We start from the raw sequence: 72,089 nt of genomic DNA, 5'->3' as shown, positions 1-72,089 counted from the left end.
AACCTCCTTCATCACTAAGTATGGCACATACTGTTATAACGTAATGCCATTTGGATTAAAAAATGTTGGTGCCACATACCAACGCCTAGTAAACCGGATGTTCAAAGAACAAATAGGGAAATCTATGGAAGTTTACATTGACGATATGTTGGTTAAGTCCCTGCGAGCAGAGGACCGTTTAAAGTATTTTTAGGAAACCTTCAGTATATTGAAGAAGTACAACATAAAGCTGAATCCGGAAAAATACACGTCCATAGTCGGATCGGGTAAATTTCTTGGGTTCATGGTATCCAACCGAGGGATCGAAATCAACCGCGATAAGATCAAAGCTATCGAGGATATCACAGTAATGGACAACGTGAAGGTCGTGCAAAGGATAATCAGGCGTATAGCAGCACTGGGGAAATTAATTTCGAGGTCCTCCGATAAGAGTCATTGATTTTTCTCGTTGCTGAAGAAGAAAAACAATTTCACATAGACCCTGAAATTCCAATTGGCCTTGGAAGAACTTAAGCGATATTTATCGAGCTCGCCACTACTTCATACACCAAGGGTAGGCAAATAACTATACTTGTATTTGGTAGTAGCGGAGATAGCAGTAAGTGGAGTCCTAGTTCGGGAAGAACAAGGTATGCAATTTCCGATTTATTATGTTATCCGGACCTTAGGTGAGGCCAAAACTAGATATCCTTACCTAGAAAAACCAGCGCTCGCTTTGCTAAGCGCCTCTAGAAAACTAAAACCATACTTTCAGTGCCACCCTATACGTATTGTGACAACTTACCCATTGTGCAATATAATTCATAAACCCAAACTCTCGAGGAGATTGGCCAAATGGGCTATAGAAATCAGCGGGTACGATATTGAATATCGACTCTGGACAGCCATTAAGTCCCAAATTTTGGCAGATTTCATGGCTGACTTCACATCGTCCCTAATACCCGAGGTTGAAAGAGGGTTGTTGGTAACTCGAGGACGTCTTTGGGAATCTGGGCCCTCTTTACGGATGGTGCATCGAGCATAAAGGGGTCCGGACTTGGCATTGTACTGAAACCACCCACAGGTAATATAGTTAGATAATCCATTAGAACTGTGAAATTGACTACAACGAGGCCCAATATAAGGCCATGATTGCAGGTCTTGAACTAGCCAAAAGCTTGGGGGATGAGGTGATCGAAGCTAAATGTGACTCCATCCTTAGGGTAAATCAAGTTAACAAAACATTCAAAGTCAGAGAAGAACGGATGCAAAGGTATCTGGATAAGCTGCAAGTAACATTACATCGACTCAAAGAATGAACTTTGTAGCACGTACCTGGAGATCAAAATAGTGAGGCCGATGCACTTGCAAACTTAGGCTCTTCGGTCGAGGATGATGAGGTCAACTCGGGGATAGTCGTACAACACATAAGATCGATAGTAGAAGAAGGTCACGCTGAAATAAACTCCAGAAGCCTGACATGGGATTGGAGAAATAAATATGTAGAGTATTTGAAGACCGGGAAATTACCCTCAAATCCAAAAGAATCGAGGGTTGTGCGCACAAAGGCAGCCCGATTCAGCTTGTCCGAGGATGGAGCCTTGTTCAGAAGAATGTTCGATGTCCTGCTAGCAATATGTCTGGGACCGTGAGATTCTGAGTATGTTCTGAGGGAAGTCCACAAGGGCACCTGCAAAAATCACTCAGGCGCCAAATCATTGGTTCGAAAGGTAATCAGAGTCGTCTATTACTGGATCGATATGAAAAAAGATACAAAGGAGTTCGTGCGAAAATGTGACAAATGCCAAAGATATGCTCTGATGATTCACCAACCCGAGGAACTGCTGCATTCGGTATTGTCACTATGGTCATTCATGAAGTGAGGAATGAACATTGTTGGCCCTCTTCCATGGGCACCATATAAGGCTCAATTTATCTTATTTACAAATGACTATTTTTCTAAGTGGGTTGAAGCCCAGGCATATGAAAAGGTCAGGGAGAAGGAAGTCATCGACTTCATTTGGGACTACATCATATGTCGGTTCGGGATACCATCCGAAATTGTATGTGACAACGGGAAACAATTTATCGACAACAAAGTGACCAAGTTTCTCGAAGATCATAAGATAAAAAGAATCTTATCGATACCTTATCATCCTATAAGGAACGAACAAGACGAATCAGCCAACAAAACCATATCTAAAACCTTAAGAAAAGGTTGACCGACGCCAAAGGAAAATGAAGGAGATCCTGCCTGAAGTTCTTTGGGCATATCGCACAACCTCGAAGAGCACTACCGGGACTACCCATTCTATTTAGGTTATGGCGCTGAAGCTTTAATACCGTTCGAAGTCGGGGAGCCAAGTATATGATTCTGATATGCAATAAAGGAATCAAATGACGAGGCCATAATGCGAGCCTGGAGCTATTGGATGAAAGACGTGAAGCCTACCTTGTCTGATTGGATGCCCAAAAGCAACAGATCGAGAGGTATTACAATCGAAGGGTTAACCTTTGATACTTCAATGTGAGGGACTTAGTACTAAGGAAGGCCACACTAAACACCCGGAATCCGAATGAAGGGAAGTTGGGTCCGAACTAGGAAGGACTGTACCAGATTCTCGAAGTCACAGGGAAAGGATCTTATAAGCTCAAAATGATTAACGGAGAACAACTATCGAGAAATTGGAATGTGACTCACCTAAAACGATATTACTGCTAAGGTACAAGCCCATTCATTTCCTTATTTAGGACTAACACTTGTAGGTGATCGACAAGAAATAGCACGAAGTTTTAGGTCTAAAATATACACTTTTTTTTCTTAGACCGGTTTTGTCCCAAATGGGTTCTCCGGCAAGGTGGTGCTAACTTAGAATCAAAGGCCGATCACAAATTGGTGTCGAAGATCGCATTTACAGTATCCGAGATTCCTCTACAATCAACCTCGAATACTGTGGGGCATTACCCTCAGATATCGACTTTAGAGAGGAAATTACTTCGTAATGAAAGGGTATCGATAGGTAGGATTTGTGTTAAGGGCCAAACGATCAAATGAACCATCTCCACATAGATTGCTCGACCCCTAGCATAAAACATGTATGCATGTATAACTGTTTAGCACAAGAATAAAAGGAAGTACTTTTCTTGCAGTCATCTTATGTTCTAAAAATTTTCTCTTTACATCCCTTAAGGAATTTCGTACTTCCGATCTCCTAAAGGAAACGATCTCAAGGGCCGATTATAATCGGAGTTCATATGATCACTCTCTCACTCAGGGATTGGTGTTCGATAACAAACTCGAACAGACCAAGCTATTAAACATCCGGGGCATAAGACCTATTAGGTAACCCCTGAATTTTAGAGGTCACAGACATACCCACCCGGGGACTGTTATCTTAGGAAAGCCTGGATAACTTGGGAAAGCAAGCCCAATGGGCGATGCCCAAACTAAAAGGCTACAGCCATATTAGCACGGCTCGGAGACGTCTGAGAACTGTAACAAACGATAGACCTTCAAAAATGAAAGATCTTTTCATAATCGGTTCTAAAGGATACCCTGGGAAAACTATAATCTGAATTACTTACTTTGGGAAAAAGTTCCCAGCAACACCGAACCCCCAAGACGCCCAAAACAGAATAATGTGAATGCAAGGTTTGTTCGAACTTTTTCAACCTAAGTTATTTTATGCTAAGGCATTCCGACCTTTGTGTATACAAGTAATAAAGCAAAGGAAAAATTTGAAAGCCGAAAGGGAAAGAAAGCCTTATATATATTTACCCAATAATCTTTTTACAAAGGCTAGAATGGCCTAATACAAAATTCTACAATGGCCGAAACGGCCTCAAAAAGATGCAAAAAAGCAAAGAATAAAAACATATAAAGGCCTAAGTGGCCTGGTCCTCATCGGAGGCAGCATCTTCATCCTCGGGATCTTCCCCACCTTCAGACTCACTCTTGGAATCTTCCTCGGGAAAGGTCAGCTTTCAAGCCCTAGCTTCTTCTGCTTTGGCATTATCGATTTTAGCCAGTATATCGAAGTTCTGAGCATGGACTCCCTCGAGGGCTTCCCTTCGAGCTTGCCACCTTGAATGCTCCACCATACTTTTAGCTTGCGCCTGAATTACCTCGACGTCAACCTTGTACTGGGCCACTTTACCATTAGCCTCGGTCATGGACACAACCACCTCTGATTTGGCTGCCTCGAGTTCCTTGGCCAAATTCTCTTTACCAGAAATAGCCGCATCCAATTGATATTGGAGCTCCTCAATTTTCTTGTCCTGCACCAAGGTCTTCTCTTTTGCATCCCGGAGTTGGGTCTCGGCCAACTCCAGTTGTGCTTGGAAAGCTTCCTTTTTCGAGGCTAAGAAGTTCATATTTTTTATGAACTCCCCAGCCTCGGCTTGTATCGTATCTACCTGTGCCTGGAGCTGCCCGATCTGTTCAAGCCTTTGTTAACCGTTAGCCACTATGTCCAACTCGTCTTCACTATCGTGAAGTACTCGATTTACCTGCTCGGCCATCTCGGCATGCGCCCTCCAAGATGCTTCTAACTCGGCCTAAAGCTTCTCACTGTAGGTGTCCCTCTTCTCAGTGAGATCCCGAACCTCGGCCTCGAGATGGTTTAACTCCTCCCGGTATTAGAGGAAAGTCTCATGGTGCAGCACTGAAGCCTGCAAGCATAAACAAAGGTGTTATGATTATTTACAACTTTAAGTTTAAAATAAATAAGAAAAAAGACACTCAAAGTTACCCGGTTTAATATTTGTTGAGCTTTATTGAATAGGCAGGGCATTTCCACCTTGTCCATTACTGTTTGATCTTCTTCGGCCACCAAACACCAAAGGTAGCTAGCGAACCCCATGGGGGCAGATAAAACCCGGGCATCCTTCAAGATATAAAAAACTATGAACCACTTTCGGTCAGGGTCAACACTCGGCACCGGTAACCGGTCCACTAACTTTGGGCTTGAGGAAGACCCACTGGCTCCCAGCAATGGTACCTTCTTTGGCACCGGCAAGACTCCGAGCCCAGTGACATCCTCTGAGGCAGAAGACTCTAACCCATCTAAGAAGGTATGGATATCTATCGCCCCCCTAAGGCCCCTTGAAAGAACGACCTTCTAACATACTGGCCTCATAGATCATGGCATCTAAGAATTGAAGAGACCCAGTAATGTTAATCGCCCTGAGTTCATCTTTCAGGGCACTTTCCTCTGCTCGAGGGGTTTCAGCCCCGGTCTCTCTCTCAACTCCCTAGCTTGGGGCGAAGTGGCCTCGCCCCCTACTGGTTTGGGAGCTTCGACTAGAGCTCTCTCATCGACCTCCTCATGTCGAGACGGTTCAATTTCAGCACCCGCCGATTCGGAAGCCTCTTGTATCGTGATACTTGCCCGCACGCGGGCCACCAGCTTGGATTTATCTTCTTCTTCTTCCTCTTATTAGGACTCATAGCCTATGAACTTAGTTTGAGGGTAGAGCGTCGCAACTTCCCTTGGGCTTGCGTGACCTCCTCTTTGGTTTTTTCTTTTCCGAGTTCGGGGAACTCGGAACCCTTTTTCTCTTTTTTCATCACCCTGCCTCGGATGTGGGGACTCTAGAGGCACATACTCATCACCGGATGGAGGCCTCACATCAACGTCTTTAGGGAGACCTACGAAAGAAAAATAGAGCCAATAAGGATTCGACAGTGTAGGGAGAAAATCAAACATTATTGAATCAGAAAAGAAAATTTACCATGACTACGGGCCTCCCATTGACCCTTCGACAATTTACACCATGCGTGCTTGAAATATGGTCTCTATGACACTAGGTCCTCAACCCATTCCTTGAGTTGAGGAACTGTATCCGGCATCCGAGCCACAACTGCACCACATAAATACTGATAAGGAGGAAGAAAAGGGGAGAAACAATAAATAAAATCTTTAAGATGAAGTTATACTTACGCTTCATGTTCCATTTCTCTGGAAATGGAATGTCCTCGGCAGGGATCAAGTCCGAGGTCCTCACTCGAACGAATCGGCCCATCCAGCCTCGGTGTCGATCCTCATTTATACTTGAGAATGGGGCCCTGCTGGCCCGCGAGCAAGTTTGATTAACCCCCCTCGATAGAGTCGGGGACTGTACAAGCACATAAGATGATCGAGGGTGAAGGGATACCCCTCGATTTTGTTCATAAAGAAATAGAGAAGAATCACTATCCACTAGAAGGAGGGGTGGATTTGACCAAGGGTCACCTCGTACCTCTTGCAGAAGGCGATAATGACCGAGTCTAAGAGGCCCAACGTGAAGGGGTAAGTGTAAACACTTAAAAACCCCTCCATGTGGGTAATGATTCCTTCCTCAAGCGAAGGCACCACCACATGCTTATAGGCCCAGTTGCAATCCTTTTTGACCTTAGAGAGGAGATCATTGGTGATAGAACATATATACCTCGAGACCGGTTCGTAGTGACTTGGTACCGAGGAAGTTATTTTGACCTTGAAATCAGCACCGGTCGGGCACCCTATGGAACGAACTCTTCAGGGAGTGGTTCCGCCGCAGTTCCTTCGTCGGTGGGTCGTGATGAAGAAGCGACCTCCTTTTGTGGGATGGACTTAGAAGTTTTCACCATTTTAGAGCAGAGATGAAGAAGAGTAAATTAACGCTTAGTGGTTTGCGGAAGATTCAAGAAATTTGGGTACTAAAATTGGAGAGTGAAGAGATTTTTTGAAGAACAAGAATAGATTTTGAACATAAAGTTTGAATAAATGAAAGTTGGGATATTTATAATCTGTTAATGACGATTCAAAACCCATAGTGGTCGATCAACGTCTGACAGACATTTAATGTCTTGAAAACTGGACTGACGGGATGTTTCAGTAACCGTTTTCACTTACGTCATGATCTATCGAAACGGGGTTTGAAAGTTCATATCGTTTCTCGTCATCTTCTCTCCGAAAAAAGAGGGGACTATCTGTATACGATCAAAACCGAGTTCGTCTATTGTGTGGCCAATCGAGACTGAAACGTGATAGACTAAAGCTCGATCTCGAGTTATATCGAACCGAGGTGCGAAGTTACATCTATTGATACCCAATTTTTTCCTATATATTTTTAAATATGAAAAACACTTTCAAAATATCATATGTGTGCATATATAAGTATGTCCAAATGCTTTATTATTTTTTCTTAATTTTTAAAGATTTTTAAACCAATTTATTTTCCTATTTTTATTCATTAAAAAATCCAATAATAATTCCCAAAATTAGAATTTTGATGATTTATTTATTGGGTTCTCATATTTATGCCAAAATATAGCTAAGATAATTTTTGCATATTTTTACAAATTTATTTAGTATTTTTAAAGCCAAATTGCATATAATTACAATATTAGACTCTTTTAAGATTTAACTGTGTTTACATTTATAAAAATAAAATCCAGTATTTTTAAATTGATAATTATATGTTATAAAACATTTTAGTACTTTCAATTTAATTCCAAAATTTAATTTGCTATTTTTATAAAATAAATGGGAAAAATGGCTATTTAAAATCTAGCCAGATTTCATTTCAATTTCAGCCTAATTTGAACCCCAATTTGAACCCAATTTACCCCGACCCAATTTCAAATTAAACCGACCCTTTACCCATTTAAATGACCCAACTCGGGTTTCCCACCTAACCACTTTAATCCCAGCAGTTGATCGTTTAGATCAACGGCTCCCATTACCCCTTACCATTTTTAACCCAAACCAACCCCTAAACCTAATTCATTTCTCACCTACCGCAGCCCTTGAATCCCTTCTCTCTCAACTCTCTCTGAAACTCGCATGAACCTTAGCCACCGCCCTCTCACCTCACCCTGATATCTGCCTAATCCATGGCCTTCCATGGTCATTTGAGACATGTATCAGCCTTTCATGGCTTCTATGTGTTTGTTCTTGTGATTTCACGGCCAGACCTTGAAGGAGCCTGGTCTAGTCCTTGTTCGATTTTAGTTCATGGCTCTTCTCCGGCCATCCTTGACCTTTTCTCCGGCCAACCATGGTCGTTCGAGTCAGAACCTTGACTCTCTTGGTTAGATCGATAACATTCAGGGCCTTTCTCACCTTTTCTGGGTTTTTCGAAACCCTAATCTTTAAGATCTTTTAGCTTTCTTTCCGGTCTGCTTTAGATCTGTGATTACCTTGAACTTTTAAACATTTTCTCGAAGTTTCTTTAACTTTGCTTTCAAAATGACTCTTTATCTTTTCCGATTAGGGTTTTCTTTTAAGTTATTTCAAAATCTCTTCTCTGATTTTAACATATTTTTGATTTGGCTATGTTTTGCTCGTGTTGTTCTTCTATCTGTGTTAACATGTTGAAAACCCTAATTTCTTTTGGGTCTCAATCGAGTCTTGAAGATGTTTGTTAGATGTGCGCTTGTTTGTTTAAACTCTTGCTTGACTTGTCTGTTTACCATCTTTTAAACTCGATATTGCTGAAAACCCTAGGTCTTCTTGGCCTGGAACTATTTGTTTGAGCATGCACGTGATGCGATTAAAGTTCTTTGTTTCTGGCTCTTTTCTTTGTGAGGTTATTTGATTCTGAGTTTTACTATCCTTTAAACTCAACTTTTGTTGAAAACCTAACTTTTTCAAGAGGTTTCCTCACTTGTTACTGTGAGACCTTTACTCGCATTTGACTCTCTTCTTTGCTTTGGCTATATGTATGAGCTCTGACTATCTATTGAACCATATGCTTATTCCTACTGCTATTGTATGCTGTTTCTTTTGCCAATAGGTTTGGCCTCGCATGTCTGATGTCTTGTTCACTCTATTTATATGCTGGAGTTTCTTCATTGATTGATCTTCATCTTATGATTGATTTCTAAAGCTTTTCCTTTATGAACCCTAATTTCACTCGCCTATTCAAAGCTGATTGATTCTTTCCTTTACTGTAATATTTACCTTGCTGATTTCTTTCCCAAAATAAGCATATATTTCTGTACTGAGACTTGATTGCTTACTTAATGGTTTTACTACTCCTTTTATGGCAACAATCAGTCTGCTTACAAACTAATTTTCTTTCCTTATTTTGAATTTGTCACTACAGTTAAACGGTGATTCCTTAACTAAAGGGAATCACTTCTGTAATTGATTCTGACCTATGATTGTTTCCATGTTTGTATCTTATTACTTTTCCTTCACTCGTTTTCAAAAACTATAAATACCCTGCACCCCTCTTCAAAACAAAAGACACGAACACTTGAGTTTAGAACACACACTTCACTCAAGACTCTCTCTCTTTTCTTTGTTACTACTTGTGTTGCTGTCTTACCTAGCCGGCTGAAAGCCAAGGCTAGGCTGTGGGAAATTTGCTTACTTTCTTTCTGCATTTGCTTCTTTACTGGTATGTTCTAATTAATCTTCAGCGTCAACAACAATATATTTCTTTACTATTTCTTGCACACTTGCCTGTTTTCTGCTTGTGTTTAATCGAGTTCCATTATTAAGCATGCTGTGATCTGCCCCTTCCTCTTCTGAATTAACATTTTTCTAATGTTTGAACTCTGTCAGTCACCTATGATGACTTATGAATCCCAAACCGCCATATCCCTTATGTGTTTGTATTCCTTGGTTGGTTTGAGGGCATGTCAACATTAGACATTGTTGTGCATGACCCAAACCTGACCCTCCCTGGATCATATGTTTCGTATCCTCTCGATGTGTTGTATCCTCTAGCTGGTTTATGGGCATGCCAACATCAATTATTGTTGTGCATGTCCAGATTTGACCCCTCCTAGGGTCATATGCTACCTGTAATGTATTCCTAAACCCCTGCCCCCTTTGAGCAATTACTGATAATGTACAATTTTAGCTATACTACTACTGTTTTCCAAACTACCCTTACCCCCTTGCTATTCTCAACCCAGTTTTAAACAAATCTATGTTTTTGTATTTCCTCTATACTCTTAGACTTCGGTCTACCCCCCTTATGTGAGCCTTGCCTTGGGACCCATAAGCTCCCTCAGAACTTGGAAACATAAGGGCTGGCCCTTCCACACTGCACTCATCTCTACCTAGTTATGCAAACTTGGGTGTGAGCACTGCCCGGGGTCCCCTTGAGACCCTTAGGGAACTTTGACACACTCAAGTCTGAGAAAGGCTTTGAAACAATGGCATTTGAGGTGGTTTATTCCATAACTCAAATAGGAAGTCAAGAATCAGGCTTCCTCTGGTTGTAACTTCTTCTTTACACTTTTTCTGACGCAATCCATTATTTGGCCTGTAATAAGTTGTAATAAACATTGGGGTTGGTTAGTGAAAAGGGATGGGTAATTATGCATGTTTAGCTGTAGAAGGGTAGAAGACATGCCTATAGGACTTGTTTAAATTTTTGCATGTTTATTACCACTCTTATATGCCATGCCTATAGGACTTGTTTTCTGCATGTTTAACTCTGCATTTAGAGAACCTGTCTATAGGATTTGTTAAATTCTGCACGTCTAATTCAACATTTAGATAACATGCCCATAGGACTTGTTTCAAAATTCTGCATGTTATGGCCACACTTAGACACCATGTTCTTAGGATCTAAATGGCTAAAATCAAACATTATGTCCATAAGGTTAAGAATCAGTCCCTTTTTTGTAGAAATCATGCCTATAGGAAGTAAATCCTGCCGCTTTCATTTTTTTTGATCAAGCTAGATATCATGTCTATAGGAATTAAAATGAGCAATACTAGATATCCTGCCTATAGAATCTGAAACCAATTTAAAATCAGTTTGACCCTGAATCAGTTTTAAATAACCTTACTCTTTACTTTAACGCGGTTAGAAGGCATGCCTATAGGATCCAAATCGTTCATTTAAAATCGTTATTGCTTTGCAACGTTCTGGATTAGTAGTAGATACCATGTTCATAGGATCTCACCCAAACCCTTAGGCAAGCCTTAGGCGATAATATATAAAATCAGAATCCGCTTTTGTTAGACAGTTACTGCTACAACCAGCAAGCAAACCTGATTCGGACTTCTTATCTGAGTTATGTAATAAACTGGTCTGCCTCAACGATTAAAATTCTCCTTTCCTTTGTATTTTAAATTCAGACCTTAATTGTGTTTAAGTCATGCTATTTATGTGTTTTATTTGAGGAGGCATACATGAGCCTTTTGATTGTTTACATGTTTCCCCTTATAAGCAGTCCTATGTGTTTTTGTATGTCGCCTTAGCTTTTTCACCTTTTGAAACCCAAAAGTCAGCCTAATATCCCTCCTCTTTAGGAATAGTAGTCCTAAGTTCCTCCTGGACTGCTAGGAATGGGACAGGTAATGGCATGCAATAGTGGCCGAGATCAATCCGCGCTTTAATACCTTAATGGGGGTAGGGAGGGTAGATATGGACATGATGACCAGTGTGCTAATATCACATGTATCCCCTCTTTTGAGGAGTGTCATACCAGGTATCGCATTGATGTGATCCATATTATATTTAAACCTAGGACCCCTTCTTTTATATATCCTCAAGTATATGTAGAACTGTAGCTCCTTTTCAAAATTCATCTTTTAATTGTTCTTTCAAACTCTTATGTATTTAAATTTAAATCCCCTATTATTTGAGCCTATACTTGTCTATTTGCTAAATTGCACAAATTCACAAGAAACTGTCTGGCTGGGAACTACAATAGTGGATCCTGAGGGGTGCCTAACACCTTCCCCTTAGGATAATTTTAAGCCTTTACCCTATCTCTGGTTATCAAACGAACTTAGAATTGAACCCTTATAGGTGTCCTAATACACCTTAAATCATTAGGTGGAGACTCTTCAAATGCAAAACCCAGTTCCCAAAAGGAATGAGTTGTCCTAAAATGTCATAAACCCGATCTCCCGATGCATAAGAGGGGGAAAAGGGGGCGTGATAGCATGGCAACTCTGCTGGGGATATTTAGGCTTTTACCATTTCAGATTGTTTTTGTGAATTTGTACCTCCTTATGTGCAATTACTTGTTTAATTCCTTTAAGCATTCGATTTCCTTCCCAACTGCAAAACTGACTTGTCTCCTTTGTTCCTTTCTTTTATTACTGCTTTAAATTATGAAACTGTTGTATTTACTGCTTTCTTAACGTGCAAACACGTGCCAACATGCTTTTAATTATTGCATAACCATGCTCAACATCATACTCCACTCGTGCCAAACAAATACCACAGCAATGCTTATAATGAGTGGTTGCGCTCTTCCTATATTATCACCCCTAAATTCGGAAAGGCATATTTGTGGTAAAACCCGTCGATCAGCGGTGCAGTCGACGGTTCCGTGCCTTCCCCCTTAGTGTTGTCCGCTCAAGGGTACCAGTCTAAAACCCCATAGAAACCTTACTCTGTTCAAACTGTGCATATATCATGGTCACACCTAGTCGGGTCAGTTATGTTGTCTACATAATGATCTTTTAAGATAGCCTTGTCCAAAATCCGCCGAGTTTCCCTGAACCCAAACGGACATCACCACGTTCTGTGCATTTATTTGGAGAACTAAATGCTTTATACTAATTTTTGGTATTAAATAGTCGAGTCTAGTGGGAGTAAGGGCCTAACCTTATTTGTCTTGCAGAAATATGAGGCACGAAGTCCCTAGATTTGGCATGATCACCAACATCCACCCAAGACTGCTAAGATGGTGGAAAGAGCTTCACTCTAGTGATCAAACTCTTGTCCGAAAATATTTGGGAAATCTGCCTTCCCTCCTAGAAATCCAACCCAATAACAAGATCATAGAAGCTGCCACACTATTTTGGGATTGTGAAAGGGCTGTGTTCCGCTTTAGGACATTGAAATGACACCCTTGCTAGAGGAGATAGGAGGATTAGCTGGTCTAGTGTGGGAAACTCCGGGTTTGCTGATGCCTGAGAACCGCAAGGGCAGGGGCTTCCTCAAAATGATGGGTTTAAAGAAGAATCCAGAATTGACATGTCTGAAGAAGTCCTACATCCCTTTTGACTATTTGTATGAAAGGTACGGTCACAACAAATCCTACCATACCTACCTTGACGAGTTTGCCATCACATCATTGGGGCACATCCACCGAAGGGTCTTCGAATTCATGTTTTGTTTCCTAGGGCTGATCGTGTTTCCGATGAAGAAAGCAAGAATCCACACCAGGCTGGCTATGGTAACTAAGACCTTAATGGAAAGGATCGGTGGGCATCCATTCAGCATCGTGCCCATGATCGTTGCCGACATATATCGAGCCTTGAAGAAGTGTCAACGAGGTGCAAAATACTTCGAAGGCTGCAATTTATTACTTCAACTTTGGCTCATGGAACATCTCCAAAGGAGCGAATACCGACAAGAGATTCAGCGAAGGGACTGGGATGATCACATCGCTTTCCATCATCCGAAGCGAATGAATTATGTCCCCGATATGTTCACTCAACCGTAGGATGCCAAAGGATAGGTTGATTTGTTTGATAATCTGGCTGAAGAATAGGTCCAATGGATGTTCGAGTGGTTCCCGACCGAGGAGTTCATCACCCGATCCCGAGACGCACCTTTCCTGATATTGATTGGGCTGAGAGGAACATACCCTTATGTCCCTCTCCGAGTTATGAGACAGGCTGGTAGGAAGCAGTTTATACCTAGGGTCGACAAGATGAGTCATTTCTGGGCTGATTTCTAGAATGATGATAGTCCTTACAAGTGCCAAGCTCAGCATATGTGGCACTGCAAGATCATAATGGGGAGAGATACCATCGAACCAGACATGTATCATGCTGGTTGCGCTCCTTTCTACTCAGGTTGGTTGGAAGACAATCATGATGGTCTGGGCCAGCCAGGGTTTGCTCGAGGTCACAGGATTATAGATGAAAGGGTCGAGGCACAGGTCAAATACAATCAACTATGCAAAAGAATCCAAGAGTACGAAAGCGAGCACCGTGAGACATAAGAGTCCAACCAGAAGCTAATTGAGGAATGGAAGGACATGGCTGTCAGTGCCAATAAGTGACTGGGATATTTGGAGCGAGGCATAGTGGAATTGGAAAGAAAGTTTCTCAAGAGGGTCTACTACCAAATGCTGAAGGAAACAAAGGTGGACATCTAGCCAGAGCTTACCTATTGTTGGGACTTCGCGAGTTGGGGAAGCTGTTTGATGGAGCCAAAGATGCCGAATCTGGGGAAGGTCCTTTTGGGACCAAGTAGATAGGAGTTTGTCTTTTCGTTTTAAAATGTAATAAGGCCAATGGCCATTAGTGATTTTTTTTTCATTTCCTATTTACTTAGTGTCAACTTGGCTTCATCTTATTTTCTATCAATAAAATGAGGCATTTAGCATTCTAAGTTCTCCAAATTAATTTGTTGCTAGGCCTTCCTTGGGCACAAAGAGGTTCCCAAATTAGGACACGTTTTACATTCCGCACTATGTGTTTAAATATTGCAACACTTATTATAATCCTTACTAACTTGTTGCCTTTTTGTTTTTACTTTTTGTTTTATTATTCCCCTCCCCAAAGGTTAGTTCGTGCACTCTAGCAACATCATCCTATTCCATGAGATCTAAGGGCCCTCCACCGACCCCTCCTCTTAGTCCTGTCAAAAACAAGAACAAAGGGAAGATGGAAAATTTGAACAACGTTAGAAAGGAGAATTCAACTGAATGGGTAGAGGTCACCAATGGTCATGGTACTCAGGTTCCTAAGGAAAATGCATCTCAACTTGAACAAAAACTGCTGAAATTCCAAGAAGAGCTTGATCAGGTTTGGAACTTGGCAAATTTGTCATTTTCCCTCACCACTCCAGATATCAATTTCCTAAATTCTCAGAACCCCACACCTCTGCAAAATACCCCAAAACCGCAGAGCCATCCCGCTCCTCACCATCACTGCAACACCTGCCATCTCCCAAACAACACTCCACTACTCATCCCAGAACCCCAAAACTCCACAAATGACCACTTTTGCACCCACCATAACACCCCCATCTACGTGGAGACCATGCCACACACCACCCAACCTATATCAAGCACACCCGAGTCTGATGATAAAGACTTACTCATTAGGAACCTAGCTGAGGAACTTAAGAAATTGACTAGCTGGATTCAAGGCATTGAAGGAAGCAAGGGAATTGAGGGGCTGAACTATGAAGATCTTTGCATACAGCTCGATGTGGATCTGCCCGGGGGGTAAAAACCTCCTAAGTTCGAGATGTTTGATGGTACAGGGGATCCAAGGGTCCATCTAAGGACATACTACGACAAGCTGGTTGGAGTAGGGAAAGACGAGAGAATCCACATGAAGTTGTTCATGAGGAGTTTGAAAGGAGATGCTTTGTCTTGGTACATTAGCCAAGATCCGAAGAAGTGGTCATACTGGGTAGGCATGGCATCCGACTTTATGGACAAGTTCAGGTTTAACACAGAGAATGCGACGGACGTGTTCTATATTTAGAATCTAAAGAAAAAACCCACAGAAACATTTCGCGAGTATGCTACTAGCTGGAGGTCCGAAGATGCTAAGGTCAGACCTGCCTTAGAAGAGGAACAGATGAACAAATTCTTTGTCTGGGCTCAGGACCCGCAGTATCATGAATGACTCGTGATGATTGAGAGCCACAAATTTTCCAACATTATCAAGCTGGGTGAAAGGATTGAAGAGGGCATCAAAAGCAGTATGGTTACAAACTTCGAGGCCTTGCAAGCTACAAATAAGGCCTTACAGTCTGGTGGTGTGTCCAAGAAAAGGGACGTGGTGGCCGTAATGGTTGCACGGAGAACCAAATCTTCCATCAAATACCAAACTTACCCAACACCTCCACTCACATATCAACCAACTCTGAACTACCAAGCATCATCACCCTCCTATCAAGCTCCACCACCCACTTGTCAATCACCTTTACCTCCCATATATCAGCCTACTTCGCCCAGATATTCCCAACCCGCACATGTCTACCAAACTTACAATACTCAACCATCCCACTATCAGTCACCTCCCGCCCGTCAAAACTTCCCTAGACCTCGACCAAATTTTGATCACAAACCTCCAAAACAATAAACAGCTATCGTTGAGCCTATTGACCAGTTGTATGAGAGACTCAAAGCTGTTGGTTATGTCAACCCCATCCTTACTGCAACTCCTGAGAACCCTTCTCAGTGGGTTAACCCAAACAAATCATGTGCATACCACTCCGGCATGAAAGGGCACACCATCAACAAATGTCGTTCCTAGAAAGACAAGATCCAGACTTTAATTGATAACAAGATTATTGTGACAAAGTAACCCGCTCCAAATGTCCGCAATAATCCCCTGCCCGATCATAAGGGTGGAGGCATCCACATGATTGAAATAGAAGTTGACTGGGATCCCGAGGGATCAATCGGGTTGATCGCAGAAGGCGATGACCCAAAGAAGCCAATAGTTACTCTTAATCAAATCATAGTCCAGATCCAACCATCTGGGGACGCCTAGGTAAATATGTTTGTGCTACTTGAGTTTGAAGCAACATCATCTACAAAGACACCAGTGACAATTGAGGTCGAATTCATGTCTCCAGCAAATGCACCCACGCCGTTTGAAGTTGTAGTTTTACCACCCAAGGCACATGCTCCATTCGGAGTAAGGATAGCCACACCGATCCTAGTGGTGATGTCGACCATGGAACCATTCCATACAAAGGTTGTACCCTGGGACTATACAGTCGAGACAAGAAGGAAAGGCAAGGTTAGGTTCGAAGAGACTGTTGCGGCACAGGGTATGACAAGAACTGGTAGAGTCTATAACCCGGAACATCTAGATGACTCAAGCAAGCAGGACTCCAATCGGTCACCCATCATTGAGACAGGTCCAGACGATCTTTGAAGAAAGATACAGGCCAAGGAATACTCAGTCATCGACCAGTTGAACAAAACACCGGCGCAAATCTCCATTCTTGCTTTGCTAAAAAATTTCAAGGCACACAAGAACACTCTACTAAGGGTGCTAAGTAAAGCATATGTACCAAGCAACATCACTGGCGGAGAAATGGCTAACATGGTAGGACAGGTGTTGGAGAGCCATAAGATCACTTTTCATGAGGATGAGCTGCTGCTCGAGGGGCTGGGGCACAACAAGGCACTGCACATCACCGTGCAATGCGAGGACTATTTCATCACCAGGATCCTGATCGACGGGGGTTCTAGCCTTAACATTTGTCCACTGGTAACACTCAAGAAGTTGGGTAAAGGACTGCATGAGATAAAAGATGGAGCTATCAATGTGAAAGATTTCGATGGTTCCCAAAGGTCCACCATTGGGGAGATTAGTCTATGCTTGCAAATGGGGCCAACCTGGTTCGATGTTGATTTCCAGGTGATAGATGTGCCAGCATCTTACAACTTGCTGCTAGGACGGCCGTGGATTCATGCTGCTGGGGCCATAGCACCAATGCTGTATCAGGCAATAAAGTTCGAATGAAATCACTAGGAAGTTGATCATTCACGGCGACGGTAGCAACCCTATATACAGTCACCAGACCATTCCAGCAATCGGAGGAAGAAGGAAGCTAGGTGGAGAGACTTACTATCACATTGAACAGGTAAACGTTGTTGACAAAGACAAATGGTGGGATAACAAGATCGAGAATATTCTAAATTGGAGTGGGCACGAACCTGGCAAGGGGCTCGGAAAGAACCTCCAAGGAATCGCTAAGCCCATAAAGCTCAAGAAACATGGCACTACTTTTGTTCTGGGATATGAGTACACCTGGGAAGAATTCAATAACTGGTCACTACCATGGCGCGGTCCTTACTATCCACTGGAGCAGCCAATATCACATCTGGAGCACACCTTCCAACCAGCCGATATTATTTATAGGTCAAACGAAGAAGAAGCACTGGCATCGATGAAGAACTTGTTCCTAGAAAACAATGATATGGACTACTATGTTGTTCTCGAGGAGAAAGGGGAGGAAGGCCCTTCCATACAGGCCGTAAGCAGAGGGGCACGCCTCAATAACTGGACCATCAGGACAACCAGAGCCCGACGAGCCTCGAGGTAGCAAGGCTAAAACAAGCATCATGCACTATTTTTATTTACTAAATGATTTTCCTTTCGCATTTTAATTCCTGCAATAAGATCTCTAATGATCAAAACGATTATGCAATTTATCAAAGTATTTTGACTTTTCTTATGAATCAACACTCATTATTATTTTTCTCTCATTACTTTACTTATACAACATTACTATCTTGATGAACCAATGACTGTGACATGCAATAAGACAACGCAACAAACGGACAATGATTCAGAAGAAGATGACATACCAGAGGGGATTGTCAAAGAAGTTGAGAACTTTGAGAACAGACCTAAATCCAACCTGGACGAGACCAAAATTGTCAACCTGGGAGATGCAGAGAACGTCAAGGAAACACGAATCGGCGTTTACCTATCACCATCAGAAAAGAAAGAATACACAGAATTCCTGAAGCAGTATGAAGACATATTCGCCTGGTCGTATAATGACATGACTGGTCTAAGTACGTCTATTGTGGCTCACAAACTGCCAACCGATCCGACATGTCCGCCGGTAAAGCAAAAGCTTAGAAAGTTCAAGCCTGATATGAGTTTGAAAATCAAGGAAGAAGTCACTAAGCAGTTCAAAACTAAGGTTCTCAGGGTAGTAGAATACCTGAAATGGTTAGCCAACATCGTACCGGTACCAAAGAAAGATGGGAAGGTTCGAGTCTGTGTCGACTACCGGGATCTCAATCGGGCCAGTCGAAAAGACGACTTCCCTTTGCCAAACATACACATCCTGATTGAAAATTGCGCCAAGCATGAGCTATAGTCATTTGTAGATTGTTTCGTTGGTTATCATCATATCTAGATGGATTAAGAAGATATTGAGAAAACTGATTTCATTACGCCGTGAGGAATGTACTATTACAAAATGATGTCGTTCGGCCTGAAGAATGCAGGGGCTACCTACATGAGGGCCATGACTACCATTTTCCATGATATGATACACAAGGAGATTGAGGTATATGTAGATGATGTCATCATCAAGTCCAAGAAGGCCACTAATCACATGGAATATTTAAGGAAGTTCTTCAATAGACTGCGGAGGTACAATCTGAAACTAAATCCCGCGAAGTGCGCATTTGGGGTTCCTGCTGGAAAGTTGCTTGGATTTATTGTGAGTCGCCGAGGAATAGAACTAGATCCATCAAAAGTCAAACCTATTCAAAAATTGCCACCGCCAAAGAACAAGAAGGATGTAATGAGTTTCTTGGGAAGACTGAACTACATCAGCCGGTTTATAGCACAGTCTATAGTTATCTGTGAGTCAATCTTTAAAATGTTGAAGAAGGACGCTACTACCAAATGGATCGATGACTGCCAAAAGGCCTTCGACAAAATCAAGGACTACCTGTCAACACCACCAGTCTTGGTCCCCCCCGAGTCAGGTAGACCCTTATTACTCTACCTTGTAGTATTGGATGGATCTTTTGGTTGCGTTCTGGGGAAGCATAATGAAACGGGGAGGAAGGAGCAGGCCATTTATTACCTCAGCAAGAAGTTTACCCCATACTAGGCCCGATATTCTCTGTTAGAGCGCACATGTTGTGCTTTGACTTGGGTAGCCCAAAAGCTGAGACATTATTTCTGTGCCTATACCACATATCTCATATCAAGGATGGATCCTTTGAAATACATCTTCCAGAAGCCCATGCCTACTGGCAATCTTGCCAATTGGCAAATCCTGTTGAGTGAATTTGACATTGTCTACGTGACTCATAAGGAAATCAAGGGATAGGCACTAGCAGATCACCTTGCCGAGAATCGCGTGGATGGAGGATATGAACCCTTGAAAACGTATTTTCCTAACAAAGAGGTATCCTTCATAGGAGAAGACATTGCAGAATCCTATGATGGTTGGAGAATGTATTTCGATGGAGCAGCAAACTTCAAAGGAGTTGGCATAGGAGCAGTCCTAGTATCAGAAACCGGTCAGCATTATCCGGTGTGTGCCAAACTCAGGTTCCCATCCACCAACAACATGGCTGAATATGAAGTTTGCATCTTAGGGCTTAAAATGGCTATTGAGAAAAATGGGAAACCAAGAACTCCAAGATACTCCTATATCTGCATCATGTACAGGAATTGAGAAAGAGGTTCGCAAAGACAGAATTCCAGCATGTTCCCAGAATCCAGAATGAGTTCGCCGACGCATTGGCTACCATGTCGTCTATGATACAACATCCAGACAAGAATTACATTGATCCCATTCTAGTAAAGATCCATGATCTGCCAGCTTATTGTGCCCATGTTGAAGAAGAAGCAAACGAAAAGCCTTATTTTATGACATCAAGGAATATTTGGAAAAAAGAGAGTACCTAGAGTTTGCAAACCCTACTCAGAAACGCACGCTTTAGAGGTTGTACAATAATATTTTTCACAGTGGAGGAATCTTGTATAGGAGGACTCCTGATCTAGGATTATTAAGGTGTGTCGACACAAAGGAAGCATCTAGGCTACTAGAGGGAGTTCATGCTGGGACCTGCGGTCCACATATGAACGGTTTTGTCTTAACCAAGAAGATAATATGGGCTAGTTACTTTTGGATGACTATAGAATCGGACGGGATCCAGTATGTCCGAAAATGCCACCGCAGTCAAATACATGCAGACATGATAAAGGTGCCTCCAAATGAGCTTAATGCAACGAGCTCACCATGGTCGTTTGCCGCCTGGGGAATGGATGTTATTGGACCAATTGAGCCTGCTGCATCCAACGGGCACAGGTTTATCTTAGTAGCAATCGACTATTTCACCAAATGGGTCGAAGCAGCATCTTACAGAGCAGTAACTAAGAAAGTCGTGGCAAACTTTGTTCGCGACCGCATTGTTTTTCGATTCAGGGTTCCAAAGTCGATCATTACTGATAATGGCTCCAACCTCAACAGTGACTTGATGGAAGCTATGTGTGAAACCTTCAGGATCAAACACAAGAATTCCACAGCCTATAGGCCGCAAATGAATGGAGCTGTAGAGGCCGCCAACAAGAATATCAAGAATATATTGAGGAAAATGGTAGAGAAGCATAAACAGTGGCACAAAAAGTTATCATTTGCTTTATTGAGGTATCGCACCACAGTCCGTACATTAATTGGGGCAACCCCCTATATGCTGGTTTATGGTACAGAGGCAGTCATTCCCACTGAGGTAAAAATTTCTTCCCTAAGGATCATACAAGAAGCTGAGCTCGACGACGCAAAATGGGTAAAAAGTCGTTGTGAGCAACTAGCCCTTATAGACAGAAAGAGAATGAATGTGGTTTGTCGTGGTCAACTTTATCAGAACAGAATGTCCAGAGCCTTCAACAAAAGAGTCAAGTCGAGACAGTTCACACCGGGATAGCTGGTGTTAAAGAAAAATTTTCCGCATCAAGATGAAGCCAAGGGGAAGTTCTCTCCTAACTGGCAGGGTCCATACATGGTTCACCAGGTTTTGACAGGAGGAGCCCTCATACTTGCATAAATGGACGGATAAGTCTGGCCAAAACCAATCAACTCAGATGCAGTCAAGCGCTACTATGTGTAATCTTTATACTTCCCTTATATGATGTAATTTGAACTACGCCTGACCTGATTCCCGTTTAAGAGGGGATACGTAGACATCCCTATGGGGTCGGTCACAATTCAATAAAATTCTCATTTCCCCCGCTATTGGAAACTGGGGCAGAATTTTGAGGAGGACCCTCAAAATGCCGGAGTAATTTCAGCCAATCGTCGCAAGTAACGGCCAGAAGCATCAACCTATTAAACTAGGGCAGAATTTTGAGGAGGACCCTCAAAATTCCGTAGCAAGAGAGGTTGCAATGTCATGAGCCGCGTCACAGTCATCGATTCATCTATAAAAAAATTATTATTATTATGTCATATTTTTACAAAATCATGCATATTACTGAAATTGATTTGTTTAGCAATGCTACCCCAATGATACATACAGTATCACCAGATCAAAGCCGAGCAAATCAAACAGGGCCAGCGGGATACAAACTAACCTTCCCCCTTTATAAAACTCACTATTTTTCTTTGGATGCAGGCATTTGAATTGCGAAATCATCAAACATACTATACACTCATGAGACAAACATTGTTCAGGAATACAACTCTCAAAACCGTTGCACTTACCCACATCTGCTATCCACACACATACCAGTGACATTCTGTATGTGACAAGGTCATCAGCAGTCATAATATCACAATCTGCTATCAGCTAAGAGAGCTCTATTACCATTTGCCATTTTATTTCTTGCATAAGGCTATCATCCTGCCTTCCGAGACTAAACGTTGTCTCCATCTGCATTTCTGCACTGCATAAGCTACTATTCTGCCTTCCGAGACTAAACGATGTCTCCATCTGCATTTCTGCATTGCATAAGGCTACCATTCTGCCTTCCGAGGTTAAGCTCTACCTCCAACTGCATCTTTATGGATGAAAGATCGCCACATACTGCATTGCATGGCTGAAAGATCGCCACATACTGCATCTGCATAGCTGAAAGACCGCCACATACTACATCTCATGGGCTGAAAGATTGCCTCCTACTGCACTGCATGGCTGAAAGATCACCACATACTGCATCTCATGGGCTGAAAGATCGCCTCCTACTGCATTGTATGGATGAAATATTGCCACATACTGCATCTCATGGGCTGAAAGATCGCCACATACTGCATTTCATAGGCTGAAAGATTGCCAAATTATCCAAAGGCGTCATCGTTCGGAGGCACCATTTTCATATCCCGAGAACACCATGTCATGGCCTGAGGATCCCTTCTAATTTTTTTTTTGCGAATCATTATTCAAAGGCATCATGGTTCGGAGGCACCATCCTCATAGCCCGAGAGCATCATTTCATGGCCTGCGAATCTTTTGTTGCACACTTCATGGCCAGGACATCATGGTCTAAGGACGTCATCCTAACCATTTTAAGACAACATTCATGGTTCGACGGTAACTTGCATCACGTTTAAATTCATGCACATTATACGCGTGTATTATTTCTAATTGCTGGTACACCGGTGAGAAACGACCATCCCAGCAGGAGCAAGCCTGCTCCAGTTCCCGCAGCCATACCAAACCTTAACCGTTCCCACAAGCCGTCCACTCACCCCGTCCGGGATATTGCATCCATTCTTGAAGAGTCTCCATCGGCATACACCGCCGACGGATCCGGAAATTCATATGGCCTGATTCTTGTAAGACCAGGGATACGTAGGTAGCTCAGAAGCCAGGGCACAACCTAAACCTCTTCGAACTGTTTCGGTCGGTCAAAATTGGTCATCATATCTTTACCCGACAACTCTTTCATCCTTCCCGGGTAAAGAAGGGCAGCTGTTGATACCCAATTTTTCCCTATATATTTTTAAATATGCATAAATACCTTCAAAAATATCATATACATGCATATATAAGTATGTCCAAATGTTTTATTATTTTTCCTTAATTTTTAAAGATTTTTAAATCAATTTATTTCCCTATTTTTATTCAAAAAAAATCCAATAACAATTCCCAAAATTAGCATTTTGATGATTCATTTATTGGGTTCTCATATTTATGCCAAAATATAGCTAATATAATTTTTGCATATTTTTACAAATTTATTTAGCATTTTTAAAGCCAAATTGCATATAATTACAATATTAGCCTCTTTTAAGATTTAATTGCGTTGACATTTTTAAAAATTAAGTCCAGTATTTTTAAATTGATAATTATATGTTATAAAACATTCTAGTACTTTCAATTTAATTCCAGAATTTAATTTGCTATTTTTATAAAATAAATGGGAAAAATGGTTATTTAAAATTTAGCCAGATTTCATTTCAATTTCAGCCTAATTTGAACCCAATTTACCCCGACCCAATTTATAATTAAACCGACCCTTTACCCGTTTAAATGATCCAACCCGGGTTTCCCACCTAACCACTTTGATCCCAGCCGTTGATCGTTTAGATTAACGACTCCCATTACCCCTTATCATTTTTAACCCAAACCAACCCCTAAACCTAATTCATTTCTCACCTACCGCCATCCTTGAATCCCCTTCTCTCTCAACTCTCTCTGAAACTCTCATGAACCCTAGTCGTCGCCCTCTCATCCCACCCTGATATCTACCTAATCCATGGCCTTCCATGGTCATTTGAGACATGTACCAGCCTTCCATGGCTTCTATGTGTTTGTTCTTATGGTTTCACAGACAGACTTTGAAGAAGCCTGGTCCAGTCCTTATTCGATTTCAGTTCATGGCTCTTCTCCGGTCATCCTTGACCTTTTCTCCGGCCAACCATGGTCGTTCGAGTCAGAACCTTGACTCTCCTGGTTAGATCGATAACTTTCAGTGCCTTTCTCACCTTTTCTGGGTTTTTCGAAACCCTAATCTTTAAGATATTTTAACTTTCTTTCCGATCTGCTTTAGATCTGTGATTACCTTGAACTTTTAAACATTTTCTCGAAGTTTCTTTAACTTTGCTTTCAAAACGACTCTTCATTTTTTCGAAGTTTCTCTTCTCTAATTTTTAACATATTTGTGATTTTGCTATGTTTTGCTCGTGTTGTGCTTCTATCTGAGTTAGCATGTTGAAAACCCTAATTTCTTTTGGGTCTCAATCGAGTCCTGAAGATGTTTGTTAGATGTGTGGTTGTTTGTTTAAACTCTTTCTTGACTTGTCTATTTACCATCTTTTAAACTCGATTATTGCTGAAAACCCTAGGTCTTCTTGGCCTGGAACTGTTTGTTTGAGCATGCATGTGATGCGATTAAAGTTCTTTGTTTCTGGCTCTTTTCTTTGTGAGGTTATTTGATTATGAGTTTTATTATCCTTTAAACTCAATTGTTGTTGAAACCCTAACTTTTTCAAGAGGTTTCCTCACTTGTTACTGTGAGACCTTTACTCGCTTTTGGCTCTCTTCTTTGCTTTGGCTATATGTGTGAGCCCTGACTATCTACTGAACTGTATGCTTATTCCTGCTACTAATGCTATTTCTTTTGCCAATAGGTTTGGCCTCGCATGTCTGATGTCTTGTTCACTCTATTTATATGCTGGAGTTTCTTCCTTGATTGATCTTCATCTTATGATTGATTTCTAAAGCTTTTCCTTTATGAACCCTAATTTCACTCGCCTGTTCAAAGCTGATTGATTCTTTTCCTTTACTGTAATATTTACCTTGCTAATTTCTTTCCCAAAATAAGCATATCTTTGTACTAAGACTTGATTGCTTACTTAATAGTTTTACTACTCCTTTTATGGCAACAATCAGTCTGCTTACAAACTGATTTTCTTTCTTTATTTTGAATCTGTCACTACCGTTAAACAGTGATTCCTTAATTAAAGGGAATCACTTCTGTAATTGATTCTGACCTATGATTGTTTTCATGTTTGTATCTTATTACTTTTCCTTCACTCGTTTTCAAAAACTATAAATATCCTGCACCCCTCTTCAAAAAAAAAGACACGAACACTTGAGTTCAGAACATACACTTCACTCAAAACTCTCTCTTTTTTCTCTGTTACTACTTGTGTTGCTGTCTTACCTCGCCGGCTGAAAGCCAAGGCTAGGCTATGGGAAATTTGCTTACTTTCTTTCTGCATTTGCTTCTTTACTAGTATGTTCTAATTAATCTTCAGCATCAACAACAACATGTTTCTTTACTATTTCTTGCACTCTTGCCTGTTTCCTGCTTGTGTTTAATCGAGTTCCATTATTAAGCATGCTGTGATCTGCCCCTTCCTCTTCTGAATTAACATTTTTCTAATGTTTGAACTCTGTCAGTCACCTATGATGACTTATGAATCCCAAACCCCCATATCCCCTATGTGTTTGTATTCCTTGGTTGGTTTGAGGGCATGCCAGCATTAGACATTGTTGTGCATGACCCAAACCTGACCCTCCCTGGATCATATGCTTCGTATCCTCTCTATGTGTTGTGTCCTCTGGCTGATTTATGGGCATGCCAGCATCACTTATTGTTGTGCATGTCCAGATTTGACCCCTCCTAGGGTCATATGCTACCTGCAATGTATTCCCAAACCCCTGCCCCTTTTGAGCAATTACTGAAGCTGTATAATTTTAGTTATACTACTACTGTTTTCCAAACTACCCTTACCCCTTTGCTATTCTCAACCCAGTTTTAAACAAATATCTGCTTCTGCACTTCCACTATACTCTTAGACTTAGGTCTGCCCCCTTATGTGAGCCTTGCCTTGGGACCCATGAGCTCCCTCTAAACTTGGACACATAAAGGCTGGCTCTTCCACACTGCACTCATCTCTATCTGGTTATGCAAACTTGGGTGTGAGCACTGCCCGGGGTCCTCTTGAGACCCTTAGGGAACTTTGACACACTCAAGTCTAAGAAAGGCTTTGAAACAATGGCATTTGAGGTGGTTTATTCCATAACTCAGAGAGGAAGTCAAGAATCAGGCTTCCTCTGGTTGTAACTTCTTCTTTACACTTTTTCTAACGCAATCCATTATTTGGCCTGTAATAAGTTGTAATAAACATTGGGGTTGGCTAGTGAAAAGGGATGGGTAATTATGCATGTTTAGCTGTAGAAGGGTAGAAGACATGCCTATAGGACTTGTTTAATTTTTTGCATGATTTATTACCACTCTTAGATGCCATGCCTATAGGACTTGTTTTCTGCATGTTTAACTCTGCATTTAGAGAACCTGTCTATAGGATTTGTTAAATTCTGCACGTCTAATTCAGCATTTAGATAACATGCCCATAGGACTCGTTTCAAAATTCTGCATGTTATGGCCATGCTTAGACACCTTGTTCTTAGGATCTAAACGGCTAAAATCAGACATTATGTCCATAAGGTTAAGAATCAATCCCCTTTTTGTAGAAATCATACCTATAGGAAGTAAATTCTGTCTGTTTCATTTTTTTCAATCAAGCTAGATATCATGTCTATAGGAATTAAAATGAGCAATACTAGATATCCTGCCTATATGATCTGAAACCAATTTAAAATCAGTTTGACCCTAAATCAGTTTTAAACAACCTTACTCTTTACTTTAACGCAGTTAGAAAGAATGCCTATAGGATCCAAATCGTTCGTTTAAAACTATTATTGCTTTGCCACGTTCTGGATCAGTAGTAGATACCATGTTCATAGGATCTCGCCCAAACCCTTAGGCAAGCCTTAGGCGATAACAAAGAACCCGCTTTTGTTAGACAGTTACTGCTACAACCAGCAGACATACCTGATTCGGACTTCTTATCTGAGTTATGTAATAAACTGGTCTGCCTCAACGATTAAAATTCTCCTTGCCTTAGTATTTTAAATTCAGACCTTAACTGTGTTTAAGTCATGCTATTTATGTGTTTTATTTGAGGAGGCATACATGAGCCTTTTGGTTGTTTACATGTTTCCCCTAATATGCAGTCCTGTGTGTTTTTGTATGTCGCCTTAGTTTTTTCACCTTTTGAAACCGAAAAGTCAGCCTAATATCCCCCCCTTTAGGAATAGTAGTCCTAAGTTTCTCCGGGACTGATAGGAATGGGACATGTAATGTCATACCAGGTATCGCATTGATGTGATCCATATTATATTTAAACCTAGGACCCTTTTTTTTATATATCCTCAAGTATATGTAGAACTGCAACTCCTTTTCAAAATTCATCTTTTAATTGTTCTTTCAAACTCTTATGTATTTAAATTTAAATCCCCTATTATTTGAGCATATACTTGTCTATTTGCTAAATTGCACAAATTCATAAGAAACTGTCTGGCCGGGAACCACACTAGTGGATCCTGAGGGGTGCCTAACACCTTCCCCTTAGGATAATTTCAAGCCCTTACCCTATCTCTGGTTATCAAACGAACTTAGAAATGAACCCTTATAGGTGTCCTAATGCACCTTAAATCATTAGGTGACGACTCTTCAAATAAACCCAGTTCCCAAAAGGAATGAGTTGTCCTAAAATGTCATAAACCCGATCTCCCGATGCATAAGAGGGGGAAAAGGGGTGCGACGACATCGTTGAGCTCGTGATCCCGGGACTGAACAAGATTGAGACCACACGAGATCGAGGGAAATCTGCCGAGCCGAATAACAGAAGACCAAAATATCCGAGATCAGTTGAAGATCACCGCAAAAATCGTGGCACGTATCAAGGAGAGGCCGGTTAATTAGCAAATCATGAGATTTTTTACCTTGTATAGAATTGTATCAAGAGTAGGACACCCCTACTATATAAAGGGGGATCTATCATTTGTAACACACATTGTAATACGCAGCACAAAGCAATATACTGTCATTTTTAGCTCTTATCTTCTTATTATTCCGTTCTTACATCAGTTGAGGCATTTCTTGGTTCGAGGGTGATCGAACTCGAAGGCCAAAGCTGCTCAATTTGTGTGGTTTGCATTTATTCTCTTATCGTTAATTTCAATATTAATTTATCTTCTTAATTCGTATCAAGTTATATCACGTATCCTTAAAATCGCGTATAAATTCAATTGTTAGCTATTTTTTGAGGGTAAACACCAATATAAATACGTATTGCTAACAAATGTTTAGAGTAGAATTAGATATTTTATGTCTTGTAAGTATATTGCACCTATAATCAAGCTACAATTATGAAAAAAGAATAGCACATCTTGTAATGCACGTACTAAGTGACCAGTAACATTACCTCAAATATATTTCCCAATAAAATTTAAAAAAATGATGACAGGAAAAGTTACGTACCATTACTACAAACGTCAAGAAGCTCATGGATCACCCATTTCCTTGAGAGAATGAGCTGAACTAATATAAATACGAAGATCTGATTTCTAAGTTGGGAGTTACTGGCTCGATTCTTCATCAATGAAAATATGCTATATCCATATATTGATCTACACTAATAAATCTTTGGATTTATTTTAGGATTTAGATTTGCCTCTTCCCTTGAAAAAAGCAGATTATGAAGGTTATTGTGATTAATTTGATTTTGTATTTAAAAATATTATTTTTTAATTCTAAAATCTATTTTGATAAAGCATATAAAAAAGTTAATCCCCCGCCAAGAGCTTATTGGTAAATCTTCATTTGTCTTTTTAGGTCATTTGTTTAAAAAAGAGTGAAAAAGGTGAAACGTAAAAAAATTCACCGTAGAAAGTAATATTTTCCGACTATTGTGACCATATGACTACCTAGGCCATAATTTTGTAATTTTTAAGTGACAAAACAAAGTTTTTGTGACTGAGATGCAAAGAAAATTATAGTTGTGTGACTATTTACGAAATTTATCTCTAAAATTAGCTCTTACTTCTTAAAATTTTCTGTTTCAATTTAGATCCAGAAATTAGATGGGAGATTATTTTATTCCACGTTTAGTTGATTTTTTAAATTCGAAATTATTAATTTTAGAATGAATTTATACCACAATTATGGTATTATTCTATCCCACATTTAGGATAGTGTAATTGTAACCCCGGAATAAAATAGGAATTTTACCTCCTATAGCAAAGGTTAACACCTTATTTATTTTAAATAAATACCATTTAAAAAGATTATATTCTATAGATACCTTTTAAGGTTTATAGCAAAATATTTAATTTTTGTTACCTCTTAGCCCTAAGCCACTAAATACGCTATTCAGTTACACTATTTTCTTTCTCTCTCTACTTTGATACATCCCATTCTCTTCCCCCTTTCTCTGAAAAAATGTTCAATCTCAAATTCCTCTCACCCACACTATTTTCTTTTCATTACGATCAATTCTTGCACCGAATATTTGAATTGCGATTTCTCTGTCATCAATTCTCGCCACGGGTTTCGTTCACATATGCCCGACGCATTCGAGAGCTTGTCTAGCCCTTGCCTTCCTGAAAAATCGTGATTTCCCTTTTGCAGGGTTTATAGCAATGGTTGCGGCAATTGGGACAATTATGGTGGATTTGGTAGCTATGAGTTATTTTAGGAGATCAAGAAAGGAGATTTCTATGTTAAGGTCTCTAAAAGCAAATCAAATCCCTAACCAAATCACTAAAAGGTTATGAAAATAAGAAGACGCGTGTTGTATCTTCAAACGTTGCTACGGCGGATTCGCCGGAAATTAGGGTTTGTTCTTGAACAAAGACGACGGAGTTTGGGGCTGAGCAACTTATTTTCTGTTAATATATTTTAATGTATTTTCATGTATTTCATTGTATTCATTGTCTTTTTTTTCATTGTAATTCAATGTATCTTGTTGTATTCCATGTATTTCATTGTATTCACTATCTTTTTTTCATTGTATTTCAATGAATCCCGATGTATTCTATGTATTTCATTGTATTCACTGTCTCGCTATATGCCATGAATGTATTCATATATATTTTTTTAATTAATATAATTTATGTATTCAGGTGTATTATATAATATTGCTATGTTTTGGGGGGTATTTTTCAGTTGAAAATCTTTTTTATAACTGAAAATACAAAATTTGTATGTTATAATTGAGTTTGTTGAGTTATATTAGGAGTCTGTTATGTTAATTGATTCACTTTTTATTTTAAAAACAGTGTAATCCCCTATTTCACGCCTATTTCACGCCGTGAATACAGTCGAATACAATAATCTGTCCAGCTGTAATCCCATGTTTCACTCCATGAATACAGTCGAATACACTCGAATACAACAACTGATTAGCTGGACTTCCCTGATTCACGCCTATTTTTGCTACTGTATTCATGAATACAATAGCTTAAATACATCAAATACATCTTATAACCACAGAAAAGGTGTCTATAATCCGTAATATAGCAAATGGTATCTATAGATGGCTAATTACTACTAAAAGATAGTGCTTTATGAAAATTTCTCAATAAAATACTACAATAATAAAGATGTCATCCTTCAAGGCTCTTCCTCCAACGTCCTTTAAAAAATCAAATGTTAAATTTGAAAAAAATGTTTATCGCAACTTATTTAGTATATACCAAACACATGTTTTATATTATACACATGTATATTTCAATGTCAGTCTAATGAACCAAACGTGCCACAGTGGCCATCCGTTAGGGTTAGGGGTAGTTCCGTCAAGTTCGTTAACGGTAGGGTGGGTTTTGGACGTAAATTGAAACGGATGACAAACGTGTACTATTTACAATAGTACGGGGAAAATAATGGCTTTTTTCCCTAATTATCATATTTCTAAATAAGAAATAACCTTAGTTTATTGGTTTTGTTGATTCTTAAATTAGAAAAGGTCCCGAGTTTAATTCTGCTTCATCATAATTTTTAACCACAAAGGCTCTATCAAATATTTACAAAAAAGTGTGCTATATTTATCCTAATTATCTATTTCCTCACAGTATTAATATATGTATTTAATAAAAATTTCCGACCAAACGGTATCGCGTGACACCGCTAAACAATGCGTCCGATCCGCCCTGGAATAACTTTTCTCAGGCCAAATAACACCTAAAAGATTTGTCAACTTTCTCAACTTTATATTTATTGCTTTCACTTCATAAGAAAGAAACGTTCGAGTAGCAATTAATAAGAGGTGGCTAGTTTATATGCAGAAGCAAGAAGGTACAGTTCCTCATAAAAGTAATGCATCACCATCACATTATATTCTTGCTTCAATAAGTTAAACTGATCTATCATCTTTAGTGGGTCGATCGAACATAAAAGAAAATCAACCACTTGAATGGTATAAGGGCAAAGTCTTTAGTTATTAATCATAGTTATATATGCTATAATGGTGACTATTATCTGGTTAGGTTAGGTGTGAAATAAGGATTGAAAGAACGTTTAACCTATTTGCTGTGAAAGACATTAATTCTGATAAAAAAAGAAAGACACACATTAATAATGTTTCCTTTTACAGCTCATTTGCCTTCAAAATCAATTCATACAAATGGAACATATATCATCGTGCTAGACAAGACAATGAGACATCATCCTCTAGAGGAATGTTTTATTCCTTATTCGTGAAATATATTTTCTGCGATTTCCAACTTCTTTTATAACATGTACAATTGGTGACTATATGTTTGCCACATGTCAATATATCGTGATGACATAATATGGAATCTATCTTTTTTAAAAATAATAATGTCGGGATCAGTTTATGCACACCTAAATTAATCCATCGAATATGTACAACAGGCTTGGATAATTTTGTCCATCAAAGTTTTGGTAAAATTTAAATGAGAATATGCACCTATTGTGGTCTTTGTTGTCATTCAAACAATTTTGTTTTGCACTTCCCTTTACTTTAAAAAGGCATGTTGATATTCGACATTTGATATAGTCAAAACATCTAGTTTCAAACCGGAATCAGATTTGTTTTTTTATTAGTTTTACATGTTAATTAAAACCTATACAAAAGTACTATTACTAGTAAAAAATACTCATAGTAAAAAGACCGAATTGTCTTATTTCACAAAAGAAATAACGACACAAAAATGGAAATATAAAATATTAATTTCAACAAATTTAAATAACTTACAAGATTTTCCTATTAGTAAGCTAGAGATTTTCGCGGGAGATTCATATTTATTTATGTTGTTGTTATTATTATATTATTATTGTTGTTGTTATTGTTAAAAAAGTCTTTCATATATGCAAACCATATTTTAGTATCCGCGTGAGTTAGATAGATGTGTTATGGTGGATCATAAAACAATTACGTAATTTCTATGTTGCGTTTGGTGGCTTGGGGTACACCCGTGGCCTAAATATTTAAAAGCAAATTCTATAATTAGAGATTAATATATGTTCATTTGCTTACAAAAGGGTCATATTTTTCTATGTCGTGTAGTTGTCCCTAAGACTACAATGATTGGGGAATAAATATAAAAGAAATCTCAAGTCAATTCATAAGTTTTTGAATTAGATTATGATTAGATATGAAACAGACTTGGTCATTTTTGTATTAGTAATAAGAACAATACAATATATTAGTAATAAAAGGAAGTAGTGGCCCTCGACTTAGCTTTAATTTAAATGAGCTTTTAATTTGAAATTATTGGTACGCAGGTTCAAATCAAATCAAATGTCTTTCAAGGTAATAGTAACGATTTTGGCGCCTTTCAACTTTCAATTAGACCACTTATCTAAACTTTTTCCCTTGCTTTTTGCTAGTTCTATGTGAAAAGCCCCTGCAGCTACAATTATTGTCAAACCAGAACATTTTACTCCGTCTTTTTAAGAAAAGAAACATTTTAATATGTACTCATTATTAAAAAAATGCCCTTTTATTATTTCAATGTCATATTTAATTTATTGTTATTTTACTTTTTATCCATATAAATTAAGTTTCCTTTAAAAATGCATCGTTACCGGCTTACCGCATTGGCTAATGAGGAAGTCGTAATGTGCATTTTAAGTTTAATATTAAGTATGCATTGTTATGTGCTCTCAGGAGAATAATCCAATAGTTAAGAGATTACAATTTCAATTCTGCAAACGGAGTTATCTAGTTAAACCCCTCCCACTACTCTCTTCTTAACTTAGTTGTATCAAATTAATAGCCTATTTGGCCAAGTTTCCTTTTTGGGCCAAAAATACTTTTTCCTCAAAGTTAGAGCCCGTTTGGACATATACTTTTTTTGCTTTTTTCCAAAAAAAAAATAAAAAATTAAAACAATGTTTGGTTATCCATATCTTACCAATTTCACTTGAAAATACTTTTTCAATTGAAAATGCATTTTTACTAGTTTTTAATTTTATAAATTTATCCTATACTTTTAAAATTTATAAAATGACCCCATTAATTATTAACCTACAACTACTCACGTGTTTCCCCTCGACTATCAGATGAAGCTACTGCAGCGGATAATGAAAACCTTTTCTTGTGATGACTACCATATTGCTAAACAATAGCATGTTTGATTGTTTATTTCAAGTAGTATAATTAAATTGGGACGGTTTTGATATTTTTTACAAGTTATGGGGTATAAATCATATTTCCTGGTTTTGCAAAAAAAAGACATTCAAATATGTTGCAAAAATTATAACCAAATACAACTTCATCTTCAATTCAAATTTTAGTGAAATTCCAAATTTGAAAATTTATTTTGGAATTCATGGCCAAACGCCTACTTAATATGTTTGGCCAAACTTTTAGAAGAAAAAAATATTTTTGAGTAAAAGCAGAAGAAATTTTTGAGATTCAGAAAAAAATAGCTTCTTTCCAAATGCACTTTTAAAAGAAAAAACACTTAAAAATATTTTTTAAAAGCTTGATCAAATAATAATTGTTGTTTAAAAGTGCATTTTCAAATTAATTAGTCGAACACAAATTGCTTCTTACTAAAAATATATTTTTAAAAGGCATTTTTGAAAAAAATACTTTTCAAATAAGTTAATTTTAGAAGTTTGACCAAACATGATATAATTTTTTTGGTTAAGTTCTACTCATATTGGGAGAAAAAGACCCCCCAAAAAAGGGCAATCTGTAATTACAGAAACTTAAGAGAACAAACGGCAATTCAAATTATAGGACCGTTAATCGTACACAATATATTAATGAAACAGAGATTATAATAAGTAGTTAAGCAAAATATACGCCGGTGAAAAGGGTATTTCAGTCTTTTCATAAATACAAAAATTAAAGCTCAAGAAAGAAACATTGTTCATGACCCACCACCACAAACTCCATCACCCGACCCCCACCCCCTCACACACACTCCCCATGACTCCCACGACCTTTTGAACTCCTCCATTTTCAATACACTTGAAACCACAGCTCAATTTCATCAGCATTAAGAATAACAAGTAGAAGAAGAAGAAAGAGAAGGTGAATTCTGGAAGTTTCTGGAAAGGTAATGCGAAAATGGCTACGGCTTACAGAAACGGCACAGTTCCTAAAGGAGCTTTAAAGGTAGATAGGCCTCTTTCTATGAATTCAACTTCCAAATCTTCTTCTTTCAAATCCAAAAACTCCGGTCCTGCTCCGGCATCCGGTATCCGCCGTAAAAGCACTGGCTCCGTTGCTAACTCTGCTGCTTCCACTAAGGATGCTACCTCCGGTGAGTCAACTCCAAATTCGTCCTCATTTCCTTTATAACTTCACTTAATTTCCTACAACGGTATAATTTTGATCTATTTTCAAATGTTTTTGCTGATAATGTAAGAAAACTAAGCGCTTGATTTAATGAGTTCTCATTTCTTAAGGAATTTACTTAATTCTCGAGAAAATTGCTACAAATACGTCCTCATTTCCTTAATAACTTTACTTAATTTCCTTTTTTTTTTATTTTTAAATTTAATGTAAGAGAACTAAGCGGTTGATTTGTAAGTTGTAGTAGTTGAAAGAGCTCTCATTTTCTCAAGGAATTTAATTAGTTGCCTAAAAAATGATCGCTTTACTTTTTTTTTCTGGCGGATAATGTGAGAAAAATGATCATGTGATTGTGTTGTGATGGTTCTTATTTAAGTTAATTAGACACAGCTGTTTGATTAGTCAGCCTTTGTGATGAGTATATGCAATGGAAACATTTAGTCTTTGAGGAATTAAACTAATTTGGAAAACTAAGTGCTTGATTTGTTAGGTGTGATAGTTATTTTAGTTAGGTAGACGAAGCTGTTATATTTATGATGAGTCTAAGCTATGGAAACATGTGAATGCAAAGGTAAAGTAGTACATTAATTTCCTTAAGGGTTTTAGTTAATTTTGAAAAGAAAAATTGCTCTTGTGTCATTGTTCTTTTGTTGTTGTAATAGTAATGAATTTTTTCTCCACATAGTAGTTATGATTTAAGTTACTTAAAATAAGCAGTCTGATTTAATTCTAGCACTTATGATGAGGTCTAAGCAATCACAACATGTGATCCCAAAGCTAAAGTAGGTTTAATAGAGTTGGTAACTGGACTAGTTGTTGGAAACTGAATTTTTTGTTTGAAGAACTTGGAATCTTGGTAATAGATATTGGTTATATTCTGCATTGGCCAATTACCTGTTCAGGATTGTAATGCATAGAAAGGACACCAATAGTGTAGCTAATGAACAAATGAAGTGTTCTTGTTAATTTATAATTTTCTGCACTAAAGCTTTTTAAGATTGAGTTTTCTTATAGCATCGAAGTGTCAGTTCTCATTCACACGTGAATCCTACTTCTTGTAAAATGTAAATCAATCAACTACACTTCAATCCCAAATAAATTAGGGTATGAATCCTCCATATCCCAATTTAATTCAAGTAATATTTAGAGGATGTATCATTGTAAAACTATTTCTAATTCTGCTGGCAACCTAGTGGAACCTTCCTCGTTTATATTACAAAACTCGCCGGGGTTAATAATACTTTTGGAATAATGCGTTCAAATTCTTTTCTTGGGTGCTTTTGTTGAATTGAAGTTGAAAGAAGAAATCTGTAGTGCATTATATGTTTCCAAAAGTCCTATGAATATTTGATTAATCATGCAAGGGCTCATTTTTCTGCTTTGTAACAGTTTCAGGACGTGTTAGAGTTGCAGTAAGACTGCGGCCTCGAAATGCGGAGGAGATGGTGGCTGATGCTGATTTTGCTGATTGTGTGGAATTGCAGCCTGAGGTATTCCAAGTACATCTCTACCTTTCTTGTCAAGGCAATATGAATACTGTTGGTTTTAAATCATTTCTTTTGTCGTTTCCAGCTTAAAAGGCTTAAACTTCGAAGGAACAACTGGGATTCAGACACCTATGAATTCGACGAAGTGCTTACGGAATTTTCTTCACAAAAGCGTGTATATGAAGTAGTGGCCAAGCCTGTCGTTGAGGTCGCCTGCCAAAACCTAGCAATTCTGCTTTTTAATACATGAATTATGAATGAAATGTTCATCTTCTGCACATGCTTTTATCTAACACATTTAAAGAAAGAGGAAATTTGCTATTGACTAGGAAGCGTCTGACTAATATACCGGGAAAGTTTACTTCAGAGCCATAAATATAGTTTCACTTCGATGCAGATTACAAGAGTTTCAAATGTTCTTTTTGAATTACCTAAATTAGCAACGAATTACCTAATTTCGGCACTTTTCAATTTTCCCAAGTGTCTTGCTTAGTGGCACCTTTGCTAAACATTCCTGAAAATACGCCATACATTTAAAATACTTAAGTTCAAAGCACCTATATGCCAAATACGGTAAACACTCTCTCTCTGAGTAGCTTTCTTCTAGAATTTGTAAGATATTTTTATCTGGCCAATAACGAAGGTCATCTCAGTACAGATATTTTAATTAATAGCTTCTTTTCTTCTTGAAAAGCAAGCATAAGATCCACAGTAGTGAAACCAGGACTTTTACTAAGGGGATTTAAAATATACAGAAAAAAATACATGCAGAAGCCAATAGGATTCGACAGCTCCTATATATACATAAATAATAATTTTGACCTTGTGTATACCGTGTAATTTTTCAGCAAAGGGGATTCGGATGAACTGCCTTCCGCTCTCATAGCTCCATCTCTGAATATCCATAACCACTTTGTAACTTTTAAAGTGTCTATTGGATTCAATAATATTAGTTTTGTAAGTTGTAATCAATTCCTTGCTCCTTAATATTGTAATTTGGATTCAGAAGTATCAAAATGTACATGGTTGAGATTACTAGCTTGTGATATCTCTTGTTTAAACTTCTTTTGTCCCTTGTATTCTCATACTTAAGATGTTTCTACGAACAATAAATAAGTTCCTTAGATTGAAATCCGCTGCCTGCAACCTAAAGTTTAGTTGATTTGCCTTATGCCACTATTGCATGCCTAGAGTCGGTTAATTTTGTAATTTTACATGGTTATCTAATTGCTTCTGTGTGTGTAATAAGGTGCCAATTTGTCTTACTCTTGTCTAGTTTCGTGCGGATGTATTCTTTCTTTATCTCTTTAAGCCCTGCAGAGTGTTCTGGATGGTTATAATGGAACAATCATGGCATACGGGCAGACGGGGACAGGAAAAACTTACACTCTTGGACGACTTGGAGAAGAGGACACTGCTGATCGAGGGATAATGGTTCGTGCAATGGAGGATATTCTTGCAGAAATAACCCCAGCAAATGATTCTGTTTCTGTCTCTTTTTTTCAGGTTGTTTTCTCCTTCTACGGAAATGAGAGTTCCTTTTGTTGAGAACTTTTTATTTACTTGTATTATCATACCTGATAATAGCTGTGTCAAGTTTCATTTGCATCTTTGGTTGTTTCATGCTTGTTTCTGACTTTAAGTTGTATAAGTGTGGTTGGTTACCTGTCAATGCAGCTTTATATGGAGAGTATTCAGGATCTCCTAGACCCAGTGAACGACAACATATCAATTGTTGAAGATCACAAAACTGGTGATGTTTCTGTACCTGGGGCTACTGCGGTGGATATCAGAGATCAGAAGAGTTTCCTTGAACTCCTTCGCCTGGGCGAAACTCATCGTTTTGCTGCTAACACTAAATTAAACACAGAGTCTTCAAGAAGCCATGCTATACTGATGGTTAGAAGATTCTATCTCTTGTGGGTTATGCAGTTTTTTTATTCTTTTTTATGTTGTGCACAGTGGCTTGACCATTGTTCTTGAGCCTTTTCCCAATATGCCAATGGACAGGGAGACATCAACAAAGTTCAATGTCACAGAAACTTTTGTTTTCTATCACAGGTACATGTCGAAAGGTCTGTCAAGGGAAGAGATTCTGCTATTTCATCTGAAAATGGGAGTACTTCTCACACAGCTAAAGCATTCAAGCCACCTGTTGTGAGGAAAAGCAAACTAGTTGTTGTGGATCTTGCTGGTTCTGAGCGCATAGACAAATCAGGTGTGCTATCAAAATTTCTGGGCAAATGTATCTTCTGTAACTTTTATTATGTATTCACAACTGGAGCATTTTATTTGTGCTTACAGAAAACTTTGGTTTTGTTCAAGGATTATGATAGCTAATAGTTTTACACAAATATTCATACTCATGTTTGAATGACAGTTAAAACAATTCTGTTACTTGAGGCAATGCTAAATATTACCTAGGAGTTAAGTGAGTGATTGCTTTGGAGAGACTTCAATATGTGTTTTCCTTCCCAATCCTTTTGCACTCTAGTCACTTAACTTGAATAGGCATATGAGTCTGTTCACCCTTTAACCCTCTTTTGCGGCGTTCGGTGGGTTTCAACTAGGAAGATTTTCTTTGTTTCTCTAAATAAAAGCCGAACTGATCTTTTGACATTTATGATGCAAGAATGTGGCTACACTTTGGAACTGATTACTGCAGGCAAAACTGTGACCTATTTTTTCGGTTTGCCAGGCTTGTCGGGGTGGGGTTATCTAAGACACCATGTAGAAGTTCCTAAAGTTTCTTTGGAGCAATGAGTTGAGATCTAAAACAGGATAAAGCTAAGAAGCATTGGTTCTTTGTTTTGTTTTGCATTTGACAGGAAGTGAAGCACATACACTGGAGGAAGCTAAGTCCATTAATCTCTCCTTGAGTGCATTGGGAAAATGCATCAATGCGTTGGCAGAGAATAGCGCTCATGTTCCAGTTCGTGACTCAAAGCTCACAAGGTTGCTTCGAGATTCATTTGGAGGTAAGGTACTTAATAAATCGATTTTGAAGCTTATTCAGGAATAGCAAACACAACTTAACATGGTCCAAATTTTAACCTCTGCACTTGAAAGCCAGGGAAAACTTATAAAGCATATTCAGTTATGAGAGCCATGCACTTCTTTGATTGTAGTTCTTGGAGGCTCAATTCCTGTACCTCAAGGTCTCTAGTGAAATTAAGTTTACAATGATCTAAATCCCAAGTTATACTTGAGCTTATTTTAAGCACTTTTGATACTGATATTCTTGCATTTCATTAAACTATCTTTAGCTGCGTGTAGAATTTTTGGTGTAATTCCACAATACCTTATTTTAACGCAGTAACCAACAACCAAATGCACAAAGAAAGAAACAGACACAGAAAGAAGTCTTGTGACCCGTCCAGTGGCGAAGCCAGAAATTTCATTTAGGGTGTTCAAACTTGAAATAAGTAAAAAAATTCTAGATAAAGGGTGTTCAATATATGTTATATACCATTAAAATCTAATATTTTACCTATATATACAGTGTAATTTTTCGACGAAGGGTGACCACCCTTAGCTCTATGTACCTTCGCCACTACTCACGTCTTAGAATGGATTTGGGGGACAAATTCTAAGCTCTCCTAACTAGCTGAGTCTAAAAACTGGGACGAAGAATAATTCATGTCCCAGAAGAATAATACATTTTTCCTTAGCTTAACTAAGAGAACCTGTTACAAAGGCGACGGAACTTTCGATGCATTAGTTCTTAAAAAAAAAGAAAAAGAAAAATACTCACTATTTCAAGTCCAAGCTACATGGCTGCATCCTAAAATGCAGAGTCACTAAGATAATATGCATCATTTTTCAGAGGTATAGAAAAACACTTTGCAAAGTCCTTCAACAAGTTTTAGATTAAATTATTTAAAAGACCTCCTTATCCCAAATGCTGTCATATACAATATTAATTCATTCTTGGGTTACAAGAAGGCTCTCAATGTAAACTAAGACATTTGATTAGGGCATGACCACAAATTTAAGACTTATGCCGAGGATATCGTATTATAAATCTCCAACTGTTCCATATTGCGGACATTATGATTTCTTTTATGACTTGGTTAACTCAATTTAAGTTCATAGTGCAAAGAAAGTGCATTAATTACTGAAGGATTTCATATCCTTTTAGACCAGGAGGTTTTACATAGTTTCTGCCAGATACTACAATGTAGTGCTGGGTTGGCTTACATTTTGATCCAGTAAATCTTCTTGGGCCAAAAGATTGATATCCTACATAATTTGCTTTCATTTGGAGTGTAGTTCCTTCTCTGGAGCTAGACTGCTTAACCTTGCACTGTCCGTGAAACTTATGAAAGTAGTCTGCTGGGTGATGTCATCTGTTCAGTACTGTTTCACCTTTGATGCATAATCTCATTAGCCTTTCATTTTGTTTTGGTATCCTACTTAATCACTTTTTATAAATCATCACCATGAGATGATAATTACTTTAAAAAAAGAACATTGTCATTGGACATTGAGAAAGGGCATCACATTGTTGAATACTCACAGGTACAGCAAGAACTTCATTGGTTATCACGATCGGTCCATCTCCACGGCATCGAGGAGAGACGGCAAGCACCATAATGTTTGGACAGAGGGTAATCCTAACCTCTATTTTGTTTTCCCATGGGAATGCTTGTTGTATGATATACAATTTTAGTCTTTTGAGATCCTTCCAGCAGTGTGGGTTGGCTTATGCTAACTCAGTTGTAATCTATTCTCTGGGTTTCTATTTGAGTTATCATGCGGTTGTAGAACTTGTATGCATGGGTGTAAGAGAATACTAGTAAACTTCTCTTCTTCCCTTTTTCTGCTTTTCACTAGCTAGGACTTGGAGTAAATTATTTGTACTTCTACAGGCAATGAAGGTGGAGAATATGTTGAAAATTAAGGAAGAGTTTGACTACAAAAGTTTGTCCAGAAGGCTTGAAATACAGCTAGACAAACAAATTGCAGAACATGAAAGGCAGCAGAAAGGATTTCAGGATGAGATTGAGAGGATTGCCCAAGAGGCTCAGATTCGAATCACTGAGGCTGAAAAAGGTTATGCAGAGGCATTGGAGGTACCACATGCTTCGTGAAATACGTGATAATATCTGAATCCTATATAACATGCCTTTTCATGTTTAGTTCATTTTCACTTATATTATGTTATGCATCATCTATTGTTTCACTCCCTAATTTTTCATGATCATCTTTCTGTTTGAATTATGTAGTTTTGCATCACCAGATTATGTGCCATGACCAGGATTTTCACTGTCATTGTCTTTCTCCTCTTTCTGTTCCCTTTTTTCCATCATCTGCAGAGGGAGAGGTTGCAGTACCAGAAAGATTATGTGGATGCAATAAGCAAGCTAGAGGAGCAATGGGCAGAAAATAAACAAAAGCATGAAAATGAAAAGGCCAAGGTGAGTTCAGAAGAATGCTAGTGCTATTAGGAGAAGAATGAAGTTGACGTCCACTTTCTATTCTGAAAGATTGGTACTATTGTTTTTCCGAGGGTCCCATTGAAATTGTCCTCAAGCATGGGTTGTTATAATTTGTGATCTCATAAGCCTCTTCCTTGCAGTTCATGTATGTAATAGACATGCTTGTCTTCTCTTTGAACTTTTACATATACCTAAGCAGCTGTCTGTGATTCTACATGCTCCTTTGAACCTTTGGAATGGCCCTGCAACTATGCTGAATATGTAACTGTGAAATAGCTTTCCTATCATATTTCAATTTCTGGTTCTACGATGAATGTAACTTTGCTTTTTGCTGTTTATCTCCCTCATTTGTCAGTCCTCAATGCTCTCTGCTTCTATGGAAGTTGTTGAGCTTAAGAAGAAGTTTGAAAATGAAACTCTTTTACGGAAAGCTGCAGAAGAGGAAATTGACAATCTTAAAAATCAAGTAGCACAATGGAAAAGGTCAGAGGTAATGATTTCTCTGAAAATTTATGGATCATATATATATATATATATATATATATATATATATATATATTAAGTTGGTGTAACACTGATGATGATGTTTGTGATGTCGTAGGCCGCTGGAAATTCTGAGATTTTAAAGCTGCGCAAAATGCTAGAAGATGAAGCATGTCAGAAAGCAAAGCTGGAAGAAGAAATTGCAGTCCTACAAAGTCAGCTATTGCAATTAAGTTTTGAAGCTGATGAGGTAAAACAGTATCTATCTTTAAATTTGTTGAATTAGTATTCTTGGTGAAATCACTGGATTTATACACCCTTGCCATGTTTGACCACCAGGAAAAAAAAAGTTCAAAATAAGCAGCTTTTGTAGGACATGAATCTTTTTTCTTTTAAAGATTCATCATAACTAGATTATCATTACGCTGATCATCAATCTCTTTCTCACACCCCTGTATCTTTGGGTTTATGTGCACATTAACCTCACCTTGTAAACCAATAACATCCTTAAAGTTATGTGTTAAAGTGAAACCGGTAGTTTTTCCTTCCAAACTAGCGAGTTCAGCACACTTAAAACATGAGTGTGGATCTAGTTCTGAGCCTTTTTGCCCCCAAAGTGCTGCACCCCAATATGACCTAGCGTATGATGTGTGCAGATTTCAAAACTTGCCATTAGTTGTGGGCATCATTTGACACTTGGTTGAAGAGAAATTACAAAATTGAAATAATTAACAGTTCCTGTATAATCTCTTTATAGATGTGGACTGTCGTGCCGTGTAAACCAATTCACATTATTGTGCCCTTGGTCTGTGAGAAGTGCTTGAGGGCTTTATACTTTTCTTTTTCCGGTTTGCCTCTTCTCCACTAATGTATTAAGAACTTTTAAACCTTTTTCTTTTTTTTTGGGTGTGTGTGGGGGTGGGGGGTGAACTGAGCAAATGGCCTGTCCCTGTGATCAGGGTGCTGTATACATCTTGCACGTGAGTTGTTTCTGTTGAAGATTAGAAACTGAAATTCATGTTGTAGCTTACAGAAGCATGCGTCTTTTGAAAAGCAAGCTTTTCAGGTACCTGTAAACCTGCAGATATTTGTTACATGTGTGGGTATATGCACTGCCGAAAATTTTCACGTCATATATAAACATGATTGCTGATTAAATGAGCATATTTGTCAGTTGAGATTAACTTACTCAAGTTAAAAACTATTTCTTTTAATTAGACAAGGAGAAATCTTGATAGAGGAGGGACTGTAAAGCTGCCAGGCACTCTAGATTCTCCAATTCCTCCATTTATGCATCAACACCTAGGAGATTCAGGAGATGGAGAGAAGGCCTCGATGGCAAAACTCTTTGAACAAGGTGGGAGATGGACTTTATCCTAGGAGTTGATTTCATTTTTAACTCTTCTACTCCCTAATACAGCTTTTTTTTTTTCTTTCACCAGTGGGTCTCTCAAAGATATTGTCATTGCTTGAATCAGAAGATGCTGATGTGCAGATTCATGCAGTAAAAGTTGTGGCAAACCTGGCAGCTGAAGGTATTGTTTTGCTATTTCCTTTTCAGTGTTATATCTTTAATTCCTGTCTCTTGCTGCTCGCAATCTGTAGTTTGTTGGGCGTTAGATGCTATCTGCTTGATTGAGATGTGTATACCGTATCAAATGTAGCTATACCTCATGATTGTAGGTGGGATTTGGCTACAAGTCTTATGAATGATAGCTTGTCAACTTTGTTACATGAATCTAGTAATAGATATGCAAGTATGTCATTTACCAGATAAACATTTGAAGCTGATTTGCATTATCTAAAATATAGTACTCCCTTTTTCCGAAACTCTATCTTATGTTTCTTAGCTTTCTCTAATTCTATATACCATACTGCTCAAACCCCAATTATTTATTTATTTAACACTTCACGGTTCATAGTGGAGGCATTAGTCCTTATTTCTTGCTGTAAAGCTCCTCCAAGCAAAAAGTTGAAGGACAAGGTGGAAGTCAGTCAATGCAATTCACTTAATTAAAAATATGTCAGATAATCCAATTCACTTAAAAATGTTGGTAAACCCAATCCATTAAGACCATCATAGACCTTATAAAGTGTAGAACACTACTACCAAAAACCTAATGGAGGAATACTAAAACAAAAACCAAAAAACAAGCAGAAATTATGTTAAATGAAACAGTTGAAAATTTGAGAAATGACAAAAAGGTAGTATCAAGTCCATAAATGGTGGTGACTTTTTCCTATTCGATCTATTTCAGAGGCAAACCAGGAGAAAATTGTAAAAGCTGGTGGTCTAAATTCTCTATTAACTCTTCTTAGAAGCTCCAATGATGAGACAATTCACAGAGTTGCCGCTGGTGCAATTGCAAATCTTGCTATGAACGGTAAGCTTTTCATCACTCACAGACTAGTGAATATTATAAGTTCAATACTTTTCTTTTCATACTGAAGTTGCTCTCTACTAAGTGACATCATTTTTTCAAATGGTACAGAGACAAATCAGGAGCTTATCATGTCTCATGGAGGCATCAGTTTGTTGTCAGTCACAGCAGCCAAAGCCGAAGATCCTCAAACCCTTCGCATGGTTGCTGGGGCCATTGCTAATCTCTGTGGAAATGGTATTATTTGTTGCCTTAAGCTGAATATTTTAAGCTAAAATTTCTTTTTATTTCAAGCAATTGAGCAAGATGACATAAGATCAATGGATATGGTAATATTCTTCTTCCTGATATCAACATCAAACTGTTTCATTTGATGTGGAGCTGTAATAGTAAGAGCATTATGTTCTCCCTCATAGTGGTGAAATTTCACCATTTTAAATTTGTTTATATGATACCTAACAGAACTGTCCCTCTCTCTCCCTATCCCTTCCCCCTACCCCTTCCCCCTCAACCAAAAAGAAAAAAAAGAAAGAGCTTACCAGTAAAACAAGAAAAAAAGGATGAACCAATGAGAAAAAGGGAAACATATATTGTTCCATGAGAAATTCCTTACACGATATCCTTAATCAAGTAACCCTGCATTTGAACTTAGTCACGGTGATTGGATCCTGCTGTTGCTCACATCTAATGTATCTTTTAACCTTTCACAGAAAAGTTACAAGCAAAGCTACGAGGTGAAGGTGGAGTTAAGGCGTTACTAGGAATGGTCAGATGCCGGCATCCTGATGTTCTGGCTCAAGTTGCTCGTGGAATTGCTAATTTTGCAAAATGTGAATCAAGAGCATACACTCAAGGTTAGTGGTATACTAGCTTGCAGCTTGCGTTTTCTCTGCTCGTCTGCCTCTCCTCCCTCGCTTCCTGCACCCCCGGCCAAACTCGGAATATATGTCACTGTACTGTTAGCAATATTATAATCAGTATCATAGTTTTGCACTAGTCTCCACTTATACCCTGTTGGGTGGTGTATTGCATGTTCTGGTGAAAAGAGAAGTCTCACTACTATAGTTTCGCGGTATTGCCAATGATCTTACCATGACAGGAAGCAAGACTGGGAAGTCTCTCCTTATTGAAGACGGAACCCTTCCATGGATTGTACAGAACGCTAATAATGAGGCCTCACCAATAAGGCGTCATATTGAGCTGGCACTCTGCCATTTGGCTCAACATGGTAAATAGCAGTTCTGATTTGACTTTTTCCATTTTGCTTGAAACTGTGGATAGTCATGAATGCTTAAACTGTTAATTACAGAAGTAAATGCAAAGGATATGATCAAGGCTGGTGCCTTGTGGGAACTCGTTCGTATATCCAGAGATTGTTCACGAGATGATATAAGGACTCTTGCATATCGCACGCTAACTTCCAGCCCAAGTTTCCAGGCGGAACTCAAACGACAGAGGATAGATTATGGTTGAACATTTCACGTGTTATCAAGACAAGATGGTTTCGAATATGGAGATAGTTATTAACATAGGTAGCTGATTCTTTTCACAGAAACGACTGTTTTATCTTCAAGAGGTGACATTTGTTTTCAATCCTATTAAACTCTCGTTGAGATTCAGGGAGGGTTACAAGTTTGCAACTAACAGAAACTAGTTATCTTGTAAATTTACGTGAATTAGTAGGTAGGTCTCACTGGAGTAAGACCGCTATAAATGTAAAGCTTTGATTTGTTTATTCATATATCAAATGAAGCGTGTAAGATGTCATTTAATGTTGCATTCTGGAAAACAAGGTATATTATTGGTTTTACATACGAATTCTGACGGTATGTGCCGCATGTTCTATGAAATCCTGGAACATTTGATGTAAAAAGTCCCTTTTGTCTCACCTCGATTTGCGTGCGCAGTCCGGGCGTGTATCCGGAAAGCCATTGTGTGAAAATCTGTGAAAAATGATGAATTTTGCTTTTAAAATGAATTTAGGTTGACTTCGGTCAACATTTTGGTTAAACGGATCCGGACCCGTGATTTGACGGTCCCAGAGGATCCGTAGGAAAATATGGGACTTGGGCGTATGCACGGAATCGAATTCCGAGGTCCTAAGCCCAAGAAATGAATTTTTAAAGAAAATTGTTTTCTGGAATATATATGAGTTTTTTGAAATTTGAATATTTTTGAAATTGATAGTATCGAACCTGTATCTTGGTTCCGGAGCCCGGCACAAGTCTTATATAGTGCTTAGATTGAGCCGGTAAAATTTGGTAAGAAACGGACTTGAAATGACGTGAATCAGACTCCCGGTTGTGAAATTTGAAACATAAGTGTTCTTGAAAATTTTCTTTGATTTTGATGCTAAATTCGTTGTTAAAGGTGTTAATTTGGCGATTTGATCGCACGAATAAGTTCATATGATGTTTTTGGGTTAGTATGCATGTTTGGTTTGGAGCCTCGAGGGCTCGGGTGAGTTTCGGATGGGTTTCGGGATGTTTTTAAACTTAGAAAAGTTGCAGGTTTTGCTGTCTCAGGTGCACAGAGGTTTTGTTCTTCGCGTTCGCGTGGTTCCACTCACGAACGCGTAAGGCAACTTCCTCAGGTGCCAGTTTGTTCTTCGCGAACACGGAGCTTAGGACGCGAACGCGAAGCTGTGGGGAAAAGGGGGTACCCTTCGCGAACGCGTTCAGGCACTCGCGAACGCGTAAGGTTAATGACCTGGGGGGGAGGGATTTCACATTTGTTCTACGCGAACACGGTCATCTGACCGCGAACACGAAGGCTATAGGAGTTGAAGCTCCGCGAATGCGAGCCGTCAAACGCGAATGCGATGGTCAGCTAGGCCTGACCCATCGCGAACGCGATGAAAGCCTGCCCAGTCATTTTTAAAACAAAAGCAAAAACGGGCAGAACCCATTTACTTCATATTTTTAAAATTTGGGAGCATTGAGGCGATTTTCAAAGAACAAGTTCTTCCCCAAAGCATTGGTATATGATTCTAAACCTTTTTCTTTCGATTTCCCATTGCATTTCATCAATTTTCATCCTAAAATCTAGGGGTTTTATGGTAGAAATTAGGAATTTGGGTAGAGTTAAGGCTTTTTGATTAATTGGGATTTAGAGCTCATTTTGGGGTCGGATTTCGAAACTAATTGTATATTTGGGCTCGTGGTGAATGGGCGATCGGGTTTTGGTCCGAACCTCGAGTTTCGACCAAGCGGACACGGGGTCGATTTTTGGCTTTTTGGGGAAAATGATAGAAAACCTATAATTAAGCATTGAGTATGAATTCTTTAGCATTTATTGATGTTGTTAAATTAATTTGGACTAGATACAAGTAATTTGGAGGCGAATTCTAAAGGAAAAGGGGTGTTTGAGGCTTGAGTTGGCCGTGGAAGTTTGAGGTAAGTGTTTGGTCTAACCTTAGCTTGAGGGATTAGGAGTTGTGTCTTATTTGCTATGTGTTAATTGTGGAGTACGACGTATATGCAGGGTGACGAGTATCTATACGTCGTTGTCAAGCATGCCCGAGAGTCTTGTATTGTAATTGTTGTGACACCGTTGTGGTATTTCGTGCTTCATATGAGGGTTATCATTATTGTTCCCTTGCTGAGATGTTGTTGTTATATTATTTTTCCCTTGCCGGGATATTGTTGTTATATTATTGTTTCCTTGCCGTAATTCTTTTATAATTGGTGTTGATAAATGAAATGGGAGCGAGTTGCACGCCTGCAACGGTATTATATGAAATGGGAGCGGGTTGCACGCTTGCAACGATACTATATGAAATGGGAGTGGGTTGCACGCCTGCAACGGTACTATATGAAATGAGAGCGGGTTGCACACCTGCAACGGTATTACATGTGTACTTGTTTCTTATTTCCTTATCTTTTGCGGGTAATTGATTTATGATGTTCCTTGCATTTCTCTATTGATATTCTGTTGTTATCTGTTATTCCCCACAGCATGTTTCCCCCGCCCAACTTTAGCTGTAATTATCTGCCTTTATTTTTCGCTGTATATGATTTAACTGCATAGGTTTATTTGGTAGTCTGGTCCTAACCTCGTCACCACTTCGCCGAGGTTAGGCTAGGCACTTACCAACACATGGGGTTGGTTGTGCTGATACTACACTCCGCACTGTGTGCAGATACTGATACCGGAGCGTTTGGACCGCAGTGAGAGGGCTGTCTTCAGTCCACTCAGGCGACCCGAGGTAGTCCTGCAGACGTCCGCAGGCCTTGGTGTCTCCTCCTATCACTTCTCTTTCTATTTTTACTTATTCAGAGGTAGATTTGTGTATTTCCATTCAGACCTTATTTTTAGTATTCTTAGATAGTCCGTGACTTGTGACACCAAATTCTGGGTAGTATTGTACTTCAGATTATGTAGAAATGTTTGGTTGAACTACTAAGTTTTCGTTTCCGCGTTTCTGGTTATTTAATTTATTCCGCTATTTAATCACTTAATACTTTGAATTGCTGAACATGCTTAATAAAAAAGGTAATGAATTGATAATACTCGGCTTGCTTAGCCTTTACGAGTAGGCGCCATCACGATTCCCGAGGGTGGAAAATTCGGATCGTGACATAAAAAGAACATGGTATTGAAGTGGTAATAGTTAACTTGTGGTAATGATGCATTGTATTGTGTACCAAATTTTACCAATATAAGCACATCTCAGATAGAGATCACTTGCAAGGATTCAATATGAGAATAATATCTCGTTGTTGTATTGGTCAAGATCTGACCATCACGACCGAGCTGACCAACGTCCCGCCTAAGTGATCGGGTAGCGAAAGATAGTATAACCCGCTCCATACCCCTTTCCCGACATCCGACGAGTCGGAAAGAGCGGCGCCTAAAAGCACGACTAAGACACATTGCAGGCAAGAGGACGTCGGGCCAAGCAAAGGGCAAGGGTGTCACGACTATATATAGCAGGGGAAAGCTTTCAATGAAGGGAGGGGGTCCTCCTATCTCTCTCTAAAGCTAAAAAACTCTCTCCTAATATTCTGAATAGAGAGAAATTAATCTCTAGAAAAATATGTAAAGCTGTCTCCTCATCGATTAATGGGAGACGCAATATTGAATCTCAATAAGATTATTTACATTTTCTTCACTTACATATGATCCATATTGCTAGCTCTTTGATCTGGAATTTATTATGTGTGACTAAGATTTACCCCTTCATTTTTGATTGATTTGTTCAAAAAGGTTTCAATATCTTTTGAGTCAAACAATTTGGCGCCGTCTGTGGGGATTTCTTAGTGAAATTTCCTAGTCTCTCCCAGATCAAAAACAAGAAATACGATCGCTTACCAAAAGAAGCGCGAAGGAAAAATCCAACCCACGCGAGACAAAGGAGCAGTGCAGTAGGGGGAGGAGAGCCAAACAAAATTATCAAGCTTAGAAACCTTCGCCCCATCAACCATCGATACGCCAAACAAGGCGAATGACGTTACTAATTAGTTCTCCCTCATCGGACTACCAGACGGGGGCAAGGAAAGTTTCATTCTAACTTGCCTCCTAATCTCTGCTCAAGTAGGAATACAATGGCCGTGCAGGCGAACGAATAAAGAAACACCTCAATCAAAGGACGAAAAACTACTGCAAAACAACTGTGATACTGCCCGCCGGTGATACCTCCAAGCCGGAAGACAAGAGCCAGACAAGGAAACTACAATTTGCGCGCAGAGCGAACTTAAGCGAAACCGCAACGTTTCGCATTCTCCGATGTTGTACCCTCCGTTGCAAGCAATGCCAAACGGACTGGGACTCTCCCAGAAAATATCTGGCTCTCCAAAAACTGGGAATGATGACGAGTTACTATTTTGATAAGTTCGAAATAACACCCTTTAAGGCCAAAGGCCTTCGCCAAAAAGAGAAGAATTCGACCTCGATCGAACGACAACGGGTTACTATTTCGACAAGTTCGAAATAATACCCTTTAACGCCAAGGGCCTTCGCCAAAAAGAGAAGAGTTCGACCTCGATCGAACGATGATGGGTTACTATTTCGATAAGTTCGAAACAACACCCTCTAAGGCCAAGGGCCTTCGCCAAAAAAAAAAAAAGTTCGACCTCGATCGAACGACAAGGGGTTACTATCTCGATAAGTTCAAAATAACATCCTTAAAGGCCAAGCGCCTTCGCCAAAAAGAGAAAAGTTCGACCTCGATCAAACGATGATGAGTTACTATTTCGACAAGTTCGAAATAATACCCTTTAAGGCCAAGGGCTTTCGCCAAAAAGAGAAGAGTTCGACCTCGATCAAACGACCATGGGTTACTATTTCGACAAATTTGAAATAACACCCTTTAACGCCAAGGTCCTTTGCCAAAAAGAGAAGAGTTCGACCTCGATCGAACGACGATGGGTTACTATTTCGACAAGTTCGAAATAACACCCTTTAAGGCCAAGGGCCTTTGCCAAAAAGAGAAGAGTTCGACCTCGATCGAACGACAACGGGTTACTCCTTCGCCAAAAAGAGAAGAGTTCGACCTTGATTGAACGACGACGGGTTACTATTTTGACAAGTTCGAAATAACACCCTTTAAGGCCAAGGGCCTTCGCCAAAAAGAGAAGTGTTCGACCTCGATCGAACGATGAAGGGTTACTATTTTGATAAGTGCGAAATAACACCCTTTAAGGCCAAGGGCCTTGACCAAAAAGAGAAGAGTTCGACCTCGATCGAACGACGACGAGTTACTATTTCGACAAGTTTGAAATAAAACCCTTTAAGGCCAAGGGCCTTCGCCAAAAAGAGAAGCGTTCGACCTTGATCGAACGACGACGGGTTACAATTTCTACAAGTTCGAAATAACATCATTTAAGGCCAAAGGCCTTCGCCAAAAGAGAAGAGTTCGACCTTGATCGAACGTTCACGGTTACTATTTCGACAAGTTCGAAATAATACGGGCCTTCTCCAAAAATAGAAGAGTTCGACCTCGATCGAACGACGACCGGTTACTATTTTGATAAGTTCGAAATAACACCCTTTAAGGCCAAGGGCCTTCGCCAAAAAGAGAAGAGTTTAACCTCGATCGAACGACGACGGGTTACTAGTTCGACAAGTTCGAAATAATACCTTTTAAGGCCAAGGGCCTTCCCTAGAAAAAGAAGAGTTCGACCTCGATCAAACGACGATAGGTTACTATTTCGACAAGTTTGAAATAACACCCTTTAAGGCCAAGGGCCTTCGCCAAAAAGAGAAGAGTTCGACCTCGATCGAATGACGACGGGTTACTATTTCGATAAGTTTGAAATAACACCCTTTAAGGCCAAGGACCTTCGCCAAAAAGAAGAGTTCGATCTCAATCAAACGACGATGGGTTACTATTTTGATAAGTTTGAAATAACACCCTTTAAGGCCAAGGGCCTTCGCCAAAAAGAGAAGAGTTCGACCTCGATCGAACGACGACGGGTTACTATTTCGATAAGTTCGAAATAACACCCTTTAAGGCCAAGGGCCTTCGCCAAAAAGAGAAGAGTTCGACCTCGATCAAACGATAACGGATTACTATTTCGATAAGTTCGAAATAACACCCTTTAAGGCCAAGGGCCTTTGCCAAAAAGAGAAGAGTTCGACCTTGATCGAACGACGACGGGTTACTATTTCGACAAGTTTGAAATAACACCCTTTAAGGCCAAGGGCCTTCGCCAAAAAAAGAAGAGTTCTACCTAGATCGAAGGACGACAGGTTACTATTTCGACAAGTTCGAAATAACACCCTTTAAGGCCAAGGTCCTTCGCCAAAAAGAGAAGAGTTCGACCTCGATCGAATGACGATGGGTTACTATTTCGATAAGTTTAAAATAACACTCTTTAAGGCCAGGGGCCTTCACCAGAAAGAGAAGGTTTCGACCCTGATCGAATAATGACAAGCCACTATTTCGATTAGTTCGAACTACTAAGGCCAAAAGCCATCAGAAAGAATAGAAGGAAAGAAAAATTGGGACTCGCCATACATGCGCCTATCATGCACCAATGCCATAAACAGTTGGAATAAAGTTGAAGTACAAGGCAAATAACGAAGAAAAAACTCTCCTTTATACAAAGTCATTGTGCGGACTATCGCCGCTTACATATGGCCCAAGCCAACGATATAAAAGGGGGGGGGGGAGAAAGAAGAATGAAAAGGAAAGGGGAAAGAAACAACGACAACAGACGACGAACAACTATAAAAAAAAACAACAAACAAACAACTGAAAGTAAGTACAGCCAAGGACAACATTATTCATTCGGCGTCATCACCGTCACCTTCACCATCTAAAAGAAGCCCTCCATTACCATCATCCGCACCCTCACTAGCTTCAGGCGTCGCCACATCATACCCACAATTGATGCGAGCCTCCCGCGCTTTCACTCGTGCTTCTTCATAGGCAACCTCAGTCATAGTACCCGCCTCCCACAAACTCTTATATATATTCCGCTGGGCTTCAGCGTAAACCCAAAGCTTGTGCATATGGCGGGGAACGGCGGTGGAGGAAGACTCCATCTGATCCAACAGTCGCCTATTTTCTGCCTTTAGTGCTGCGACCCGATCTCCCAGCACCGATGCCTCTTGATCGATCTCGCTGATGCGCTCCTCGAGCCTTGCCTCCATGAGGGTAGTTGTTGCTCTTTTCAACTCATGTTCGGATTGAAGGACGTGGATGGTGTTCTCCAGGGCCGCCGCCCTCGACGAATCCTCGGACCAAGCACCCTCGATGCTCTCCAACCCAACGACTTTGTTCTCCAGCGCGGTCAATTTCCCCATCCATTCCGCGCTTATTGCCTCGACCTTGATCAAGTTCTGATCCATCTCCGCCTGCATAGACCTCAATCTCTCCTGCAGATGCTCACATTCTATGGCGACCCCCTTGCCCAACTCGAGCTCCTCGTCCTTAATTCGAAGTTGCTCATTGAGCACACTCTTGCTGGGGATAGTTTGCATCAACTCCTGGTCCCTTTTCTCTAACTCATCACCAAGAGCCCGATTATCGGGGTTTGCCTCAGCCGCTCATGCATCTCACGGCACTTGTTGCGGTAGCAACGATACTTCTCCAACATCTTCAAGAAAATCTTGGCCCGAATGTTCGCCCTGCGATGCTTTTCACTTCCACCATATATGTCTGAAAAATGCAAAGACATGTTAAAATCGTATCATCAAGAAAGACGAGGGAAAAGCGAAAGTGAGCATAACGTACCCTCAAGACCATAGCGGCTACCTCATCCATCAGATCAACGTTAGGAACACACCGAAGGGCCGCGTTCTCGGCTTCGGAGCATAACATGCTGAACTGCGGCACCAGGTCCTCTATGTCCCCCAAGAGATTGGTATCCGAAGGGATCTCAAAAATACGAGATGAGCCTCTCGCATGAACCACCGAGTGAGTAAGGCCCTCCTCAAACATCCTGATATCATCAGGGTCGAGGTCCGACCCGGATTCATAATCGTCGACCACCATGCCTTTCCCTATTTCGGCAGCTGAAGGGGGAGCACGACTAACTGCAAAAGATGAGGATACATCCGAAATTATGACGGCGGCCCTGGAGATCTGATTCTTCACCACGATAGGTTGTTGATCACCAACAACGGCAGGAATTTCTGATTGAGCCGAGGCAATGGCCGGTTCCGTCCCTACGGGAGGAGCCACGACAACACCCTCTCTAGAGCCCGTCATGGGAGAGTCATCCAGATGAATCATTGTTGGGGCGCAGTCTCAAACTCCACTCTCCATCTCTTCGGCGGCCCTTCTTCTTCCCCAGTAGACGGTGATTCACCCATCGGGCGAACAACATAGGTCGGGACCTCATCATGAGAAGTGGCCCTCGCAGGAGTAACCAAGGTCGCAGACTCAACTGAAGCAGCCCTCGATGAAGGTCGGGCGATGGGTACCACGACAGGGTGAGCAGATCAGGCCGGCTGACAAAAAGCTTACGGAGGAGCCCTTGCTCTCCGAACCCTCCCTGACATCGACAAATGACACATAAGAAGCCAAGTAAAAAGAGAGGAAGAATAGCAGACAGAAACGTCATCTCACCTGTAAGGGGCCTGCATCCGAACCTGTCATGAAAGGTCGACCATGTGCGAATCCCTACTATATGGGGAAGGATGACACCCACCCAGTCATGAATACCTTCGACGGGCGGAGGGGGTAATCTCTCAGCTACAAAGACATGATAAAGTTTAGTACCATAACAGAAAACGGTCAGGCATCTCACCGACTAAAGATACAAAAATTTACGTGCAAAGTTCCACTTCTCAGGGAATCCCGTTGGGTTCGCCACAATGTTCTCAGTCCGCACGTAAAAATAATTCTCGTAGAAACGACGGTTGGTCCTGTTGTCCATCTTCACCACCAGACTCCTCGATCCCCGAGGACGCATGTGAATCATCACACCGCGAATAAGTTGAGGGGCGAAGATGCTGAGCATATGGTCCAAGGTGACCTCACGACCAACGAGTTCTGCGTACTTAAGCAGCATAAGGAATAACTTGTACAAATACGGCAAAGGTTGGGCGGGGCGTACCTCATAAAAATGGCAAAAATCCACCACCAACAAAGAAAGAGGAAGTGTGTACCCTACAAGGAAGGGGTAGGCGTAGAACATGCAGTACCCGAGGCAGTCGAAATGAACTATGTCTTTCCCCACTGCCGATCGCATATCAACGTAATTGGAAATTCCTCACCTTTCTTTCAAATCTGCAATGTTTTTTTCTCTCATAATGGAGTGGACAGGTTCCGGTTTAACCCCGACGGGAGTACTGAAGTCGGTCGACTCTCTTCCAGGGCGAGGCAGGATCTCAATCACTGATGGGATCTCCTCAGCTTCCACCACATCTACCCCTCCTGCGGTTTGAGCAATACTTTCTGGTACCGGACTAGTGACAGGGAATCGGCGCGAGAAGAATCGCCAGCCATTTTGATCAGAAGACACGCCAAATAAATAACGAAAAGAAGGGATGGAAAATTTCAGTGAACAAGAGGGCAAGCAGAAACTTGGGGTATCAGAAAAAAAGTATATCTGCAGAATTCTCTCAAGTAAAATGGGAAGGAGTGTGTCAATCGAATGATAAGCTCCATCTATTTATAAGAGACATAAATCCTCCAAGCACGAAACCCAAGAGTCGCTAATCGAATCTGACAGGGCACGAAACGTTTTAGTTCCCCAGGAACGTGTATATTAATGGCGGTAACCACGAAACAACTCTTTGACACCAAACTATGTTTCGGTTCCGAAACCGCCGCAACGGTCCATGGGAATCGAAAGAATGCCACCACTCTGCCAAAAACCCAAGAAATGTAACTAAGGAACGAAGAGTCAAAAGTCAGATTTTGCTCGAACTCGTAACAATCATGATCCATCTGTCGAACCCGACAGAGGACGATCCCGACACACGGAGGGATTAACTATATTAGTCAAAATCTGACCATCACGACCGAACTGACCAACGTCCCGCCTAAGTGACCGGGTAGCGAAAGATAATATAGCCCGCTACATACCCCTTTCCCGACATCTGACGAGTCGGAAAGAGCGGCGCCTAAAAGCACGACTAAGACACATTGGAGGCAAGAGGACGTCGGGCCAAGCAAAGGGCAAGGGTGTCACGACTATATATAGCAGGGGGAAGCTTTCAATGAAAGGGGCTCCTCCTATCTCTCTAAAGCTAAAAAGCTCTCTCCTAATATTATAGATAGAGAGGAATTAATCTCTAGAAAAATATTTAAAGCTGTCTCCTCATCGATTGATGGGAGACGCAATATTGAATCTCAATAAGATCATTTACATTTTCTTCATCTTATATATGATCCATACTGCTAGCTCTTTGATCTGAAATTTATTATGTCTGACTAAGATTTATTCCTTCATTTTTTGATTAATTTGTTCAAAAAAGTTTCAACATTTTTGAGTCAAAGAGTTGCCAATTCGAGCGCATGTTTTGCTTTGATTTCCGTTACAGTAGTGGAATGACTTGATCATTGAAGACATATACTGTATCCTTTTTAATCATATTGTTCATTCTGGGACCCTTTCTTTATGTTGTCAATTATATGAATTATGCACTCGGTTTCCACTAGAAAAACATTTGTGTCAATTGATTGAGTTGTAATTTGTTCCATATTGTATTAATTGCTACTAAGGTCGTTGTCTTTTTGTATTTGTCAAGGACGTCGTTCATAGTCGCCGCAACTCAATTGGCCAAATATGCCCTCAAAACACAGTTGCCTATTTGTGGTACCAACGTTCTAATCTTAAATCATATTTTATAAGTTTATCTTCTTCATATTCTTTCTTTATTCTTCTAAGTTCTTGTTGTGTTTCCTTGCATTTGAAACGTTCTGTTCGGGAGGTAGTGTTTGTCCTGGCTCCCCATTTGGCAAAAGACTAGTACATCTTGCTCAAGACCTCATGCAGTCACTAAATGTTTTTTTAAGGTATATTTTGGAGAGATGCGAGTCCGAGACTGGAGGAAAGAGGAGTCATGTAAAGCCTAAATGAAAGGCTGTAACAATAACGATACGACTATATTTTAGTCCCAAACAAGTTGGGATCGACGATATGAATCCTCATTCCTTTAATTTAAATGCATAACGAGATTAACCACTCTTGAAGGAAGCCAATGTCCCAGGGTCTTGGGTCTCGTTATGATAGAGTTGTTTTAATAAATAAGATAAGACAAGAAGGAAGGGTGTAACAACAAAGATAATACCCTCGTGTCTAAGCGCATCAACTTTTTAATCATTAGATTATAACTCCAATCCCATTAATGTGCAAAGTGGTTAGCTTCAAGAGGAGAGTCAATTGCTTGAGAAACAATATTCACAAGCATGATAAACAAGGCAAGTTGCACGCACAACCTGTTTCTAACACTTAAAAAACCAGCCAATACAAACTACCTTTGGACCATTTGCTTCTTGAATATATAGCGACAGCTCATCTGTAGACCTCAACTGATGGGACACTATAATCATTTTTTCAAATTTTTTAAACACGTTGACTCTCAAATGGTATGGCTTCAAAATATTTCAGGAATTTCATGCCCATCCACTAGCTCACTTCTTTTCTGATCTTTTGTTTTAAAAGGAAAAATTCCAATTTCGTTTTCTTGAGCGAGATATCGAACTAGTAAATTGTAATGGAGACTAAGGAAAGCGATATAATGTTGTATGAAAACATGCAAAACATAGAAACTGTAACATGGTAAAATTTTCACGTAGCACCCAGTTTTGCGCCTCCCATTGAATTTGTCTTCATTTAAAAAAAAAAAATTAACTGATACCCAATATTTGAATAACTTCAGTTACATATTTTTCTTTTCTTCTTTACTATTGGTTTCTTCTTCTTTATGCTTAGTTGCAAAATGAGTTTGTTAAATTTATTATTGTTTTGACAATTATTTGATGATTCGAAGAACAAGTTTATGTTTTAAAACTTAAGATTCGAAATCTGAAGTTGCATTTAATAGATTGAACTACTTAAGATTGAAATTTTTGAAGTTGCATTTGAAAGATAGAAGAACTTCAGATTTAATTTCTGAAATTGCGTTGAAGAGATTGAACTACTTCAGATCCGAGGCGGTACACTTTGCAATATTTTATGCAATGTGGGTATAACTTCAATGGTACCCCAAAAGTGGGTACTCACTTTTGAAAAAAATTAAATATTATAAACTACAAAGAAAAGATCAAAAAATCAATTAAAGTGGACCGGAGGGAATATATATTAAAATTACAAAAGGAATAGGGCGGATGCCGCACCTATCTCTTGTGTGTGTGTGTATATATAGTTAAACTTATACACACAATTCAAATCTACTGTCTCAAGTAGTAATGAATTCAATAATACTTGCAATTGATGACTTAAAATTTCAGATCTGTTTTTGGATTCAGTAGAGGGAGAGTTTTTTTTTAGGAGTATACTGGAGTTTGATCTGTCTAGGGGTTAAGGGATAATAAATATGGACCACTAAACCACTATACGATGGGGCAATTGTCTGTATCCTTTCCCCACCAAAAAGTCCTACTAATATATTTCTTATTGTACATTCACCCTACCAAAACATATGATGGAAACCTTAATCCTATGATATACACACATCCCAGACTTTAATAAAAGTGTGTACAATAGGAAGCATAGAAACATAGGTTGCATCCAATCATTTTCAGACCCCCATTTGTAGCTTCTAACTCTTTTATAGTAATTCCTTTTGGTCCACTGAAAAAGAATAACCACGTTCAAAAATATCCCGTAGAAACAAATCCGAGTATTACAAATTCCATACTAGAATTTATTTACTACTATCTTCTTGTGGACATAAATCTAGTAAGAGAAAGTAACCATAACACCAAAACATCCAAGATTATCTTTTCGGCTATTATTTTCGGCTATTATTTTAAGAAAGACTATGCAATATCATTTTTCTTACCGCGACAATCATTAAAATAATGTCAATTTTTTGAGAAGTCAAAACACATTATTCAGTTTGTGAAAACTAATTCTAAATAGAGTATAGCTCCTATATATGAAAGTGTAAAAGAAATTTTACTATGAGATTATCTAAAAAATAAAATTACATGCCACCGTTCATAAAAATGGGATCACTAACTTGAAAAATAAGGAGGCTACCTATTGTCACATGTTACAATACAATACACTTGTTAGTGTAGAACTTCTTTAAATTGCATGTATATATGATAAATCCTTCTAATTATGTGAATTTATTTCTTCTGTTTTAAACACGGTAAATGTATGCTATCTCTTCCAATAATTTACTTCTCATTGCCATTTTTTTTTTTGCTTCCAAATGGTCGGTCTTATTTTGTATCATAAAAATTCTTTGGAAAATTTGACCTTAATCTCAAGCAGAGCTGGCAATGTATATATATATATATATATATATATCATGGGAATATCAACATCTTACATTACTGCAAGCACAAGAAAGGAGAAAGGGAAGGCCGGGAGGGGGGGGGGGGGGATGAATAATCATATCCACAGTGCAGAGGAAAAAGCAAAAGCTGAAGAAGCCCTCGAGAGTTTGTCTTAGTAATGTCTCTTTTAGAGAGAGAGAAGAGGATAGGAGAGGAGAGAGAGAGAGAAAGAATGGATAAGGCTTTGAATCTCTCAAAACAAAGAGATGCTGCATATTTCTACTACAACTACACATGACTATACCTGCATGGTGTGTTGCACTAAAAGCAAACAATGTGGTGACTAGGGGAGTGTGTTGTGGGGAGCTCTATTCCTTTGCTTATATCTGTGGTGCAAAGAATCTGAGCTGTGTTTTCAGTTTTAAGTTTATAATTAAGGAAAAGAAAAAGGAGTATTTCGGTGCACTAAGCTCTCGAAATACGCAGGTTCAAGAAAATGTCAGACCATATTGAGTTTTATGTACGCAATCTTATCTTGCATTTCTACGGGAGATTTCTGCAGCTTGAACCCATAGCTCCTAGTCAAGCGACGCCAACTTTTACTGTCGCCCCAAAACGCGGAAACACATTGCATTTTTTACTCTTTCTCCCGTGCCATTCCTAAATGATCAGTTTAACTTCTATATAGCATTTTAAATTGTTTTACTTGTCATCTAATATGTAACCGGCAACAACTAGAAACCTTAAAATTATGGCGGATTATCTGTTACAATAAGTTAAAATATACTGAAACGTACCTTTTTTATCTTAATCAATGTATATAAGTTAATTCCTTCCCAACTTGCAGAATCTAAATTCCTAGAATTCTGAAAGATATAGAAAAGGAGAGAGAAACAGCAAATTAAAACTGTGAGTTGAGTCCAGTCCAGTCCAGTCCAGAGTAGACCAGACTGTATAACATAAGGCTAGACGTTACTTTGCTTTTGCCTCGAAAAAGAACTATGTTCAGTAACTGATGCACGTGCAATCCAGTATCCAAATGTAACTCATGTCTCCTTCTTCATTCCTAAAAACCCTAATTATTCTGAAATTCTTGAAGTATAATGGTAAAAAATTTAAAATGTCTGATTTTTGGGGAAAAAGAAAATGCAGCTGGAAATTAAACTTAGGAGTATAATGCTGCCCATACCTCTCCTTTTGTTTTCAATAGTTTGCTACCAAACTCTCATTAATCTTCTTCAATGTTGTCAGCTAATTATATTTAATATTACTATTATCAAGATAAACATTGTTATTATTACAACTCTTAGGATCATGATTATGGAATAATGATGTCCTTTTCCTATCAAATGAATTCTCATACAATCATGGAAAGAGTTGAAACTAGATTTCACAAAGCAAACAATGAGTTTACAAAGTTAACTTCATTTGATCAAATTACAGCCACATCATCTCATATCATAATCAAACTCACAATCCAAAAAACCTAACTGAAAATGCAACTAAACTCAAATTCATCATGTGATGTAATTGAAATTAGGAAAAGAATTATGAAAAAAACCCTCAGATAGTCAACAACTCGAAAACCCTTTTCCTAAATCTCGTTGCTATAGTGTTCTTGATGATGAGAAACAAGAGAAAAAGACACCAAGAGTTTAAGCTAATTAAACAAGTAAATAAAATCAAGAGAAAATTACCCCTTCTATGAATTTCAGCAAGTTAGAATGGCGAATGTCATCCTTCTGTAGGGTCATGTTAATCTTCTCTGTATCGTTTCAATTTTGTCCAATATTCCTCGAAAGAGCCAGCTAGTTAGAATGGAGGTCTGCCGGTTGCCCAATAGGGTTCAGTAGGTAACTGAATGGAGTTGAGAAGATTCGGTGGCATTCCATGAAATAGAGATGGGTCCGCCATCAATTGTTGTTGTTGTTGTTGTCCTGGTCCTCCGATATTTCCAGGAGGAGATCCCAGTGTCCCTCCTCCTGGAACTGGAAGAGGATTTTGTTCATCTTCTTCTAACGGAAGTCTCTCATAAGCTGCATTGCTAAACGACGCGGCCATAATCACAACTGGTCCAGATGCCATAAGTGCACCAACCACACTACCACCAACAACTTGACCTTGTCCACCAGCTAAATATATAGTCAATCCTGAAGCTGCTGGCGGAGCTGGTGGTGGTAGAAATGATCCAGCTAAACTTAAAATCTCAAAACGGCCATGTAAAGTTACAATTGCACCAGGTGAAGCTGGTTGTCTTAAATTAACATTAGTAACAATACCAGTTCCACTCATAATACACACACCTCTTTGTCTTCTCCTTGCAAAATTTGAAATACTATCCATAATATCACAACCATCAGCAATTTCCATAACATGGGTTCTAAGAGCATTGGCACTATCTCTAGTGATGATAATTGGTGGCTTTGGTTTGTTCTTGGATCCAGCTGGTCTTCCTCTAGGTCTTCTATTGATCTCTCCTTCTCCTGAATTTCCTGTGTTGTTGAAGATATAATTAAGACGATTTTCTAACAACTTAAATTTTTAGATGAGATCAGTTCAATACCTGTAATACCTAATCCGTCTTTCGATTCCCCACCATTTGAATTTTCATTATTGTTGTTGTTGTCATCGCGCTCTCGCTTTTGGCCAGACATGTTTAGGCCACTAGTTCCACTTTGTTCATCTTCTGAGTTTTGCTGGTGGAATTGATGTAAATTGAAATCTCTAGTATGGAAAGGAGGTGGGAGTGAATGATTTAGTGAATCCATATATTCTTTAACTTCAATTCTACTACTTTTCTTGAGAGGGAAATCTTGAAGCCAAGAAAAATGGAAGAACAAGCAAAGCTAAGGGGAAGGGTTTGTAATGATTTGTAAAGATAGATAGTGGGAGGAGGAAGCTTAAAAAAGGAAGAGAGTAGACTTTGGGTTTATTGGTCTTATTTTTTCTTTTTATTCTCTTTCTTGCTTTCTGGCTTTTTTTGAGGAAAGAGGGGGTCTTGTTTATTGAATCAAGGTACTCATAGTCTTCATCATAAAGAAGAGGGAAAGTGGGGTTTTGGGTGTAACCCACCCAAAATTCTTAGCTCCAAAATTCTTCATCATCATACTATGATTCCACTTCTTCTTCTTTGTATGTATAACAAGAACAAGTGAATCTTGGGGGTACTTTGCTCTTGAAAAAGACTTATATCTAGTAGTTGCTTTGAGTTAGGGTTAGCCAAAAACTTAGCTTGGAAAAAGAGAGATTCAGATCAAACATTATATGGTTTTTATTTTTATTTTTATTTTGTTTAATCCCTATGTCCAAAAATTTATGTGGTGCCGTTCAGATTTTAAGAGTCTATAAATGCGAATAAAGAATCTCTATGTTTTTTTGAAAGAAAATTTATATATTTAAAAACTATGCAAAATATATAATCATTCAAAATATAAAAAAAAAAATTGCGATTAAAAAAATTTGTTTGACTCTAGAAATTTAAATAGTGACACATAAATTAGAACGGATGGAATAGTTTTGGTTTTTGTTTTTTGGGCGGTGGATGGGTCCTCTCTTCTTTCTCTCACTAATTCCCGTGGTGTTTATAAGGGAATCAATGAACAATTTTAATTTATTTTTACATATGAAGAACCCCATATCCACCTTTCATGCATATTCAACCTATTTTTTGTCATTTTCTTTGGCCTGTCTCAATCCATTAATTTCTTTCTTTTCCTTTGACCATGAAAAGAGGAAAAGAAGATGAAAAAAAATACATTTTCTTCTCTTCACGTACTCAGATACAGATATTTGATTGGTTAAGGTTTTCTTATTTTCGTTTTGGTTAGCATATTATATTACCTCATGTTTCACAACTTCTTGCATAGTCGCAGGGAGTTAATTTGCTCTTCATATATGTTACTAGTTAACTGGTTTTTCATATATGTTCATTACAAATTTGTACATAATTGTGAAGAACCATCATTCTCGTCACAGAATGATGGACAAATTTTTCATGAATTTGACGCTCTCTCACGTGTGGACTTGATTCTTTTTCATCGTTCAAGCACATGTAAATTCTTTTTAATTATGGGTGGCGGCTGTGAGACTCAAAACCAGGACCTCACTTCAAGTATGTGATCGTCTCCTCTACGAACTTAAGTTGTTAGAAGAGCAATTTTGTTTAATTATGTCACAACAAAAATTTGTCCTAGCTAGATGCATGTTCTCTTGCACTGACTATCACAAACTTGTCATAAATATTTCATTACATAACTTAATTTTCTTTCCTTTGGTCAAGGGTTCGAATCGTATAATCAGCCTCTGATGCTTGCATTGGGAAGATTATTTACATTACACTCCTTAAGATACAGCCCTTGCTCACGTTTTGTATAAACGCCGAATACTTCGTGCACCGGACTTTCCTCTCTTTTCTTTGGTTTGTCCTATTAGCTAGTAGAGAAATAACTGAGGGAAGTGAAGATAAGTGAGAGTGATAGTAACAAGATGTAAATAGCAGCTGGCAAAATTAAATTAGAAGAGTATTTCTAGTCTAGAATGGAAGAACGTGTGCATTTGTGTGGTTCCTTTTGGATGGGGTGAAGTCATGAATAGTGGTGGGCTGGTCAAGTTTCAATTTTTCCAAGAACCACATGCACCATATCTTCTGCAACCCTCTTATCTCTACTCTTTTAATTTTTCTCAGTTTTAGTGTCCACATGGGGTCCACAAAAGCTTCTCTAAGTTTGATACGTGTCACTTCCCTCGCATCCCACGAGTCTATTCTTTGAAATTCAACTCTTGCCTTTTCCCCCTTCGGGTCCTAATTGCCTCTCAATGACTTTCTTTCTCTTTATATCTTCCCTCGCATTTTTTTCCATTTTGCTAAAATAAAATAAAAAAGGCATAAAGTTGATCATGAATCAATGGAGCAACAAAATATGTATTTTGGTTGGTCAATAGACTAAGGAGTATCGTGGGATGAATGAGTGTGTTTCGTCTTTAATCAGAGATCTCGAATTTGAGTCATTTGAAATGTAAAAATCACGCTACAAACTTTTAATAGGACTTATATAATACGGTAGTTCTGTATTAGTCGGATCAGTAAATTTCGAAAAGATCGGCTAGAAAAGGATAACAAACAAGTTGGGCCACTAAGACTAGGAAGCTAAGGTGAGGATATATATGCTCCAGCTTTGCAAACTCATAAAGCTCCCTTCGACTATCAAGTTGCACATATATTATAAAATCAGAAAAAGTCCAGAAATTTCTTTTTCCAACATGTATACAGTTGCTATATATAGTATGAATTGAAAATATACCTCAAATATATAATGCTAGATGGCCAATAATGTTTGGATCACTTCGTTAATAAATATGTTACCTTACATGATAATACCATTCATCTCTTCGCCAGCCCTAGCTAACACTACTCCTTTATGTATTTGACGCTACGGAATTATTATAATTAAATTAATAAAGGAGGCAAAAATTAATATGTGATTTCTTCTTATCTTTCTAAATTTGGTCGACAGAGTTTTCCGGTATTGTAATGGTAGAAAATAGTAAATATTTTGTAGAATTAGTCGAGATGTGCAAGCTGGCCAAGATACCAGTTAAAACTAAATAAATTATTATGACTAAATCAACATGATTTAGAGTTATGATGATTATACTTTGACCACGTAACACGAAGAAGCTTGTGGGCTAATAATGTAATCAAAACGAAGTGATTGTTGAATTGTTTATATATAAAAAAAAAAAGAAAAAAGAATTCAATGGAGTACAAAATATAAGAAAAGGACCTAGTTCCCTATAAGAAACAGAAACATAATTCGGTGAGAGAGCAATCTAATGTTCGATATAATCACCAATAATTAAGGAGATTAATTCAACCATTACAATTAGATAATTAGACAACCAACAAATGCAAATATTCGACCTTCCATTTCATGATTAACCAGTGACCCCAATAAAATAATGACAGTCACAAAAAAGTTAATTACAGGTTTAACCAGCTAGGTTGATGTGAGAAAATACATACTCTCAATGGCTTTCCTAGTGTAAAAAATTTCCCAAAAGAAATTAAGTAAATAGATCAGTGCTTTTTTGTGCAAAAATATAGAAACTGTTATAAAATATAACCCAAAATAACAATATAGAACAAACAAAACAAACTAAGAGATATAGATAGAAAGAGAGGAAGAGAGATTCTTATTTCTTCTTCAATTGTGTGTATTTTTCTATCTATTACAAGGCCTTTATATAGGCATAAAAAGTGAAGAAAATATGTCATGGAATATGTCATTGAACATACAAAATATGTCATTAAGCATTTGAGATGAAGATCATGAAAGAAGAGTAGACATCCACCATAATGTGATATTTATCATAACACTCCCCCTTGGATGTCCAAAGATAATGTGCCTCGTTAAAACCTTATTAGGAAAAAAAACTCTATGAAAAAAAATCCTAGTGAAGGAAAAAGAGTACACATGTTTAGAAATACGCCTTTTGGTTGCCTCGTTAAAAACCTTGCAAGGAAAACCCAGTGAAACAAAACCTTGTAAGGGAAAAAGAGTACAACGCGTATTAACTCCCCCTGATGAGAGCATCAACTCACATGCTTGAGTCTTCGCATCCCAATTTTGTACACCAGTTTCTTGAAGGTTGATGTTGGTAGAGATTTGGTGAACAAATCAGTCATATTATCACTTGAACGAATTTGTTGCATATTGATATTACCATTCTTTTGAAGATCATGTGTAAAAAATAACTTTGGGGAAATGTGTTTTGTCCTATCTCCTTTTATAAATCCTCCCTTCAATTGGGCTATGCATGCTGCATTGTCTTCATACAAAATTGTGGGTAGTTTTTCACACTTCAAACCACATTTGTCTCGGATAAGATGTATTATAGACATCAACCAAATACATTCTCGACTTGCTTCATGAATAGCAATTATCTCAGCATGATTAGAAGAAGCAGCTACGATTGATTGCTTAGTCGATCGCCAAGATATGGCAGTGCCGCCACATGTAAATACATAACTTGTTTGAGATCGAGCCTTATGCGGGTCAGATAAATACCCAGCATCGGCATAACCAACAAGATCGGGATTGCAATCATTGCCATAAAATAAGCCCATATCGGTAGTCCCTTTTAGATATCGCAATATGTGTTTGATCCCATTCCAGTGTCTCCTTGTAGGAGCAGAGCTATATCTTGCTAAGACATTAACCGAAAAAGTTATGTCAGGCCTTGTAGTGTTAGCAAGATACATTAGTGCACCAATTGCACTAAGATATGGTACTTCAGGACCAAGAAGCTCTTCATTCTTTTTTTGAGGTCGAAACGGGTCCTTATTCACATCAAGTGAACGAACAATCATCGGAGTACTTAATGGATGTGCTCCATCCATGTAAAACCGTTTCAATACGTTTTTAATGTAGGCAGATTGATGAACAAAAATCCCATTTGTCAAATGTTCAATTTGCAAACCGAGACATAATTTTGTCTTTCCGAGATCTTTCATCTCGAATTCCTTCTTTAAATAATCAGTTACCTTTTGGAGTTCTGTAGGAGTTCCAATAAGGTTTATGTCATCAACATATACGGCAAGTACAACAAATTCCGATGTTGTTTTCTTTATAAAAACACATGGACAAATGGCATCATTTATATAACCCTCCTTTAATAAATACTCACTAAGACGGTTATACCACATTCTTCCTGATTGCTTTAGACCATACAAAGATCTTTGCAATTTGATTGAAAATGTTTCCTGGGAATTTGAATTTTATGCGTTAGGCATTTTAAATCCCTTGGGAATTTTCATGTATATCTCATTATCAAGTGAGCCGTAAAGGTAGGCTGTAACTACATCCATTAAATGCATGTCAAGCTGTTTATGGACAGCAAAACTAATGAGATAACGGAATGTTATAGCATCCATAACAGGAGAATATGTCTCTTCATAATCGACACCAGGCCTTTGTGAAAATCCTTGTGCAACAAGGCGTGCCTTATATCTTTGTACCTCATTTTTCTCATTCCTTTTGCGTACAAAGACCCATTTGTAGCCAACAGGCTTAACACCATTAGGTGTTTGGACTACAGGCCCAAAAACTTCACGTTTTGCAAGTGAACTTAACTCTAATTGGATTGCTTCTTGCAATTTTGGCCAATCAAGTCTTTGTCGACATTCTCCAACAGATTGAGGTTCAAGATCCTCACTTTCTTGCATAATGCTAGATGCAACATTATATGCAAAGATGTAATCTGTCACTATATCCATTCGATTCAAATTTGTCTCAATATCGATTGGATTTATTGATAGTTCCTTATTTTCTTGAGTCTCAGGCTCATTGATTTCCTCATGAATCTCAGGATTGGTTAAATCGTGAATTTCTTTATGAGACTCACTCGTAGTGTCATCTTGATCATTTGTTTTTCTTTTTCTAGGATTTCGATCCTTGGAACCTAATGGTCTGCCACGTTTTAGGCGTGCTTTTGACTCATTAGCTATGACACTAGAAGATTGTCCAATAGGGACATCAATACGGATTGGAACATTCTCTGCAGGGATATGTGATTTTGTTATCCTTTTCAAATCCGTAAATGCATCTGGCATTTGATTTGCTATTTTCTGCAAATGGATAATCTTTTGCACCTCTATGTCACAAATAGATGCACGTGGATCAAGATGAGACAATGATGTATTTTTCCACAAAATTTCACGTTTTGTTTCACTAATTTCTCCTCCTAATTTTGGGAAAAATGCCTCATCGAATCGACAATCTGCAAAACGAGCAGTGAACAAATCTCCCGTTAATGTTTCAAGGTAACGAATAATGGAGGGTGATTCAAACCCAACATATATTCCTAACCTTCTTTGGGGACCCATCTTGGTGCGATATGGGGGTGCTACAGGCACATATACAGCGCATCCAAAAATTCTTAGATGAGATATATTAGGTTCATGACCCAAAACTAATTGCAATGGGGAATATTTGTGATAATTTGTCGGTCTGAGACGAATTAGCATTGTTGCATGTAAAATGGCGTGACCCCAAACAGAAGTGGGCAACTTCGTTTTCATGAGTAACGGTCTTGCTATCAATTGCACACGTTTAATTAAAGACTCTGCAAGGCCATTTTGAGTGTGAACATGAGCTACAGGATGTTCCACTTTTATCCCAATTGATAAGCAATAATCATTAAATGCTTGGGATGAAAACTCAGCAGCATTATCAAGTCTAATAGACTTAATTGGATTATCAGGAAATTGTGCCCGTAATCGGATTATTTGTGCCATTAATTTTGCAAACGCGAGGTTGCGAGATGACAATAGGAATACATGAGACCATCTAGAGGATGCATCTATTAAGACCATAAAATATCTAAACGACCCACTAGGTGGGTGAATAGGTCCACAAATGTCCCCTTGTATACGTTCTAAAAACGTAGGGGACTCAATCCCAACCTTTGTTGGTGATGGTCTTATAATTAACTTGCCTTGATAACAAGAAGTGCAAGAAAATTCATTATTTAAAAGAATTTTCAAATTCTTTAATGGATGCCCATTTGAATTTTCTATGATTCGTCTCATCATAATTGATCTAGGATGGCCCAATCGATCATGTCAAAGTTCAAAAGTATTGTAAGCAGTAACCTTTTGGTTTAAGATAGAATGTGCCTCAATTGCACTAATTTTTGTCCAATACAGGCCACAAGATAAAGATGAGAACTTCTCAATAATTCTTTTCTGGCCAGAGACATTCTTGGTAACGATGAAATATTCCATATTATTCTCATCTATTGTCTCAATATGAAATCCATTTTTGCGGATATCTTTAAAACTCAACAAGTTCCTCTTGGACTTGGAGAAGAACATTGAATTCTCAATGATAATTATTGTTCCCATAGGCAGAGTTATAGTAGCTCTTCCAGAGCCTTCAATTAGATTACTACTACCAGAAATTATAGTAATATCTGCCTTACACATACTTAAATGAGAGAAATATTTCTTCTCTTTGAATATTGTATGTGTCGTACATGAATCAATTAAGAAAATATTTTTATAATTGAACTTTGATCCAAGTTTGCTTTGAAAGATATCCATATTTGCTTAATTTTCTCAAAGATCTTCTTGAGATGGTAGAGCCTCGTGCTGATAACGTGCTATAAAATATAACCCAAAATAACAATATAGAAAAAGCAAAACAAACTAAGAGATATAGATAGAAAGAGAGGAAGAGAGATTCTTATTTCTTCTTCAATTGTGTGTATTTTCCTATCTATTACAAGGCCTTTATATAGGCATAAAAAGTGAAGAAAATATGTCATGGAATATGTCATTGAACATACAAAATATGTCATTGAATATGTCATTAAGCATTTGAGATGAAGATCACGGAAGAAGAGTAGACATCCACCATAATGTGATATTTATCATAACAAAAACGATTTTGGGCACCCAATTAATCCTGGATTTTATCTTCTTAGTTATCTCTAATATCTTTGTGCAAGTTTAACTTGGTTTTTCGGCTTCAAAGGCAAGGCATATAGAGGCATTAGAAAACAAAGGTTTTTTTTTCTTTTTTTAAAGTTTGGCTCTCGTATGATGGTAAGAAATATTATATATTCAGCTCGAAATCTCTTAGGATTCTTTTGGTTACTAGAATTATTTTCATAATCATCGTATAAAATTGTCTGAGAAATTTGACTGTTGTGCTACGCATATTGAGACAAACTTTGTGGTGGAGATATGAAGATGTGACATATTGAAGACTATGTGAAGAAGGTGGATCAAGTTTATTTTATCAGAAATTCAGGCCAGGAGGAGAATTGTTAGGTGTTTGTCCAGATTTTCTTATCATAATTGGTTTTCCTATCTCATGAAGGAAAGGACAACATATTTACAATAATTGGGTTTTTCTTTTCCTAGAGGAAAATATAATTCTTCCATATTTGGCTTGTCCTTTTCCTTGTAGGAAAATGATTGGAGTTCTATAAATTGAAGATCTGTCCTTCTCATTCAGCAGTATCCACAATGTAGCCATACGGATTTGAGAGTCGTGTTTAGGGGGAGAACTTTACGGGATAAGTGTTAGTGTGTCACTTGTATTTGCCTCTTCGTGAGGTTGTTCTCTCGATATTTTGTACTCTCTTTTATTATCGTGGATTGCTCATCTCCACTCGTGGACGTAGGTCAATTGATCGAACCACGTTAAATATTTGTGTCTCTTTTGGTATATTTCTCTTTTGTTGTCTGATTTATCGTCGTTGAGGGTTTGCTTTGCTAGCTTCCGCATGACACCTGATTTTTTCGGTCCTAACAAAAATTTAGTTCGATGTAAGTAATACTACTATTATAATTGCTTACTTAAATATTGGTATAATTTTATAACACATGTAGCGTGTGAGATATTCATTTAAGGATTACCCATACCTATACAAAACTAGTAAAATAACAAAATTGCTCTTCTGCCACAAAATGTGATTAAGAAGATCAAGATTAAAATTAGAAATAAAATATATCCAAGGGTATAACTAAATACATATTGTTTGACTCAAAAGATGTTAAACCTTTTTAGACAAATCAATCAAAGATGAAGGGGTAAATCGTAGCTGAAGATAATAATCTCTAGAATAATAGTAAGTAAAGAGAAAAGAGTTGCCAAGTTTTTTTTTTTTGTTCGAGATTGATAAGTTTTCCAGAATATATCTCCCTTACAAGGTCCTGTCTTCTCCCTTATATACTAGAGAGAAAACATTCGGAATTATAAGAAATAAAAATACAAGGAATATTCGACGGAATATTCTTAATGTCTCCTAATGGGCTTACATTTCTACAAGGGTCGTACAGTTTCTACTTTTGCCTTAAGGTCGTCTCCCTCGGGACGCCGATTCGAAGGTAGTCGGTCATTGGTCGTACTCATCATAGGTTGAGGTCGGTCAAATTTGGACTCATACACATATCTTAAATTCTATCATTTATTCTACTCTTTAATACAATAAATCAAATAAATTATAGACTAAATATCTAAGAATTATCAAATCCAATATTATAGTTCATGTGCATTATCATCCTAAAATAATTTTGTCGAGTAACCAAATAACCCCTTACAATTTTCACCACTTAGGTAAATAACCCCTAGGTGGGGAAGTCTTTTCTTGTTTGGTCTTCTACCCGCTATCCGATATTTACTTTGGGATTCATACCATGTAAAACTATTAAAAGAAAAAGTATTCTCTATTAAGATTTTTTTTCATTGCGAAAAATTGAATCCGAGACCTTTCATTTAGAGTGGATATGAGAACACTACGCTCCCAGTTTGCCCATAAATTTTGGCTTTATTTTTTCATAAAAAAAAAATTAAAATATTATTTGTTTATGAAATATGATCATGTTTTGGGGAAAAAAATTTCAAAAATTTTCAATTTTAGGGTAGTTTTTTGGTGAATTTTGTTTTCTTCTACTCACAAAACTTCAAATTTTCTT

General features: G+C 38.6%; 2 protein-coding genes and 1 non-coding gene across 4 annotated transcripts; 1 reads left to right on the top strand and 2 right to left on the bottom strand.

The window, feature by feature from the left end:
- Positions 1 to 34,538: 34,538 nt before the first annotated feature.
- Positions 34,539 to 46,564, top strand: LOC107798468 (kinesin-like protein KIN-UB). Its single transcript, XM_075241957.1, has 19 exons — positions 34,539 to 34,930; positions 36,352 to 36,452; positions 36,535 to 36,657; positions 37,770 to 37,955; positions 38,127 to 38,348; positions 38,511 to 38,667; positions 39,278 to 39,427; positions 40,971 to 41,059; positions 41,321 to 41,524; positions 41,768 to 41,869; positions 42,246 to 42,380; positions 42,492 to 42,623; positions 43,592 to 43,730; positions 43,816 to 43,908; positions 44,632 to 44,757; positions 44,866 to 44,991; positions 45,465 to 45,608; positions 45,854 to 45,982; positions 46,064 to 46,564. Exons 1-19 carry the CDS (start codon positions 34,735 to 34,737, stop codon positions 46,225 to 46,227), a joined length of 2,718 nt encoding a protein of 905 aa, XP_075098058.1. The 5' UTR covers positions 34,539 to 34,734; the 3' UTR covers positions 46,228 to 46,564.
- A 14,544-nt stretch (positions 46,565 to 61,108) lies between these two features.
- LOC107760482 (AT-hook motif nuclear-localized protein 22-like) lies at positions 61,109 to 62,840 on the bottom strand. Of its 2 annotated transcripts, none has more exons than XM_016578537.2 (2): positions 62,178 to 62,840; positions 61,109 to 62,097 (listed from the first exon to the last, which is right to left on the bottom strand). In XM_016578537.2, the coding sequence occupies exons 1-2, from the start codon at positions 62,371 to 62,373 to the stop codon at positions 61,418 to 61,420; spliced, it is 876 nt and encodes a 291-aa protein (XP_016434023.1). In that variant the 5' UTR covers positions 62,374 to 62,840; the 3' UTR covers positions 61,109 to 61,417. The 2 variants fall into 2 exon arrangements, with proteins under 2 accessions (XP_016434023.1, XP_016434022.1); XM_016578536.2 differs by having other exon boundaries at positions 62,169 to 62,837.
- Positions 61,309 to 61,410, bottom strand: LOC142165022 (U6 spliceosomal RNA). The gene has a single exon (XR_012696063.1). It is a non-coding gene; the product is annotated as a U6 spliceosomal RNA (small nuclear RNA).
- Positions 62,841 to 72,089: the final 9,249 nt, after the last annotated feature.

The sequence above is a fragment of the Nicotiana tabacum genome, chromosome 1, assembly GCF_000715075.1.
Source record: "Nicotiana tabacum cultivar K326 chromosome 1, ASM71507v2, whole genome shotgun sequence".
NCBI classification, from domain to species: Eukaryota; Viridiplantae; Streptophyta; class Magnoliopsida; order Solanales; family Solanaceae; genus Nicotiana; species Nicotiana tabacum.
The sequence above is the reverse complement of the archived record's forward strand: the minus strand, read 5'-3'. Positions and strand labels throughout refer to the sequence as shown.

Coding starts and splice junctions, on each gene's coding strand:
- LOC107798468 (XM_075241957.1), top strand. CDS start 34,735: ATGGCTACGGCTTACAGAAACGGCACAGTTCCTAAAGGAGCTTTAAAG. Junction 43,909..44,631: donor GGCAAACCTGGCAGCTGAAG/GTATTGTTTTGC, acceptor GATCTATTTCAG/AGGCAAACCAGGAGAAAATT. Junction 44,992..45,464: donor TGCTAATCTCTGTGGAAATG/GTATTATTTGTT, acceptor AACCTTTCACAG/AAAAGTTACAAGCAAAGCTA.
- LOC107760482 (XM_016578536.2), bottom strand. CDS start 62,373: ATGGATTCACTAAATCATTCACTCCCACCTCCTTTCCATACTAGAGAT. Junction 62,098..62,168: donor AGACGGATTAGGTATTACAG/GTATTGAACTGA, acceptor TCAACAACACAG/GAAATTCAGGAGAAGGAGAG.